Genomic DNA, 60948 nt, shown 5'->3' on the forward strand with positions numbered 1-60948 from the left:
GCTGACAGAGCAGGCTCATCTCTGGTTCTTAGGGGCTCCAGGGAAGCAGCAGGGTAAGGTGGGGAGGGGAAAGACAGCAGTCGCATCTGGTGCAAATCCATATATACTTATCATCTATAGGACTCGGCAAGCTACTTGATCACCCTCTCACTTTTCTTATATTCAATAAATATTCATCTCTTTGCCTGTCATGTCTTACTGTCCCCCGTCCCACACGGTACAGGATCCTCTTGTTACTCGCAGCAACCCCCCTCCACACTACACTCCCCTACTTATTGAAGCTCTGATCAAAGGGCCCCCTTCCGGTCCCCTCATCTTGGGCTTCAACAATCAGGCCAGAGTCAGAGGTGGCTTCTGCTCTGGAGCACCCCCTCTGATGGTCTCCTCATGCCTCCAGAAGTGGTGCAGAGGTTGCAGACCCCCCCACCGCTGTGTCGGCCCTCGGTGTCCATGGACCAGGCACCCATGGAGTGCATCCAGCTGATGAAACAGTGCTGGGCAGAGCAGCCGGACCTTCGGCCTTCCATGGACCGCACCTTTGACCTGGTCAGGGGCTGGGATTGGGCAAAGGCTCCGCTGGCCACTTGTCAGCAACCTGCGGAGGCTGCAGGAAGGCAGGCTGGCAGGACCTCTGATCTTCCCGTCTACTTCCCAAGGGGTAGCCTGAGCACTGGGGGTTTGGTGGGGGTGGAGTTAGAATGGGAGCTGTGAAGGCCTTTGGAGCAAGAGACAGAGCTCTGGGTAAGAGAAATATTCTGTTCAATTCAAACAACATTTATTGAGAATCAAGTATATGCTCAGCCTATTGTGGCAGAAAGACCCTTGCTCTGGGGGCCCAAAGCTGGACTGGTTCCAGTGTCCTATCAATTACCAGCTGAAAACAGCTAACCTCTTGGAACCCCCATTTCCCATATGCCTCCTGATAATGTCTGCAAACACAGTGCCCAGCACCCCAGCAGGGCTTAATGAGTAGAAGATGGATGGAGGGGAAAGGATCAGGCATAGTACACCCCATGAGAGGGGCATGACAGCCCAGGTCCTCAGCAGTCCCACCAGCTTCCTCCTCCTCCCAGTTCAAGAGCATCAACAAGGGCCGGAAGACGAACATCATCGACTCAATGCTGCGGATGCTGGAACAGTACTCTAGTAACCTGGAGGACCTGATCCGGGAGCGCACAGAGGAACTGGAGCTGGAAAAGCAGAAGACAGACCGCCTGCTGACGCAGATGCTGCCTCCGTGGGTGCCAGGGGGAAGCGGGTGAGGAGGGCAGCTGGAATCCAGCCAGACTCCAGGTGATCTCATGGCCCGCCATCCCTAGGTCTGTGGCTGAAGCCCTGAAGATGGGGACACCTGTGGAGCCCGAGTACTTTGAGGAGGTGACACTGTACTTTAGTGACATCGTGGGTTTCACCACCATCTCAGCCATGAGTGAGCCCATCGAAGTGGTAGACCTGCTCAATGACCTCTACACGCTGTTTGATGCCATCATTGGCTCCCACGATGTCTACAAGGTGGGGTGTGTGGGAGGCAAGCCCTCCTTCAGCTTCACCAGCCTCCAGCTCAGCCCTTTCTGCTCAGCCACCTGCCCCAGGCCGCCAGCCCAAGCCCCTTTTCCAGTCCTCTTATACCTTATCTCTTCTGCCAGTCCCCAGCTCAGTTCCACAGCTGGAGGGCTCCCCAGAATCTCTGTATTAACCCCAGTTTAGGCCTCCTGACAAGGGACAATCACTTTGGGCGACAGAGGTGTTTAGTAGTGAATTTACACAACCCTTCCCCCAGGTGGAGACAATTGGGGACGCCTATATGGTGGCCTCGGGGCTGCCCCAGCGCAATGGGCAGCGGCACGCGGCAGAGATCGCAAATATGGCGTTGGACATCCTCAGTGCTGTGGGGTCCTTTCGCATGCGCCACATGCCCGAGGTGCCCGTGCGCATCCGTATCGGCCTGCACTCGGGTAAGCCCCGGCCCTTCGGGGCACCACCCCATCTCCCTCTTTGGGGCCGGCTCCATATTTCCTACACAGGAGGCAAACTCGTGGGGTGGGTGGGAGAGGGGACTTGTCTTGAAGCCTCCTTTGCGTAGCAGACACCCCATCGTAATATAAGAGGGTACACTTGAGAGTGTTTCTTTGGGGAGCTGGTGGAGAGTATGGGGTGCTGAAGTCCCCCAAGGCCCTAGGTGCCGCCCAGACGCCAGGCACGGCCAGCTTCAGCCCAGCCCCGCCCGCCGACCCCGCGCATCTCCGCAGGCCCGTGCGTGGCGGGCGTGGTGGGCCTCACCATGCCGCGGTACTGCCTGTTTGGGGACACGGTGAACACTGCCTCGCGCATGGAGTCCACCGGTCTGCGTGAGTGTGACCGAGGCGGGAGGGGTAGGGCGACGTCGCGCAGCCCGATGGGGTAACGGCCTGGGAGGGGGTCTGCGGGAGGGGAGTCCCGAGCTCACGGCGTTCCCCGTTGTCCCAGCTTACCGCATCCACGTGAACATGAGCACTGTGCGGATTCTTCGCGCTCTGGATGAGGGCTTCCAGGTGGAGGTGCGAGGCCGCACGGAGCTGAAGGTGAGGCCGGGCCCCGCCCCCTGCTGGGCGACAGCTCTGGCGAGGGGCACGCCAAATCTCCAGGTTTCGCTGCGACCTGCAGATCCACCTTCTTCACCCCAGTCCCGCTAAGTCCTCCGTCCCCCTGCCTCCCCAGGGCAAGGGCGTCGAGGACACGTACTGGCTAGTGGGTAGACGCGGCTTCAACAAGCCTATCCCCAAACCGCCTGACCTGCAACCGGGGTGAGGAGCCGGCATGGGCGGGCAGGGCGTGTTACGGGGCACAGCCCGGGTGGACCCCTTCTCCCTGCCTCCCACCCTGTATTCGACGTCGCCGGCGTAAAGTAGAGATGACCTGGGCCCTGCCCTCCCGGCCGCAATTCCCCCTTTCTGAGGCTGCCGCCTCCTTCCCCTCAGGGCCAGCAACCACGGCATCAGCCTGCAGGAGATTCCCCCGGAGCGGCGCCAAAAGCTGGAGAAGGCGAGGCCGGGCCAGTTCTCCGGAAAGTGAAGCCCGGTCCCTACAGGTGCTGCCCTCTCAGCTCCCGCCCAGCTGCCAATATCCCCTCAGACTGGGGGGCTGCATACACGGCCCGGGAGATGCTCCCTGGCAGACAGGAGCCTCTTCCGCAGCCTGAGGCCTAGTGCTGCCTGCAAACTTCCCATCCCAGCCCAGTGTCCCTATTCCTCTCTGATTCAGTGAGCCCAGGCTGGATCCTAAACCCAGGGATCTCCCCTGGGAGGGCAGCGCCAGCCGCAGGGATTCTGGTTTAGTATTTCTGGAGTGGTCCAGGAATGCAGACATGGGAACCTCTGTAATCATGACCTTCTGTGACCTCTCCTCTGACCCCCACTGCATTAACCAGGGCTCCCCCCAGGCCTCACAGGCTGTGCACTGCACAAGAGACAGAACCCTAGGGGGCAACATTCACTAAAGGACAAGGTAACTGCTGCCCCTGGAGGTCTGTTAGAGCAGAAGCCCTGCCTGCTACCCTCTTTCAAGAAACTCGGATCCATGACCCTCCCCTTCCTAGGTGAATCCCATGACCCCTCCCCATGATTTCCCTCTGAGACACTCCTCTTTTCCTCAGGATGATTCCAGAAGGTCCTTTTCCTGAAAGTTGCTGCTACAGGTGACTGAAAGTCTGGCTAATACCAGTGGCTTCTGTCCAGCTCTGCCTCAAAGGATTCTGGGCCTTTACAGGAGCTGGTTGCAAACCAGCTGTGTGATCGTGGGAAAGTCTCATGCACTCTCTGGGCTTGGGTTCCCCTCCAAGGCGAAATGAGGAGTGGCCTAGGTGGTTCCCACACCCCCCAGCTCTGACAGCTGGACTTCAGGATGATTGGCCTTGGGATATGGAGCACTGGGCATGTGACCTCCAGCCCCAGTGATCCCGAGCCCATCGGGGGATGCTGGGATGGGGGATTGTCCCCTCTCCAGGGCCTCTCAAGGACCCTGGAAGGAGGATCTGGGATTGGATGCCCCAACTCCAGAGGAGGTAGAGACCTGATCCAGGAGAGCGTGGGTTGTCTTGTGGCCTGAGGAGGCAGGTGCTTCTGTTTAGCCTCAAGCCTCCTTCCCTTCTCCATCCCTCACAAGTCAGAACCTGGCTCCTTCTCCTGTGGGCATAACCAGATAGCTTGCCCAAGCGCAGAGAAAAGTTGTTTCAAGACTTTGGGGAAAGGAAGGTAAACAGATTGCACCAAACCTTTATTAACCAGAACACCCGGGACTAGTAGTATCTCCTGTGTAACTGAGCGCTGCTGAGGAAGCAACTGGACAGAGACTCTTCTTGGCAACAGTGTCCACTCCCTTCCTGATAGGTCCCCAACTGAAGTTTCTTCTGTGGAACTCTGATGTTCCAGATCCCAGGCCTGGGCATGTTTGACTCTGGGTGTCCTTCACCATTGCTGCAGAGCCTGGCCGAAGTTAGCAGAAGCTGCAGCCACTCAGGCTGCGACCATAGGTAGTGAGCATCCAGTCCCTGGAGGTGTGCAAGCAGAACTGGAGACATCATTGACCAGGCATGTACAATCAGAGGGAATTCTTAGGTAGAAGGATGAACTAAATCCTCACTACACAAGATGTAGTTGGTGGACCAGCAGCAGTGACATCACCGGGGAGCTTGTTGGAAATGCAGAATCCAGGCCCAGACCTACTGAATCACAATCTGCATTTTAACAAGTTCCCTCAAGTATTTACATGCACATTAAAGTTTCTGAATCATGGAACTAAATAATCCTAGGATCCCTAAAATCTTAGAATCTCTAAGATTTCATAAAAGCCAGATGAGAAACCAGCCATAAGACTTGTTTTGTTTGGCCTATGGGGTGTTTTGTTTTTTGTTTTGAGGTAACATTTAAAAATCAAGAGATACCACGTCTTAAAAATGTATACCAAATTTCCCTCTTCTCTTGAAATCAAAAACCCCGCACAGGGGCAACTGCTGAGTTTCCACTGGCACTAAAGAGTGACTGTCCCCTTTCTCCAGGGCCTCGCTCTTCAGTTCTCGCTGTCTCCACCTCCCAGAGTCCTAGACACCAAGATTTTCTGAACTTCCTTTGTGTACCTCTCTGGTGCCTGTAGGCATTTGAGCTCAGGCCTCCTGGAGTAGCTGATGTTAGGATGACAGATGCTCCTGCAGGTTGTGTTGCCTGACTCATGAAAACCACCAGTTTAGTGATCTTCCCCTCCCTAAAGGTAGAGAGAGAACGTATTAGAAATCGAAAATCCAGCATTTGTAGGTTCTGGTTACCTAAGGTGGTGCTGCTATCGTGAGTAATTTAGTGCAATTTAAAAAACGTTTTTAACTGAGTTTGGAGATGATGAATTAAAGATTTTTTTTAAACCCCGATGCACACACATAAAAATATTTCTTAAATTACATAGATTCTTAAATATCTCTCTTCAGATTTGCTCTGTGGTTAGGGCCCAGAGATTGAGGGCAGACTCTGAATTGCTGGGGCTGGAGCTGACTGTGTGGGTGTAGCTCTTACTCCCCTGCCTCTTCTCTCCCTCCCCACCCCACGCCTTCCCTCTCCTTCCCTTTCTGCCCATGCGGGCGGCGCCGGGGTAGTTAATGGCCTGTGATTCAGGTCAATCTCAGGGAAGAGTCAACCTGAGTGCAAGATGATGTCCACCTGCTGTCATGTTGGGACCTGAGAGGGTGTGGGCAGGCTGAGGGAAGACACCCACCAGAGTGGGTGGAGAAGCAAGATGGATGGGGCCCAAACCCAGTCTGGGGAATAGGTGGGGTAAATGGTGTGAACAGGGCTGAGCAGGTCCTTTCATACCCTCAACTCGGTCTTGTTCCCAGGCCCCAATTTCAAAGGGGGGAGGAGCCTGGTAAAGGAGAGTCCCGTCCTCCTCCCCAGCTAGGAGAACTTGCCCCAGAGTTCACAGAGCTGGTAGGAGAAGAGAAGGGGAAAAACTAAGCCTCCGTCTCCTCTCTGCCCTTCAGCTTCCCCTTTCTCTCCCTGTCTCTCCCTCTCTCTCAGTCTCCTCTAGTCTCCTCTCTGTCCCCAGTGGCCTCTTTCTCTCTGCCCAGCAGTTTCTCCCTGCCTTTCTCTACAGTTCCTCCATTTCTGTGGAACCTTTTTCCTGGGCCCAGCCAGTATCCTAGAGCCCTGCTCCCCTCTGACCGGTTCCTCTCTACCCACTCACCCCTGTTGTTCCTGGAGAGCGCCTGGCTTGGTCATCAGGCACTTCCCACCTTCAGATGTGTTTACACTACCTCTGCCAGCTGGCCTGTGCCAGGAGCCCACACTTGGGGCTGTCCTTGCCTTTGGGATGGCTCTGTAACTGGAACCCATGATGGCCAAAGCAGGGACCTCACGCAGCTACTGCTGCTTCAGTCCCATAGCTGGGACTCTACATCATGAACCGGGGCTCACCTGGCGCCTTTTCTCTGTGCTGCTCCTCAGGGTCTGGGCCCCGTTCCCATCCCCCCCTGCAGGGGACCCCAGGCACCCCCCTTTGGAGAATCTGGGATGCTGCATTGTGGGCTGGGATCTCCTGGACTGTGCACAGTGGACACTAGGCTATGTGCTGTCATGTTGGGGCCTGAGAGGGTGGGGGCTGAAATGAAGGCTTGGTTTCTTCCATTTCATGGTGTGTGATCCTTTTGGCCTGGGTAGTCTGAACACCCCCATCCCCGGAATGTTCAAACCTGGCATTGCCAGAGAGGGCTTCAAAGAGAGGTGAACCCTAGAGATGACCGGAGCAGGGAGAAGTGAGCTGGGGCCAACAATCCTCCAGGAAGTCCTCTGCTCAGGGGGTCTGCTCTGAGGGTACCAAGCAGGAAAGCCTTAGAACTTTCAGGCTTCTAGAAAAGACCAGGGTCTCTGAGGTTCTGGAAATGGGTGGTGTGGCCTCATCCCTTGATTGTAGGCTGGAGAGAGGAAGGAAGAGAAAGGCAGAGCATGTCTATGGCCAAGACCCATGACCCATGGAAGCCAGAGTCCAGGACTACAGAAACAGGGTCCCCTAATGGAGAAGTTGAGGTCCATTGGTCTCAGGCAGGACTCACCAACAACCCACACTCCACCTCCAGCCCCTCAAGAGCCTGCCACTGGGGCATTAGAACAGGACAGACCATCCCAAAGCCACCAATAGATAACCAGCCCATTGGTCATCGATTTTCTTTGAGCCCAGCTATCCCAGCCCCAGGCCCACTGTTCCTGACATGACAACTTGTAATGAACATCAGTTGTTCTGCCTTCTAGCATCCATCCTGCTCAGTGGTGGGCAACCATCCCTGCCCCATTCTCAGCCCCTGTGGAACTGGGTGAAACTGACCCCAGACCTCCCCATCCAGTCCTGCCCAATCATTCCATCCCTGTGGCCGCAGAGATTGCCTTAAGGGCAGGCAGGTGACCTGGGCCAGGCAAAAGAGGCTAGTGCTGCAATGTTGCTGGAAGCCTAGTGAAGAAGTTGTCTCTTTTCTGTGGGGTTGCTGAGAGAATGGAACGCTGAGTGGTCTTGCCACCACAAAGACAAGGCGCAGAACTAATAGACGGGCAGAGACGAAGTCTTGCCGCCACTGTTTAAGCCTCCACACCTCACAGGGCCTAAAGCCAGATCCAGCTGTTTGAGTACCATGAGCTGGGCAAGTTGTTTTCTTTACTTAAGACAGATTAAATCGTACTTTCTGTTCCTTGAAGTCAAAACTGTCCTGACCGACATTTCTCAAAAGGATTATAGAATACAGTTGAGAGTTAGACTGATTTAATAGGAAAGAAAAGTGGAAAACCCTGGCTTAGGAGGGAGAAGGGGAGAGAAGGTTGAACGGTCAAGAGACAACAGTCCCCAAGTCCTGACTCCACTGAGAGTCAGCCCAGGCCCTTCCCCTGTGCTGTGACTGTTTGTGAAAATCCCATTTACAGGGACGCTAACCCAGGGAAAGGTTAGGGCTGGGGTGAGAAAATGTTCACAGCCTTGTAGCCTTGCCAGGACTTTTGTGCTGAGCCAGTGTTTAGAAGGTGGAGGAATCCATCGCTCTGCCCCAGGGGAGATGATGCAAAGGAAAGTACAATGAATTCTCAACTTAGCCCAGGACTGGATGTCAACATCTTTGTGAGTAATGTGACTAGGCTTTGACAGGGAAATTTGGGTTGGGGCAGATGGCACTCCCTTCTGGGACGGGAAGGGGAGTAGAGGAAGTGGGGAGATGGACAGCTGTGATATCTGAGAAGCCAGGTTCACGCAGTTCAGCTCTTATTCGTCACAGTCTGGAGACTTGCCCATTCAAACTAAAGCCATTTTTGTCACCTCCACCAGGGACATTCCACCTCACCACCCACCCCTGAGTCTGGGTCTTTGGCCCTGGATCTAGAGAAGGGCCTGCTTTCCAAGCATTTACCTGTCCTGCTCCCAGGGAACATTGACCCTGCCATTTAAAAAGCATGTCCCCATACACGGTCTCTAATCCTCACACAACCCATTGTTATACACATGAAAACTGAGGCTCCCCGCGGTGAAATGACTTGCTAAAGACTGCACGTCCAGCAGATTTTGGGGTCAGGAAGCAAACCCAAGAGTTGAGACTCTGGGCCTCAGGGTGCCTCTCAATGGTGCCCTGGAGATGCTTACCTTACAGGCAGTCCTGCTTCATGCCCCCTTGATTCTTTTCTGCAAGAGCACGATTTAAACTCCAAATCAATGTCTGTGTAATCACATTATGGAAGAGTTTTGACTTGGTGGTATCTGAACAGGAACACATTTTACATTTCTCTAATCAGTGCCTTCAAAAGCCCAGTCTAGGGCCAGCCCGGAGGCGCAGCAGTTAAGTTCGCACGTTCCGCTTCTCGGAGGCCCAGGGTTCGAGGGTTCGGATCCCGGGTGCAGACATGGCACCGCTTGGCAGGCCATGCTGTGGTAGGTGTCCCATGTATAAAGTAGAGGAAGATGGGTACGGATGTTAGCTCAGGGCCAGTCTTCCTCAGCAAAAAGAGGAGGATTGGCAGCAATTAGCTCAGGGCTAATCTTCCTCAAAAAAACAGCCCAGTCTAGTTAAAAATTCCCATCTCCTATCTGCTCTAAATGTCCGCTCCACTCCTCGCCTCACCTGTCAGTGTCCTAGGGAGTGGTGACTGCTCCCTGCCTCCTCCCTCCGGTCTGGCTCCTTGTTCAGGAGAGGAGGGACATGGGGCATTATTTGATCCTGGGACCCCTCCACTACACTCTTCAAGTGGGAAGACATAGCAGAAGCCTAACTGGCTGTCTGTTGGGGCAGTTCCCTTGGTCTCCCTTTGGCTCAGCTGCTGCTGATGTTGTCTGGGGGAGGGGGAGGCGGGGCCTGCCCATATGGGCTTGCTAATAAAGTTGAAACTTCACAGCCCTGCACAAACCCCTGTCAAGCCCCCTTAGCAAATTTTGTTTTCTTTTTGTTAAAAAGGGCCTTCAAAATTGGAAAAGCTTCAGGGCCCCACATCATTTGGATCTATCCTGGATGTGGTCCCCTGGGGGTTGGGGTTCAGCTCCCCCCAAGCCTTCTTTATCACTGAAAACCCCTCAGAAAGCAGGAGCCATGTCTTTCTTTAGCCCAACAGTGGTAGGCACACCTATGCCCTTCTCTGGGTACCACAGCCCCTTGTGTGTCCCATGGCTACCTGGTGAGCCTGGGCACCCAGCTTCAGCCTCCCCTCTGACCTCCATCCTCCTTCACGAGGAGCCACGGGAATTGCCCTCTGCTTCATCCTCTCAGGCCACAGGGGACTGGGCCAGAGGCTACCACTTCCTTCTTCCCGGGCCCCTGCACTGTGACTCCTTCTTTCTGTGTTCTTTCCACCCAGCCAGCAGTGAGATGCCTCTCTCGCCATCAAAGGCACCCCCAGTCTCCATAAATGATTCTTGCAGAGAGCCGCCGCTTGGTGTTTGTTGGAAGAAGAGTAGCCCTCAGCCCAGATGTTGCACCCCCCAACTCCTGCTCTTTCCCTCCCCAGCCGTCCTCTGCTGGGTGGCCTGGGGAGTGGGAAGTAGGCGTATAGATTATGGCAGGGCCAGTTCCAGAAACTCTCAGAAAGCCCTTGGATTGGGGGTGCAGGTGGGGGTAGCTGAGCCATCTATTGGCTTCTCTCTTCAGAATGTGGAGTACTTAGTACTTAAGAGTTTCAGCTGTGGGCCCTCCTTCTAATTCTGTCTCCACAGGAAAAGTTTCACTCAAACCCTGTTACAGAAGAAATTAACATGCATTTCATGTATGGGTTACACAATCAGGTACATAGGTTATCACCACACCCCATCTTTTATCTGTCATGTACTTTGAAACTTTCATCAATTTTTCACATGAGAAAATGTTGATCCATTTGATTAAAATGTTCTCATGACTGCAAGTTCGACACAGGTCTTTCCTGTCTACTCTGCCTCCTCAAGCTAATAAATATCCGCAACCACCTGGTTTACGACCTTGCCTCACCTTCCTTCTCTTTGTCATTGGCCAGCCCAGCCAGCACATTGTCTCCTCAGGCCTCTCTCTTGGTCCTCACTGCTCAGCCCCAAGCCGTGTGCCTCCTTCAGAACCTCCTTGTTACTGCTGTCGACATACTGTCTGATTTGGGGCCACTTGGGCTCTCATGTGTGTTGTTGGCAGGTCCCCCAATGACCCCTGAGATCACCTTCCCCAGGGCTTAGCCTTTATCCCAGGATGGATGGGCACTCAGAGCTCCTTCCACAGGCTCTTCCGCAGGGCAGGGGTGAGGGTGGGCAGTTAAAACAAGCCTGAGGGATTGCTAGTGGCATTGATTGCCTGCAGCTAAAGCCTCCAGACCAACTTCAAGAGGCCCTGAAAGGGGAAGAGGAGGACCAGTACTTCAAACTTCATGCTCAACACTGCCGCCAAGGAATAGAGGCCTTCCTGACTCTTGGAGAATAGGTCTCCATCTTGGTGGATTCCCTGGGCCCATGTGCCCCAGCACGGGGCAATGCCCATGTACACTGAGGTGATTGGACTGGCTGATCATGGGTCATCCCAAGACCAGAGCTGAGGGGAGGAAGGAACAATGTTTTATTGGGTGCTTCCTATGTGCCAGAAACTGTACTAAGCACTCTACTTGTGAAAGTTAATGCAATACCCTTAACAACCTTATGAATCAGACAGACACTCTTATAACTTCATTTTACAGATGACAACATTGAGGCTCAGAAAGATGGTATGACATGCCTAAGACCACCAAGTTATTAAATGATAGTCAGGATTATAATTTTCCCAAGGTCTTAAACTCTACACTATTAATAAAGAGGCAAAAACTGATGGGACCAAATCCATGAGGAAATGGAAGTAGCTTTAGAGAGCAGTAGGCAAGCCTCTTTCTCTGAGGCATCAGGCAGGAGGTGGAGTCCATAAGCATTTGGTGGGAAGGAAAGGCTGCCAAAGAGCTTCTCTTCCTGTCCTCAGTGTTGTCAGGCACATTGCCGCGTGTCTGCCAATAGCAAGATGGGTGGGATGGAAAGTTAGGTGAGGATTTGATGACTTTGGCAAGGGCAGGGGTCAGAGAGAGAGTGTATCTCTGGGATCCTGGATCATCTAGGTCTTCAGCCTCCCCAGGCCCAGAATCCCTGGTTGCGGAGACCCTGAGGAAAGAGTCACTCTCTGGTGTTCAGCATTCTCAGACTTTTAGGACCCAGCATGCAGCACCGGAGGGGACTAAGAAAGCAAAGGAGACATACAGGGATGGGGGAGGGGGACAGATGCTCAGGAAAGGCAGAAGTAGGCCAGAGGCCTGGGACCTCCAGGCATTGCTGGGACCAGTTCAGCCTTCACTGGGGCAAGGGCCACTTCCTCCCCACCAGGGCAGACCCCCAACACTAGCCAAAGCTCACTGGGATTCTGGATGACCTGGATTTGTCTGTTTGGAAAATGTATAAAAGAATCACCAGACAGCTGAGAGGAACTGGCCGTTCACCCTGGGGAAAGGAGGTCCTTACATTTTCAGAGGCCCCACAATGCACAGTTGTTATTTGCTCTCCTGTGGCTCAGGAGCCCAGACATAGGGGCCAGGAAGAGGAATGGAGCTCAGCCAGGATGTCTGGCACAAGACAGGCTAGCTGGAGGATTTAGGGTGTCGGGGAGAAAGTGGTGAAGTGCCTCGGACACCAGGAGGACAACGAGGTGGTCTTAGAGAGGCTGATGGGCTGTGTCCATGAGGCTGTCCTCACCAGGTTCTCTTTCACCCTCCCTCACTCTCAACCTCATTGCCCCTCCTACACACCAGCAGTGATGGTGTGACCAGCCACAAACACAGGTTCTTTACTCGCCACACAAGAGGGGCCAAATAAAAACTGAAACACCAGGCTTATGGCAAGGAAAGAGCTTTTATTTCAGGTGACGTCAGCCAGGAGACCAGAGTGAGTCCTCAGATTTGTCTCATCTCCCTGAAAGATGGGGGGCAAGGTATTTTCGAGATGGCAAGGAATGCAGCTGCTTGTAGGGAGGGGGATCTGTGGCCTTGCTGGTTGGCATTTTCCCACCAGCCTGTGTTTGGCCTTGTGAGGCTGCTTGCAGAGAGGGGGGTGGTGAGATAAGGAAATCGCAGGTGGACATTCTTGGTCGTCTGCCTCCGTGGTGGATGGCGGATTCTGGTGCCAGGAAGCTGAGGCATAAGCAGGGAAAGGGGATGAGTGCTTTTGATTTTAACCCTATATATGCTGGGTCTAACGTAGGGAGACTGTTATCAGGGCCAGTATCAATGGGGGTCAGTGTTTTGTGCCAGACTTAGCCTATCAATGACCAATGTTGTGGTTAGACTGGCCCTTGTAGTTCTTATTACGATTGCAAGATGCCCTTCAGCAATACCCATCAGGAAACTGAAAAAAAACCCAAAGATTTATCACTAACAGGACCTGGAAATTACACAGCACACTGGTGCCAAATAGTGAGGTCGCAGGGAGAGAGAGAAAGAGAGAGAGAATGCATGTGGGGCTGGGGTTCTCCTATTATTGGGGTCAACAGTGGGGCCTAGGGTTTCATGGGCTTACTCTTTACTGGCAAATTTAAAACATAAGAGCGGGAATTTAAAGTGAAGGGAAGAGAAAAAACAAGTGGCCCAAAGGGTCAGTTGTTGAAATCAACCAAGATCTCCAAAACAAGGAGCCTCAGTGAGGGGAGGCAGCTTGGCTCTTTATCTCGTGATGTGGCTGACAACGTGTCTATTCAAGATAGCCATCCTTGAAGTGGATGCCTAATAGGGGTGGATGCCTTGGCAATCAAAGCTTAAGTCAGGCACCTGAATTACAAAAAAGAAAGAAACTACCATCAGGACTTTCACTATAGTCAGCCTCCTCAAATGATAGTGAGGAGTCAATGGGTGGAAGCAGAGGGAAGGAAATATTTTCTCCAGGTTCTCTGTCAACATCTCTGTACTAGGCATGTCAATCAGGGTGGCTGCCAAGCCCACCCCCAGGTCATGCCCAAGTAAAAACACTTCATCCACAGCCCTTGCTGGGGAGCAGCCCTTAAGCAGCCACATTCTGTGGGGCATAGCCCTGCCCTCATCCAACCCCAGCTGACTGGATCAGGGGTTGGTACCTGACTCAAGCCCAGCCAAGCTTTTGGTGGATGCATGACCAATGATGTGCCCTGGTGCAAAAAGATGAGTTGGGTCAATTGGATGCTCTCTCTTGGAAATCTGAACAGAGAAATGCTGAGTGAATGGCACAGTTCAACAGCCAGAGATGGAAGCAAAAAAGGGCAAGTTGAGAAGAGCTAGAGGGTGGAGTCAGGGCAATAAGGGATCATGGTAAGGGGAAGATATAGGCAGGAAAAGATATCCAGAGGAGAGAGGAATGAGGAGTGGAGTAACTAATGAACAAGTCACAGAGACAACTATGCCTTGATTATAACTTGACAGGATGTCAAGACTCCCAGAACTGGCCAGAATTCTGAGGGACCAAGGTCCTGAAACTCCTCCTGAGCTCCTGTTCTGCCTGTGTCCCCACGTGCAGATATCCTTCTGCTAAACTCTGCTATCTGAAATAGCCTGCATAGATCTCTTTACTCTCACCCAAAAGAACCTGCCCGATGTAGCCACTCTCCTGCAGGCAGGCCAAATAAACTCAGACAGATTCCTCCATTTAACTACAGTTTTCCAACATTCTGTCATTATGTCTTGATATTTGACAGACTGTTCATGAGGACCTTGGTAGATAAAAGTGACATTATTTGCTACTCCTCCTACTGAAAGGTGGGGTCTAGTTCTCCTCCCCTTGAATCTACCCAGGCCTTAGTGACTTGCTCAACCAGTGAACGTTTCAGAAGTGACAGCTTGAGGCTTTTGAGGCTAGATTATCATAAGAAGCTCTGTTGGGCTGGCCCCGTGGCTGAGTGGTTAAGTTCGTGCTCTCTGCCTCAGCGATCCAGGGCTTTGCTGGTTCAAATCCTGGGCATGGTGCTGGGCGTGGACATGGCACTGCTCATCAGACCATGCTGAGGCAGCACCCCACATACCACAACTAGAAGGACCCACAACTAAGAATATACAACTATGTACAGCGGGGATTTGGGGAGAAAAAGGAAATAAATAAAATCTTTAAAAAAAAAAAAAGAAGCTCTGTTGAAGCTTCTGGGACCCTGAACTGCCATGTTAGGAAGTCTGACTACCCTGAGACCACCATGCTGAAGAGGCAGTGTGCAAGGGCATCTGTTGACTGTCTCAGCTGCCTCCAGCCTTCCAGCCATCCACTTCAAGTTGCCAGACATGTGAATAAAGACTTCTTAATCCTAGGATTCCAGCCTATCTGTCCTGAATACCACCAAGTATCTTTGTCTGTGCCACACAAAGCAGAAGAATCACCCAATGGATCGGGCCAGCACCAATCACAAATTTTGCACAACAACCTGTGTGATTTCTCTCTTTTTGCCATTATAAACCCTTGCCTCCTCTGTCTTCCTCAGAACACATTTTGGGTTTCTGCCTAAATCTGTGTCTCCAGAATTGCAGTTCTAATTACCCAAATAAGTATCTACTGTTTAAAGTATAGCCACCTCTGACACAGGAAGGGTTAATAATCACTGGAAAAAGCTTGCCAACAAACTGTGACCAGGAGGTGAGAAGGCCAGTTAGCCAATGACGGGTAAGACCTCCAGGGGGAGGCTACCTAAGACAGGCATCGGCCACCCGGGCGCACAGATGGAGAAACGATATATCGATATCGGGAGCAGGAGGGGCCATTGCCTAAGAGACCTTGCCTGCTCCGAGATAAAAATATACGAGCACAGCAATAACATGATAATATCAAAACAGATGCCGAGGGAGGGCTCCTTGAGAAATCACTAAGAATTCTTGGTATTCGCTAATTATTTCATCCAGAACACCTGTGTATGTTTAACAGCTGTAAGCTATGTATATATTGAAACGCCGGTTATAATAAACTCAGAGTGGCCATCAGCCCTCTCCGCATCTATCCTGATGTGTACATTGGATTGCGACACCGACATATGGCGACCCCGACATGATCCAAGATCGGCGGCATTATTGGTGAGTAACGATATGGGGGAATTTCAATCGCCTTTCGGCGGTCTGCTGTGAGAATGATGGGCCAACAATTGGTGACTCAGCAGAAATTATACTTTAAGACACTTCAGCGGCTGCTGAACGCGATTTCAGTTTCGGTTTCTCCCGCCAAGTTACAGAGGATATTGCTGGCAATATCTCTAATCAACCGTGACTTGGCGTCGGGAAACTCGAAACGGGGCATGCTCCCCAGTGCCCCGATAAATCAAATTTGGGGAGCTCTCAATCAGCAGGCCGACTCTATGTGAATGATTTAGTGGCGGCCTCGTCAGGAAGTGCCGGAGTGGATCTCATGGCTTCAGAGACAGTCGTCATAGATCGTGCTGACGAAACCTTTCTTGTTCCTACCAATGTATGGGGACCTTTACAATCAGGATATTTTGGGTTATTAATGGGACGCTCTAGTTCAGCTTTGAAGGGCTTAAACATCATTCCCGGGGTAATTGATGCTGACTATCAAGGTGAAATAAAAATCATGGTCCTTTTATCTGGTTATTATGTGATAGAAGCTTTTACGAGGATAGCTCAGTTGATATTAATACCTTACTTGTCCCCTGCTCACGCCTTGATTTCAGTTTCGATTTCTCCTGCAGAGTTACAGAGGATATTGCAATATCTACACATTGCCCCTGGTTCCCTGAGGATGGCACCTTGGACATTGAGTTGTGGGAAAGGGCTGGCAAGGCAGTAAAGTCTCACTTTGAGCATGGCCTTTTAAAATCTTTAAAGGACGTACATATCTTAACGACTTTGGGAACAGTACGTACTGCGCTGTTCCCTTTGTGGGATCTATGGGATGAGGAAAACTCGGCCTCGTTCACAGGAGCGCCCTTCAGGCAAAGCTGAGGAGGCGCCACCACTGCCTCCTCCACCTTGCTCGCCGCCAAGAGACTCTTTTAAAAAGGCCGTTAGTAAGTCTCAGACAAATTTTGAACAGACGTCCTCAGACGATGATGATTTACCATTCCCCCCTCTTTTAGAGAGGCGTTTCGCCTTCAAGAACCCTCCTGTCTTGCCTACTGCTCCACCTTGTACTCCACCAGCCCCGTATGTTGATTCCAGGCAGTATAGTGTTGTTCATAATTGCCTTCGGGAAGGATTAAATCATGGAGATCCTGATGTTTTTTCCTGTGCCTTCCCCATGATGGTCAATCATGGGTGAAGAGAACATGAATCCCTTCTTTTCGGGGTGTTTAAGGAGCTGAAAAAGAGCATTAGAGAGAATGGAGTGCAGTCACCTTTCACTGTTGGGATGATAGGGCACTAGGAGCCAGTTATGATATGCTACCCTGTGATTGGCTTTTGCTCACAAAGACTCATTTGTCGCATGCTGAATATACTCTTTTCAGGTCTGAGTATAAGGAGATATCTGTATCCCAATCTATGGATAATCTATCTTTAAACCCCCCTCTCCCAATCAGTGCCGACATGCTACAGGGGGTCGGCCAATATGCGACGCCTCAAGCACAGGCTGAGGCAAATGGAATGTTGCATAGACAATGTTCAGAGGTGGCATTAGCAGCCTGGAAGGCAACTCCCCCTTCAGGGGCAGACAAAGCCCCCAATTCCTTTGTGAATGTCCAACAAGGGCCAAACGAGCCATACATAGAATTTATTGACCGTCTCCAGCAGGCAATTGAGAGACAAATAGCTCATCCTGAAGCAGCTCAAATTATCCTGTTGAAAATAGCTTTTGAAAATGCTAATGCTGATTGCCAGTCTGCTATGTCTCACCTTAAAGGGCGAACTCACACTTTAGGGGATATGCTGCCAGCGTGTCAGGAAGTAGGAACTCATAGTCATGTGGCCAAAGTAATGGCAGCAGCGTTTTCGCAGCTGCCCAAAGGTGCTTTTTGATAATGCCTGTTTTAAGTGCGGAAGAGCTGGACACCGTGCAAAACAGTGCAAGTCCGGTCCAAAAGATATCCCTGGTAAAGGAGGGCCAGCCGATATTAAAAAGCCGCCTTCTAAACCATGTCCTCGGTGCTGAAGGGGATTCCATTGGGCGAATCAACATTGCTCTAAAATTAATGTAGATGGTAATCTAACCAATCATAATTTGGCGTCGGGAAACTCGAAATGGGGCACACTCCCCAGTGCCCCGAAAAATGAAGTTTGGGGAGCTCCGCTGCCAAGAGGGGGGCCAGTGGCTTCGGCCACACTGGCGACGGTGCTTCATAGCCTCGCCCACTTGGCCTCCCCATTGGCCTAAAAAGCAAACCTCTGCATCTGTACAAGGTGTAGGGGGGCTTATGACACCCGAGGGGAGTGATCACGTACTCAAAGTCAGAGGACCTGAAAACAGAATTGCCTTAATTACACCCTACGTTCTTCCAACTCCATACTCCCTATGGGGGTGACAAATAAAAATGGCAAGCAATAGGATATATTGGAGTATATGAGGAAGCCATTTGGTATAAACCTAATTCGGCCTGACTTTGTTTTTCCAAAAGGGCCTGACTGTGGCCATTGAGCATGCATTGTATATCTGCTTAGACATTTTGAGATAAAGGTGCAACTTCCCTCCCCCTCCCAATGTTGGCATCTCCTTAAAGATTAAGCATCTTTCTTTAGGCTGGGAACTGATTGTAGCGCTCATCCGTGACCACCCAGCTTGAGGCAACAGACCTGCCAGCCTGCGGGGTTCACTGAGACAGCAGACCTATCTGCCATTTCCATCAATGGCTATACGGATAGAGCAGCCTCCTGACTATTGTAAAAGGGACATTTCAATCATATGTGAAACATACTCTTTGAGGGTATATAACCACCCTGTATACCCCCACTTCTTTGGAGTGCTCTGTTCCTTTGTGGAAAGACTCTCCCGGGTTATAATCCTCAGATTTAAGCTCAGAATAAACTCACCCAAATTTTCATTTGTAGATTGGTTATGGATTATTTTCGTCGACAGGGGTGAGATTTGCTTTCTCAATGGAAACTATCTCTAAACGTTCGTTAAGCCTTTTTCCTAGGGGCCGCTGATGTTATTAACATTCCTCCCATACCTCTTCAATGGACAACTACCACGCCTGTATGGATAGATCAGTGACCCCTTCCAAAAGAAAAATTATAGGCTTTAAAGATGCTAGCACAGGAGCAACTAAAGTTAGGCCATATCGTACCTTCAAACACCCCAGTATTTGTGATAAAGAAGAAATCTGAAAAATGGAGATTACTTCAGGACTTAAGGGCAATTAATGCTGTCATGCAACCTATGGGGGCTTTACAGAAGGGATTGCCAAACCCTTCTTTAATACCTGAGAATTGGCAAATTGTTGTTACTGACATTAGAGACTGTTTCTTTTCTCTACCTTTGTGCGCCGCTGATAGGGAAAAGCTCGCATTCACTGTCCCAGTATATAACAATCAAGAGGTCCCCCAGAGATATCAGTGGAAGGTCTTGCCTCAGGGCATGAAAAACAGTCCTACCATATGCCAACAATTAGTAGGAGATGTGTTATTAACTTTTCGAAGCAAATACCCTACTATACAACCTTACCATTATATGGATGATATTTTATTAGCAGCACCAACTAAAAATTTTTCATTAACAGCATACCAACAATTAATTGAATTGCTAAAAGGCAAAGGCCTGCTTAAGGCTCAAGATAGGGTACAGTTTACCTCCCCCTGGAAATTTCTAGGATTGATGATTGATAGACACCTGGCAAAGCCATGCATTCCCTCTATTTCCATACCCAATACTTTAACATTAGTTACATTGCAACAGCTTTCAGGAAATATCAGTTGGATACATCCTTTTCTTGGCATCCCGACACATTCTCTGAGTCACTTGTTTTCCTTGATACATGGTGATTCTTCCCTCTCTTCTACACGCACTCTTATCCCTGAGGCAAAACGAGAACTAAGCCTAGTAAACAAGGTTCTAACCTCCCAATTTTTAAATCGCTTTGATCCAGAAAATTCCCTTATGCCTTTATGTGATAAACACACCTAAGAGTCCTACTGTTATCGTCTTTCAAAAAGCGGGCAAGGTTATAAAATGCTTGGAGTGGATATACTTGCCCCACACACCAGCTAAGGTACTCTATACATATTTTGATGGAATAGCAGAGGTTATTCAAAGGGGATGTTTACGGTGTTTACAATTGCGAGGCGCTGACCCTCAGACCATTTTTTTACCTTGCACATCTTCTCAGTTTGATCATCTCCTCGGTTCTCTCTTCGCAACCTATTCCTGATGCCTTAACTTGTTCACTGACAGCTCCGGAAAAAACAGAAAAGCCAGTATAGCTTGGTTTGCTAATAGTGACTGGCAGACCAAAGTCTCTCACGGACATTCAACTACTCAAATTGCAGAATTGGCAGCTGTGCACCTTTCCTTCTGTTCCTTTGAATATTCTTATGGATTCTGCTTATGTAGCTAATGCTGTCCCGCTTTTGCCCTCTGTTTTAAACTTTCATCAAACCACACAAGATATTTTCACTCATTTTCTGAAAATCAAGCAATTATTGTCCCAGCGTACTCACTCCTGCTTTATTGCACACATACGCTCTCACACTCCTCTTCCTGGTCCTTTATCTCAAGGAAATGCTATTGTTGATTCTGTTGTAGCCAATGTTTGACTTGACTGTCCTGCGTTTACAGCAGCACGTTTGTTTCACGCCTTACATCATTGCAATGCTCCAGCCCTGTGCTTGCACTTTCACTTAACAAAACGACAGGCTGGACAAATAGTTGCTGGTTGCCCAGGCTGTCAACAATCTTCCCTAGCCACCTCTCCCTTCGCTGCTGATGGGGTTAACCCTCATGGACTATACAGCAATGATCTTTGGCAAACGAACACAACAATATTTTCACCTTTTGGACGTTTCAAGTATATTATCGCTTCTGTTGACACTCACTCTCGATTTCTTTTCGCATCGGCACATACAAAAAGTAGCGCTAAACAAGTCATTCGTCGTTGGCTTGCTATATTTGCTTTCGTGAGGTCTCCTACATGCATTAAAACTGATAATGGTCCTGAGTTCTCAGTGCAAATTTTCCGCCAATTTTGTGCAAATTGGAATATTATCCATAAAACTGGCATCCCCTATAATTCTACGGGACAAGCTATTATTGAGCGATGTCATAGAATGCTAAAGGATGCTTTACAAAAAATGAAAGGGGGAAATGAGTATTATAAGAATGATCTGCAAGGTATTCTCAATCACACCTTATTTACTTTAAATTTTTTCAATCTAGCAGAGGATGGCACATCAGCTGCAGAAAGATATATGGGTCAAACTCAGAACCATATGGCCCAACAAAGGCCAGCATTACACACATCTGTTTTGACACAATATCTTGGCAAAGTGTGGATTAAAACGTCCTTATACGGATATCTGGGAGGGCCCTTTTATGGTTAAATGTGGGAAGAGAGGAGCTCTTTGTGTTTTGACAGATAAAGGCATTGAGTGCATTCCATCAAAACGCGCACGGCCTGCTCTGGAATTACCAGAAAATGGACAAACGGATAAGTAAATCAGTTTTTTTCTTTTTCCTCTTTTCTTCTCTAATGCATGTTGAGGTGATTTCAGAACATGAGAATCTCACATATTGGGCCTTTATTCCTAATCCTCCTCTCTTTACTCCCGGTTACTTGGTGGCATGCCAATCCCCCTTTGTCCTCTAACGATTCTGATTGGACAGGAGGAACCGGGGTACCCTGACAACAACATGCAGGCCTGCACCAAAAGGAAGAAGGACCTCTGGTGATGTATGCTAACAATTCACCTTTTTGTATGGTTTATTAAAACAAAAGCACAACATGTGTCACCTTTCAGGAACAAATGTATTTGTATTACCAACCTAAGAAAGGACAACAGGCAGCCGATCTGACATACATTACTGCTATATCAACATCTTACGAAGACAAAAGTCATGTCACACAAGTTCCTTGCATCCCAATTTGCCATCCAAAAACTGATTGGTGTTACAAACATTACTCAGTACAGTGGTCCCCTTGCCATACAGCATATCCAAGGCGGGGCAACATCTTTGGGGCCAACGTGCTGGATTAGGGACCTCATGGACATCTTTTGAGTGACAATCATACTTGGGCCTTCAACAGATCAAGTCAGAAACCTATAACATGAAGCGAACAGAGCCTATCTGGACCCCTTTTACAACTATCTTACAATGAGACAGTGTGCAGCCCCTCACAAAGGAATATGGAGGATTGGGTTGCCTTTTATATCACAATTGTCCCATGGCAAGTATGGGAATGAAACTGGCAATTATTTACTAACATTGGTCAAAAATGTTTCTGATACCGTAATGATTTGTACCACCCATCCTTATGTGTTATTATGGGGAAACAGTGTCCCTGCTATCCAAGAATCTTCTGGTATGTATGTGGTTAATATTTCTCCCCCATATTGGTATTCTGATTGTTTAACACATTATAATGTAACCTCATTGAATGTGATATATGTAATGGTGTTAAAAAGAAGAGCACGTATTTAGTTACCTGTTTCTCTAAATCGGACATGCTCCGAAGAGCATGCTCTACATATCCTCCTTGAGTCCATGAGAAAATTACGCCCTAAGCGGTTTTTGGCTACACTAATCACGTTCATTGTGTCTGCGGTGATTATCATTGCATCAGCCGCTACAGCTCCTACTGCCTTGGTTAACAGTTTTCAAACAGCCCATAAGGTGGAGTCCGTCTTGGTAAATGTCACGATTGCAGGCATTAGAGGCAGCAGTAGAGTGGCTGGGAGAGCAGTAAAGTGCATTAAATATGCGTATGAAACTAAAATGTGATTGGCAATTTACCATGCAATGCGTTACCCTCCTACCGTATAATAGCTCGCTGACACCTTGGCAAGAATGAAAAAAAAAACATTTACAGGGGGCATTTAATACCTCCCTGGCCAATGACATCACTGGGCTACAAGCTCGGTTAGAGAGGCAGTTACAAGAAGTACATAAGGTGTTCTCTCAACAAATGTTTCAAGGCATTGAAAATGGGTTACACTGACTAGAGCCCTCCAATTGGTTCTCGGACCTCTATTTATGCATATTTGTTAATGTTGGTGTGATTTTGATATTATCCATGTTAATAGTTTATGTTTTACGTCTGCTGTGCTCCCTGAAAAAACAACAAAGTCAACAAGAGCAAGTATTGGTTATGATGGGCCTTTTGGCCTCAGCACAACATGAAGCCTTCCTTGCTTTAAAAAACAAAAAGCGGGGAAATGTAGCTGCCTCTGACACAGGAAGGGTTAATCACTGGAAAAAGCTTGCCAACAAACTGTGACCAGGAGGTGAGAAGGCTGGTTAGCCAATGACGGGTAAGACCTCCAGCAGGGGGAGGCAACCTAAGACAGGCATCCGCTGCGGGGGCGGGGGAGGGCACAGATGGAGAAACGATATCAATATCATTGCCTAAGAGACCTTGCCTGCTCCAAGATAAAAATATACGAGCACAGCAATAACATGATAATATCAAAACAGACGCCGAGGGAGGGCTCCTTGAGAAATCACTAAGAATTCTTGGCATTCGCTAATTATTTCATCCAGAACACCTGTGTATGTTTAACAGCTGTAAGCTATGTATATATTGAAATGCCAGTTATAATAAACTCAGAGTGGCCATCAGCCCTCTCCGCATCTATCCTGATGTGTACATTGGATTGTGACACTGACATAAAGTGCAGGGATATTCCCTCAGTCAATACCAGAAGTGATCTCCCCGCACACTTGTGGAAAATCCACACTACCCCCATAGCTCATTAATGTCACCAACATGGCTGCAGTGGACACAGGCAACCTGGCATTTTGTGTGACTTTTCCTCCTGGACAGAAATAATTGGACCAGAGTTGGGTCCCTGGTCCAGGCTGGGTCAACGAGAACCCTTTGGAATTTGAACCTAGACACTCCAAAACCTGTCTACTCTCGTAGACAAAGAACGAACTGTGCGGCAGCCATCTACCATGTGGACCGGGAAACAGAACTGGTGGAGGGAGAGACGGACAGACAGAGACACAGAGACAGAGAGAAAGGAGATAAAACAGACGTGCAGAGAAGAGAGGCAGAGAGAGAGGATTTCCTGAGTTCCTACAATGCTCCCGTCCTGGCCACTACTCTGTCCCTGAGGCCCAGTTGTATTCCTGGCCTTGTGTTCTTATAATAAGTCCTCCTTTTTGCTCAAGTTGTCTCTTGTGGGTATCTGTTACTTACAAACAAGAGCCCTAATTAACTCAACCTCCCCAGTCTCTTGAGTAGTTCAGTCCTAACTCCCTTCTAGTCTGGATCCACATTGCCCTGGGCCATAGTTTACCTTGAGGATGACAGTGGCTTTCATCTTAAAAGCCAACTTCAGTCAGTTGGTTGTGCCTGGGCATGCTTTTTGGGGCAACAATGGGGCCCCCTGGGAGTTCAGGTAATAACCACACCCTCCTAAGTAGAGCGGGGTGGGGCACAGGGTATATCTCTCAGGATGAGCCACCCGTTCTTCAGTAGGGCCAGCAGCAGAGAGACAGACTCTGGGTGGCACCATGGCCAAGTACAGGGTGAGGGTGTCCACTGGGGAGGCCTTCGGGGCTGGCACTTGGGACAAAATGTCTATTACCATCGTGGGGACCCAGGGAGAGACTCCCCGACTGCCTCTGGACCATCTCGGCAAAGAGTTCACTGTGGGCGCTGTGAGTGTATGGGGCGCAGGGGTAGGGGCAGAGGAGGGAGGAGGAGGAACGGTCCTCTCAGATAGTAAACCTACCGTCCCCCTCCCCAGGAGGAGGACTTCGAGGTGAAGTCCCCCCAGGACGTGGGCCCGGTGCTGCTGCTGCGCGTGCACAAGGCGCCCCCGGCGCTGCCCCTCCTGCTCGGGCCCTTGGCTCCGGACGCCTGGTTCTGCCGCTCGTTCCAGCTCACGCCGCCGCGGGGCTCCCTGCTCCGCTTCCCGGCCTACCAGTGGCTGGAGGGGGCGGGGAGCCTGGTGCTGCGGGAGGGGGCAGGTGCGAGAGGGGATGGGCTGAGGCTGGGGAAAGGGCATGGAGTGAGAGGGGGGCTGATATTGGGGGTGAAGGGCAAGGGAAGTGGAGAGGTGAGCCGGTGTAGCCACTAGAGAAGGGGCAGAAGATGAGGGGCTAGTGAGGCTGTGGCGAGGGGGAGGTAGCAGCCGCGTATGGGAGAAACTGTACTTACTGGGGGAGGGGACCTGGTAGGTGGTGGCTCGAGTGGAGGGGAAAGTGGCTGCGGCCAGAGGTCGGGGGAGTTTCTCTGCCTTCCTCACTCACTCCCCTCCTCCCACAGCGAAGGTCTCCTGGGCAGACCACCACCCCAAGCTCCAGCAACAGCGCCGGGAGGAGCTGCAGGCCAGGCAGGAGATGTACCGGTGAGGAGGGGTCTACTGTATGTGGGTGGGTGGGGCCGTCGCCCACCAAGGTCGGCCTGGTGTCCCTGGTGATGATGCTGACTAAAGTCTCTGCTTTGTACTCTCTGAACCTAAGACCTGAAACTATCACCTGGGAACTTGTTAGAAATGCAAATTCTCAGACCTACTGAATCAGATATTGAAGGTGGGGGGCAGCAATGTTGGTTTTTGTTTTGTTTTTTACAAATGTGGGGTGTTTTTCTGACCTAGTTTGCCCTCTCCAAAGCTATAGTGCAGATTAGCATGTGTAGAGAGGCCCTGTTTAACTGGGGAGTCCTTTGACTCAGATCTTAGGTTACACACCCTGTAGGGTATTTGCACAACTGAGGGAAAGCTAAGGATTTTTTTTTGGTCACCATAATTTCTTTGTTATTGTCTTTTTTTTTTCTTTTTACCTGTTGACCCCCTTCACCCGTTTCTCTCACCCCTCATCCCCTGCCTCTAGCAACCACCAATCTTTTCTCTGTATCCATGAGCTTGTTTTGTTGCTGTTGCTGTTGTGGTTTTAGATTCCACATATGAGAGAGAGTGTATAGGATTTTTCTCTGCCTGACTTATTTTACTTAGCATAATGCCCTCGAGGTCCATCCATGTTGTCACAAATGGCAAGATTTCGTTCTTTTTTATGGCTGAATAATATTCCATTGTATATATATATACTACAGTTTCTTTATCCATTCATCCGCTGATGGACACTTAAGTTGCTTCCATAGCTTGGCTATTGTGAACAATGCTGCAACGAACATGGTGGTACATATATTTTTTCAAGTTAGTTTCCATTTTTTTCAGATAATACCCAGAAGTGGAATTGCTGGATCATATGGTAGATCTAGTTTTAATTTTTTGAGGAACCTCCATGCTATTTTCCATCATGGCTGCACCAATTTTATGTTCCTACCAACAGTGCGTGAGGGTTGCCTTTTCTCAGAACGCTCGCCAACACTTGTTATGTTTTATCTTTTTGATAATAGCTTTTCTAACAGGTGTGAGGTGATATCTCACTGTGGTTTTGATTTCATTTCCCTGATGATTAATGATGTTGAGCATCTTTTCATGTACCTGTTGTCCATTTGTGTATCTTCTTTAGAAAAATGTCTGTTTAGATCTTCTGCCCATTTTTAAAAATTGGGTTGTTTTCTTTTTCGTCTAGTTGTATGAGTTCTTTATATATTTTGGATATTAGCCCCTTATCAGATATATGATTTGCAGATATTTTCTCCCATTCAATGGTTTACCTTTTCATTTTGTTGATGGTTTCCTTTACTGTACAGAAGCTTTTTTTTTTAAATTTTAGATTGTCACCTGAGCTAACAACTCTTGCCAATCTTTTGTTTTTTTTCTTTTTCTGCTTTTTCTCCCCAAATCCTCCCAGTACACAGTTGTGTATATATTTTTTTAGTTGTGGGTCCTTCTAGTTGTGGCATGTGAGATGCCACCTCAGTGTGGCCTGACGAGTGGTGCCATGTCCATGCCCAAGATCCAAACCTGCAAAACCCTGGGCTGCCGAAGCAGAGCACGCGAACCTAACCACTCAGCTACAGGGCCGGCCCCTGATTTCTTCTTTGATCCATTGGTAGTTCATTATCATGTTGTTTAATCTTCATATATTTCTGCATTTTCCGTCTTCTTCATGTAATTAATTTCTAGTTTCATACCATTGTGTTTGGAAAAGATGCTTGATGTGATTTCAATCCTGGTAAATTTATTACAACTTGTTTTGTGGTTTAACAAATGATCTATCCTTGAAAATGTTCCATGTGCACTTGAGAAGAATGTGTATTCTGTTGCTTTTGGATGGAATGTTCTCTAAATATCTATAAAGTCCGTCTGGTCTAACATGTTGTTTAAGGCTGATGTTTCCTTACTGATTTTCTGTCCATATGACCTATCCATTGATGGAAGTGGGGTATTAAAATACCCTACTATTATTATTTTGCTGTCTATTTCTGCCTTTAGGTCTGTTACTATTTTCTCTAGATATTTAGGTGCTCCTGTGTTGGGTGCTTAAATATTTATAAATATTATATTTTCTTATTGGATTGGCCCCTTTATCATTATATAATACCCATCTTTGTCTCTTATTACAGTCTTTGTTTTAATGTCTGTTTTGTCTGATATAAGTATAGCTACTCCAGATTTATTTTGGTTTTCATTTGCGTGGAATATCTTTTTCCACCCCTTCACTTTCAGTCTGTGTGTGTCTTTATATCTAGAATGAGTCTCCTGTAAGCAGCATATAAATGGATTTTTTTTTAATACGTTCAGCAACTCTATGTCTTTTGATTGGAGAATTTGGTTCATTTACATTTAAAGAAATTATTGATAGGTATGTGCTTATTGGGATTTTGTTAATTGTTTACGGGCTGTTTTTGTAGTTCCTCTCTGCTCCTTTCTTCTTCTTTTGTAGAGAGCAAGAGTGCAAGGCAGCCCTGGTCAAAATATGTGCTGTGGACTGATTCTTTCACCCACCATATGCAGATAGGGTCCTCTGGTGCCAACACTAACTGTTCCTTATTACCTGGGACGGCTTTTAGAAACTACTACCATTAAGTGTTTTTTTCAAGTGGTAGTGAAAACCTAGATTTTTTAAAGTGCCTTTTAATTCATTGTTGTCCATGAACTTTTAGAGTACTGAATATGTAACAGTATCTCAAATTTTGACTATTTCAGTCTTTAATGAGTGCCATTTAAAAAAATTTAAAATAGATATAAATTGTTATATGTAGGCCTCATGGTAACCACAAAGCAAAAACCTGTAATAAATACACAAAAGATAGACAGCAAGGAATATAAGTATTCCTAAAGAAAGTCATCAAACCACAAAGGAAGAGAGCGAGCACTATTGTTTTAACGAGGCTTTCAGATGACTGGTGCCTGCTGGTGTCTTCTTTGCCTTGGGCCTTTTTCACACATCAGTTGTTGTGTCCTCCCGGAAATGTGGGCAGATCTGCAAATATACCACCTCAAACCTCAAGAAACTCATCCTCCAGGGAGGGCAAGGGGTGAGCTGGGGGCTGTTTCTCTGCTCTGGGCTCAGTGTTGTTGGAGGTCAGCAGGGAGAGCTGGGTGTGAAAGGCCACTCTGGCGGTGGATGGAGACTGCAGAGGAGCTGAGGCCGCTGGTGGGGATTCCTGAAGCAGAAAGCCAGGAACTGCACTCAGATGCAGATTTTCAAAAGATCGTGGTCTGGCCAACTTTGCTGCTGTCTGAAGCTTGGGCTACAGGCCGCTGCTCCAGTTCTCTGGGGACACAGCAGCTGCAGGCTCGTGTGGTTCCTGGTGATTCCACATGTTGTGAATTATATCCCCAAGAACACCATTGCACCAAATCTGCCAGCAATAGCCCCTGATGAAGGAACAGATATGGAGGTCTACTGTGTCCATGGCGTGGCCTTTCTTCCTTTCTTGTCAAAACAAAGACACAGGAGTCAGGAGACCCAGGGCCAATCTGCTGAAAGGAGCTGTGAAATCTTAGGCAATCATTTGCCTTTTTTTCCCTTTTTTTCTTTTTTTTTGGTGAGGAAGATTGTTGCTGAGCTAACATCTGTGCCAATCTTCCACTATTTTGTATGTGGGACGCCACCACAGCATGGCTTGATGAGTGGTGTGTAGGTTGGCACCCGAGATCTGAATCCACGAACCCCAGGCTGCCAAAGCAGGACGTGCAAACTTAACCACTATGCCACTGAGCCAGCCCCTCATTTAACCTCTTTGATCCTATTTTCTTCTGCAAAAGATACTAAGAATGCCAGTCTGATATGTCTTATTAGGAAGAACAAATGAGAAAATTTGCATTAAGAATGCAGCTAGACAACTGCCAAAGCCTGCGCAAATGTATTCTGTTACTGTTGTTCATAATGTCTCTCTGTTACCCCTGTTGCAACTGTCGAGGCCCTCGATACTTAAACTGAGGTCTCAGATCCACAGTGTCAGCATCACCTGGGCACTTGTTAGAAATGCAGGCTCTTGGGCCCACCTACCCTAGACCTACTAAATCAGAATCTGCATTTTACCAAGATGCCTAGGCCTAGGTGAATCTTTTGTACATTAAAGTTTGAGAAACAGGGTTTGGCCACCACCTGGTGGCAGTGTGCTTTAATTGCAAATTTGTCGTTTGAAGTTGAAAGTTCAAACCCAAAGGCGATTTGAGTGAACCAAAGAATGAATGAGAGGAGGACTGGCTGGGGGTCTTCAGCTTCAGAGGGACCTGATTTTACCAATTCACTCAAAGGTCTTCAGGCTGTATTGCCTGCTTGATAGTGAGACTCAGAGATGCCTTAGGCCAGGGCAAAGTAAATTGGTGGGCTCCCCCAGCAAGTGGGATGCCTGCCAAAGGCAACTAAAGCCTCCTGCACCCTCTGCTTCCCAACAGCCTCCCCTCTTCGAGACGCAGCTGTGTTAGTCAGGAGTTGTATGGTCGCAAGAACAAAGACAGACTCCAGCTAGTAGACAGGAACAAAAGGAATGTGTCTACAGGACACAGAGGGTTTCACAGAAGGAAGGGCTGGAAGTGTAGCCAGATCTCACAGGCCAGAAGCCAAAGTGACACTCTCCCTGTCTCTGGGGTACCCTAGATGCTTCTCTCTCCTGCTTCACTTTTCTCTCTCTCTCTCTGCAGAACAGCTTTCTTTGGCTCCCAGTCCACACGGTGGAACACGGCCATCACTAACAGTCTCTGTGTTTACATGTTATAATCCAGATATCCAGAGAGAGATGGCCTCTCTGACTCAGCCCCAATCACCAGTTCCCTGGGAAGGCCCAGCTGTGGTCAGGTGCCCAACCTTGCACCAGTCAACTGTGACCAGGGGAGAAGTCTTGCTGCGGGAACATGGCAGCTCCCTTGCAGCCTTGTGGGTGGAGAGGAAGGACAGAGCCCATGAAGGCCCCTGCTTGTAGAAGGGGGGCTGCCTCTGACCAGGACCTCCAAGGGAACTGCCACTACCTCTGCCCTAGTCAAGGGGCTCCCTGAGGCTTCTTGCTGACCACCTTCTTGCTCCTCCCTCCAGCTGGAAGACTTACCAGCCAGGCTGGCCTCACTGCTTGGACATGGAAACCGTGAAAGACCTGGACCTCAACACCAAATACTCTGTAGTCAAGAGCACCAACTTATACCTGCGAGCACAGTCTGCGTGAGGACACCCACCCTGTCCTGCCCCCTGTCCTGCCCCTGGGCCTCAGATACCCTAGGACCCCTACCTTCTGCTCTTCCCTACTCAGCTCCCCCACCACGAGGGATATAGGTCAGACAGCCTACCCAGGGCATGGCCTCTGCTCACCACCAATTCTTAGAGGGCTGTGGCTACCTCAGGGACAGTGGCTGCTTGAGGACCTGGAGGTTGGTTCAAGATCCCAGGAGGGATAAAGCTAGCTGACAGGGGAGGGTCTCCCAGGGCCTCTTCCCCCCTCCCCACCTTTCACATCCTCTGGCAGGTTTGCAGAGCTGAAAATCAAGGGGCTGCTGGAGCGCAAGGGGTCCTGGAGGAGCCTGAGTGAGATGGAAATGGTGTTGAACTTCCAGAAGACCCCAGCCACCGGTGAGGAGCTTGGGCCAGGGCTTCTGACCTCTTTCCTGAGGCATCAGCACTCATGGCTGCTAGGAGTCTCAGAAAACCCAGCACCAATTCACTGTGTGGCCCCAGGCAGGACCCTGTCCCTTGCCAGACCTTACCTTCTCCACAGATACAAAGGAGGATGTGAACTGGGGGCATCCCTCACTTTCTAATGCCTTTTAATCCAACCGATGTTTGTTGGCTTACTGCACATCAGACCCTGGGTTAGGACTGTGGACACAGTCCTTGTCCCCGCAGGGCTCACAGTAGAGCAGGCGAGTGGACATTAGGCTCAAAACCAAAATAACAAGTTTCACTTGTGAAACCTGCGCATCGGCTCCGTGAGAGCGTATAAAGGGGCACCTGCCCTAGTCCAGGGGTGGGGGAGGGTGGGGTCCTGGAAATCTCTCCCAAGGAGGTGAGTTTTATGCTGAGACCCCAAAGTTGAGTAGGTGTTAACAGTGCCAAGAATAGGGTGTGGGGACAGAGAGCATTTCAGGCTCGGGGGATAGTGCCTGTGAAGGCCCTGAAGATGGAAAGATCGGAGACCTTTGGGGGAAAGAAAGCATCTGCTGTGGCCAATGGATATTGAGTCACAGAAGGAAGATAAGAGACACAGCAGGGGAGGTACAGGGGACTTGGGTCGTGCAGGACTGTGTAGGCCCTGGCAGGAACTTGAGCCTTTCCTAAGTGCAGTAAGAAGCTTCAACTGGCTGTCAGCCAGGGAGTAACATGGCCATATGTGCTCTGTGGATGGTGGTTGTTAGGGGACAAGAGTGGAAGCAGGAGGACCAGTTATGAGGCTCTGGTCGTGGTCAGCAGAGGATGGTGGCCTCAGCAAAGCAGTGACAGCAGAGATGGAGTGGACAGGTGGACCTGTCCTCAGGATGGAGAATCAGTGGGATGTGATGAGAAGAGGAAGAGAGGTCCCCAGGCTCTCCCACAGCAGCCGGGTGGATGGAGGTGCCATTTCCCAGGATGCCAGGCAATGGGAGGGGCCGGGCTGAAGGAGGAACCCACGTTCAGTCTCAGATACGCTGCATTTGAGGCTGGTGAGTCCTGGGGTCGGGATTTCAGGTAGACAGTGGGACAGGTGGGCTGGGGACTAAGATTTGCTGTTTGGTGAATGGGCAGTGACTGAAGCCAAGGAACGAGAGGAGGTCACCTTGAGAAAGATATAGTGTGAGAAGAGAAGGGAGCCTAGGATGACCCAAGAGTAACTCCACCATGAAGCTCGGGGAGATCTCTGGGGCTGGGGTGACCCAGTCCCCATCTCCCCTTTCCCCCTACAGAGTATGTTTTTGAGCACTGGCAGGAAGACGCCTTCTTTGCCTCCCAGTTCCTGAATGGCCTCAACCCTGTCCTGATCCACCGTTGTCGCCGCCTCCCAGAGAATTTCCCTGTCACTGATGCCATGGTGGCTCCAGTGCTGGGCCCTGGGACCAGTCTTCAGGCTGAGCTGGAGGTGAGGGATGCTGAGGTCCAGGCTCTGTACCATCACAGTGCCTTCAGGCCCACCCCACTGGAGAGGGGCAGCACTCACATTCATTAAGGACCTACTGTGTGCTGCCTGCAAAACACCCTCCACTGCACTCACTCCTTTCCCAGCCCTAAGTCTTCTCCCTGCTCCACCCCCTCCATCCTTTAGAAAGCCAGGTGGCAGCCCCAGCTCCCCTTCTCTCTCCTGCAGAGGGGCTCCCTGTTCCTAGTGGATCATGGCATCCTCTCTGGTGTCCGTACCAATGTCATTAATGGGAGACCTCAGTTCTCTGCAGCCCCAATGACCCTGCTATACCAGTGCCCAGGACATGGGCTCCTGCTGCCCCTCGCCATCCAGGTCAGTAGCTGGCCAGGGGGCTGGGCAGGGGTGGGGAGGGGTCCGATTGATTGGTTGACAGACCCCTCATGGCCTCCTCTCTCCCCAATGGCCTCTCCTACAGCTCAGCCAGACCCCCGGGCCCAACAGCCCCATCTTCCTGCCCAGTGATGACAAGTGGGACTGGCTGCTGGCCAAGACCTGGGTGCGCAATGCTGACTTCTCTGTCCATGAGGCCCTCACGCACCTGTTGCATACACACCTACTGTCTGAGGTCTTCGTTCTGGCTACACTGCGCCAGCTGCCCCACTGCCACCCACTCTTCAAGGTCAGCAAGGTGGCTCAGACTGTGCCCCAAGCCTTCAGGTCCCTGAAACTTGGCCTACCCCTTGGGGTGGCTCTTCAAGGCAGCCTGTCCCCACATGGCCCTATCCTTTCAGGCTGGGGTGCAGAGCCACAGTCCAGCTTCAGCCACATCTCCCTGCACAGCTCCCCTGAGAGCCTGCTTTCCAGCAGGCCCTGAGCTGGGGTGAGGTGAATAGGGACTGCAGCGAGGAAGGGACCACATGTGAGACCAGGCTGTGCCCCAGAGAGGTTCCCTTCTTAGGGGAGATCAGACCAACAGCCAACAGCCATTACAGAAGCCCAACTCCTAGGAAAGGAGAGACCTGGGGCTGGTGGATGCCAAAGTGTGAACATGGCTTTGAGGGACCAACAGGTTTTCTGCAGATAGCAGCAGGGGTGGGGGAGCCCTGGGAAGGAGACCCATATCTCTAAGGTGGGCTCTGCAAAGCCTTCAGATGGCCCAGCTTCATTTCGCCCAGGGACCTGACGCATCTCCTCTGTGAAAGGCAGGATTTCCCACACACAGGGTGGGTGCCTGCTCAGTTCTTGCTTCGACAGTCTCCTGGGTCCTAGATGCAGGCCCCCCTCTGTCCTCTTTAATCCAAGCTGATTCTTTCTGACCACCGGCAGCCTCCTGGGCCTGACCCTCAGAGGTGGGCTCTGGGGGATGATTTTACATTGCCAGGCCCTGGTTTTCATGGTTCTTTGCCTTCCCAGGGGTTGGGAAATCACTGGATGCCAGAGCTGAGGGGCTCATAGTGCTCATCCAGCTCAGCCCCCTCATTTGCCCAATGATCTGATGCCCAGAGAGAGGAATGCATAATACCTGAGATCACAGAACAAGATGCTGGTGGAGGCCAGCCCTGTCACTGCACCTGGAGCCCTCATCCCTGTCCTGGGCTGTCCCTCTTGTCCCTGTCATCTCTTTCCACAAGTGATTTACAAGACTGGGTGCCTCGGTAGGGGGAGGTCTGGGGCCAGAAACACCGAGGCTTCACTGGACCCTGCCTTCTCTGGCCCTTACAGCTGCTGGTCCCGCACACACGGTACACCCTGCATATCAACACACTGGCCCGCGAGCTGCTTATCACCCCTAAGCGGGTGGTGGACAGGGTAAGCACTGCCTTTGGGAGGGTAGGGGTGGCACATTCGTTCAGTTTGAAGAATCTGGGGTCCTGGGGTGGGAGTGGCCCTGTCTCCCCTACCAGAACTACCTCCTGCTTCTGGGGCAAGGGCTTTGGTACCCAGAAGTCCCATCTCCCAGTCCACAGGCCTTGGCCTCAGAGGCTTCTCCGAGTTGATACAGAGGAGCATGGAACAGCTGAACTATTCCGTCCTATGTCTGCCTGAGGATATCCGTGCCCGAGGAGTTGAAGACATCCCTGGCTACTACTACCGGGATGACGGGATGCAGATCTGGGGTGCAGTGGAGCAGTAAGGGGGCCATCCCCAGAGAGCTGGGGGCTTGAGGGAAGCAGGAAGGCTGGGAAGGAGAGGGAGGGCCCAAAGAGGCTCTTGACAAGGAAAACTGAACATTAACAAGACTGGGCAGGGGCGCTCCTCAGAGCACATCGAATTGAAGGCTAGGACTGAACCCAAACGTGGTGCACCTTGCAGCTTTGTCTCCGAAATAATTGGCATCTACTACCCGAGTGATGTGTCCGTTCGCGATGACAGTGAACTCCAGGCCTGGGTGTGGGAGATCTTCTCCAAGGGCTTCCTAGGCCGGGAGAGCTCAGGTACAGGGACCTTAGCCCTTGAGCCCCACCCTCAGGCCTCTGCAGCACGGTCATCAGGACCCTTGTGGCCCCAGCCTCAGTGCAACTCTCCCTGCAGGTCTTCCCTCCTCATTGGAGACCCGGGAAGCCCTGGTGCAGTATGTCACCATGGTGATATTCAACTGCTCAGCCAAGCACTCTGCCGTCGGTAGTGGGCAGGTGAGAAGGGTCAGCACTGGGGGTGGTGGGATGGAGGGGCCGGGCTTCTAGGCCTCACTCTGCCCTCTTGGCCTTCAGTTTGACTACTGTGCCTGGATGCCCAACCTGCCGCCCAGCATGCAGCTGCCACCACCCACCTCCAAAGGCCAGGCAAGCCTGGAGGGGTTCATAGCCACCCTCCCACCGGTCAATGCTTCATGTGATGTCATCATAGCCCTCTGGCTGCTGAGCAAGGAGCCTGGAGACCAAGTAAGTGTGGGGCTGGGAGTGAGGCCAGCTCTAGAGTAAGGGACGAGTGTTGTTTCCCCTCCCTGGCCCAGACCCTACTCTGCCATCAAGAAGCCTGGTCCCTTCACCCCACTGAACCTTCCCAGGGGGACACATGAGCCTTGGACATCTCACAAGCAGGGTCAAATGGCCAAATGAGATGATCCACAGTCACCCTTAGCCGCAAAGACAACCGATGATCGCGCTCCAGCTGGCGCCCCTTTTGAAACTGTTGGGGGAAGGGGACATGGATGAGGCTCAGACAGAGGCTGGTTCAGGTCCTCAGGGTGGAGGGCTGGGGCCAGAGCCGGCTAAGGCAGGTGACAGCTTCTCAGCAGCCCCTTCATTCAACCTTGTGGTTGGTCCGCAGCGGCCCCTGGGCACCTACCCAGAAGAGCACTTCACCGAGGAGGCCTCACGGCAGAGCATCGCTGCCTTCCAGAGCCGCCTGGCCCAGATCTCCCAAGACATCAGGGTGCGGAACCAGGGCCTGGTGCTGCCCTACACCTACCTGGACCCTCCCCTCATCGAGAGCAGCATCTCCATCTAAATCTGGAGATCAGGGCCTCACGTGACAACTCTTTGACCACATTGCTCTAGTCCCAGAGAAAGGGACTCCCCAGAAAAACAAGCCCCCACATGCCTCTCCTAAGACAACCAGATGCCATGTAACTCACCCCCCACAACAAAACAGAAATAAATACAGAGAACAGAATTTCATGGGACAGCGCCACCATGCTTTTTGAAGATTCTAAGCCTCAAAGCGCCTGCATACCCCACAGCCCCCTTGAAGGGTTCTGTGACTTTGTCCCCAGTTGTATCTTTAACTTGTGTTATGGTGGGGCGAGTAGGGTTGCATAATCCTGCCCCTGATCCCAGTGACTACAGCTGATTGGACCTAATGGTCACCTGACCCAAGGGCAGCCCTCCTATAGGTTGCTCAGCAGCACAAGAAATGGCTGGTTCAAAAACTGCCCAAGAAGTTGATCCTGACCTCTTGTCCCAGCTTTAAAATGAACAGCCCATTGAGAAATGGCCACTGGAAGCAGGGCAGAAGGAGGATGACACCCTGCTTGGGGCATGCAGGCAATGCTCATGTATGCTTTCTTAAAAACTTGCCCCAAAGTTAGATAAAAGGCTTGCATATTATAAAGCAGCTTCCATTTCCAAAGACTTAGAAAATATTCTATCGTTAGTCATACATTGCCATCTAGATTAATCTTCAATGATGGAACTGCAACATTTCATACCTATTAATTCTGTTTTTCTTTTTTCTTATTCCAACTCAGTGAGCATCCATTAAGGCCAAAAATGTGTCCCTTTGAATTCACCTAATGATTTCCATCTCTGTCTCATATTGCAGGTATCGGAGGTTTGGTTTTTGGGTTTCATTAATTTTTATAAAACGATGTGGACAAAATGCAATATATATTCGAGTAACAGCACAAACATGACCATTGAAATAAATAGAACAGCGCTTGCAAATGTGCAGTGTGGGTTGACCCATAGGCAGCATTTGAACTGTTCATTCTTTACTAAAGTTCAGTGTACCAAAAATGATTTAGAGCTATATAGCTGTTGAACTTCTTTGGTTTCAAGCAACAGGGAACAATTCCTGCTAACTCAAGCAATAAAAGAGTTTCTGGAAAAGAAGCTGAGTGCCTTGGGGGATCGGAGAAAGAGTTAAAACCAGTAAGAGTTAAACACAGTTCTCGGGAAGGACTGGAAACCTGGGCGGCTTTGGGCACAGGAACCAATGGACATCCTCCTCAGGCGCTGCCATGGGAATGACAAAGCTCCTACCACTTTTTGTCCTTGAATTATTTGCCTCAATATTCAAATTCCATGAGGGAGAGTCTGTTTGCCTTAACTTGGAGTGACAGAAACCATTGGTTGCTGTGGCAGAAAGAGTTTGTGCTCACCAAATATCCCAGGTACTTCTCAACATATCCCAGTCTACCTTGCAGTTAGGTTGAAACCATGTGACCAATTCTGGCCAATAGATTGTGAGAGGAAGTGATGTATGTCATTTCCAAGATGAGGCAGTTAAGAGCTGGTGTGCCTCCTCCATCCTTCTCTTGCCATTGAGGCTACCTTGGAGGCATGTTCCAGAAGACATGAGACCTGTCCTTCCCTCTATCACTAGACTCGAGAGCTCATGAGAACAGGGTTCATAACTGCCCACCACAGTGTCTGGCATATTGCAGGTGCTCAGTAAGTAGGTGTTGAATGAAGGAATTAATAAATGAATGATTTCTAAAACCCTTCTGTGCCCTTTTTCACTTACCTGTATGTCTCCCCAACTAGACCATGAGTTTCTTGAAGGCAGAAGCTGGGTCTCATTCAACTTTATATGCATGGTGCCCAGCACTGTGCTGACACATAAGAAATACTCAACAATGTTTGTTTAATGATGGACAAAAGGAAGAATGATTGGATGGATGGATGGATGAACTAGCAAGTTGAGGGGACGTTGTGCTCCAGTCAATAAACTGGTACTTGCTTCAATGTATGTCTTCTGGGATCAACTATCATCTCCAGGAGAAACTAGAGACCCCAAGGCAGCTCAGCAGTGAGAATCTAAGCAGTCAGTCTCCAACCCTCCTTGGAGAAGCCACCACCACCTCCACTGCCCAGGTCCTGGGAGCCCCTCTGTCTCTCTCTCTTTCTCTGTCTCTCCATCTGTCTCTGTCCGTCTTTGTCTCTCTCTCGTACGCACACACACACACGCCGAGTCCTTGGGCTCTCGGCTGACCAGCCATCAGAAGAGAAGGTTGTTACAGGTAAGTCACCTCTAGGGGATATCCAGTTAACTCTTCAGAGTGGTGGTCCCCTCGGCCTAGGGTGGGGACTTCGTCATGGATGAGGCGTTGGGCATCCAGGCCCTACAGTCATGCTCTGCAGACCCCCGCCGCAGTTTGGCTTCCTGGCAGAGGGGGAGGACCAGTTCCCTCTTCACTACCCTGGACTCCTGCCTCCACCATCCCAAGTCTTTCAGTTATGGAATGAAGGAGTCATGGAAGGAGAAAAGAGGAAAAAGTGTGGGGTGGAAGGTCCCAGAAGTGGGGCAGAAGCCCAGCTTATCTGCTGCCACTTCCTGCCCAGTGTTCCAGGACAGGGTGGAATCACTCACCAGGAAAGAAGGATAAAGGTGTGGCTAGGTAGAAGCAAAAGGGATAGAAACAGAGATGCAAGACGCAGACATTAGCATGGAACTGAGTTAATGAAGACAACGCAGAGGCAAGGGGTGCCAGACATAAAAATTAAAGGCAAGTAACCAGTGGGAGCAACTATTTGTAACAAATAGAAAATACCTGAAATATATAAAAAGTGTCTACAAATTAATAACCCAGCAAAAAAGAGAGCAAATAATATAACAGGAAATTCACAAAAGGCGGTTCATAAAATAAACCTAAACATCTAACAGACATGTGAAAAGATAGTTAACTTCACTGGTTGTTAGGGAAGTGTATTGAGAGTTGTCAGGGGTGTAAAGCAACCGGTCTCTGGCATGACAGTGTAATGGTGTAGCTTTGGTGGAGAACTCTGGAAGCCTCAATCAAACTTTAAAATCTAAAAGAAAAAATTTAATCCAGCAGACCACTTATAAGAAGGTATCCTACTAAAAACGCCCATATTTGCAGAAAGAAATGTTTATGATGATGGTCTACGCAATATTATTTTTATAGGAAAAAACTTTAAAAAACTTAAATGTCCAGGGGCTGGCCCGGTGGCGTAGTGGTTAAGTTCATGCACTCGGCTTTGGCAGCCTGGGGTTCGCAGGTTCAGATCCCAGGCTCAGACCTGGCACCGCTTGTCAAGCCACGCTGTGGTGGCATCCCACATAAAATAGAGGAAGATTGCTCAGCGACAATCTTCCTCAAGCAAAAAGAGAAAGATGGGCAACAGATGTTAGTTCAGGGCCAATCTTCCTCACAAAAAAAAAAAAAAAAAAACCAAGAAAAAAAGAAAAACTTAAATATCTTTCAGGAAGAAAATGTTAAATTGGGAAACAGTCCTACCGTGAAAAATAATATAGCCGGTAATAAAGTCAATCCATAAATGCTGACACGGAAAAAACATCCAGGATGTATGGTTGTAGAGGTGGAAAACAAGTCGCACAATGATAAGCATGGTATGACGCCTTTTATGGTACAAAAATAAGCTAAGTATGTAATCAACACAAATGCCAGGGAAGAAGTTTGGGAAGATGCACACCGACCTGTTGTTTGAGAAGGAGCTGGACTGTACAGGAGGGCCATGACGAGGAGTAAGGGAGCGAGGACTTCCAAATGAGAGAGAGAGAGAGAGAGAGAGAGAGAGAGGAAACCTGGGAAAAAGAGATCTATTTGATTGCCTGATAGATATACTCACAGGGAACAGCTTTGTTAAGGAAAAGTATCCAAAACTGATAAAGAGGACAACTGCCTGCCCTTTCAAAGATATTTAATTTTTCTGGAAGAAAGTACCATTGCTTGATTTTGCTATTTATTATTAATAAAGGCCTCAGTCTATGTGAAGCTCATGTAACTTGTGTCTGGTAGAGATGCAAATGATTTCTGTTCAGTAATAAAAGATAACCCCAACAGTTAAGAGTTTATTGCCCTGTAGGACATTAGCTATTTTTGTAATTAACCCAGCAATCCTATCCTAACATTCCTTTATAAAATTGCCCATAAATAAATCCTCAGCACCTCAACTGTTCTTGGAACCAGTATTACCACCTTGCTAAGCTGAATTAAATCTTTGACTTGTGTTCGTTCTAATTTGCATGAATCATGTTTTTAATATTTTTGAAAATAATACTTTGACAGGCTGGAGGGAGGGGAGCTATGTCCCACTAGAGCCTAGAGCCATGGTCCCTTCCCTCATTGCTGGGGCCTCTTCCAGCTTCCTCCCCATCTTTGTGGCCCCCTGCTCCCTTGTGCCATGGACTTCAGGGATGCCTTTGCTCACCACCCAGGGAGGATGGGGAACACACGTCCCCACTCCCACCTCCACCGACCTGAGAAAGAGCTGAGGATGGGGCTGGAGGCAAGAGAACAAAAATGGAGACAGAGACGGGCTGGCTGCGTCAGGCCACGCGGTGACTCAGTGTTCGCTACTCAGAGTGGTTTACCCGGACTGGGAGTGGACCTGGGGGAGATGCAGAGGAGGCGCCCAGACTTCTCTCCCGGGGCACCAGAAGTGGGGTGGAGTCACCTGGAAGAGTAGACAGGGAACGTCTCGGGAGCCAAAAGCCGACCCTGGTCTGGAGAGGTGGGGGTAAAGCAAGGCTACAGCGAAAGGAGCCGAGGTTAGACTGCGGGCTGAGGGCGAGGGCCTGGGCCGAGGGGGCGGTGCTGGGTGGCGCACAGGATCGCCCCGCGCCCGGGGACAGATGCCTCTTGAGGGGACAGGCCACGGGAGCCCGAGCCAGGCGCACACAGATCTCCCCAGACCCGCCTGCCCCGCCGCCCCAACGACTCTCAGTCCTCCAGCCAGCCCGTCGCTGCCTCGCCTTCTGCGGCATTCCGGACCTCATCGACCGCAGGCCATGGGCGAATACCAGGTGCGTGCGGCCACCAGCTCCTTCCTGGGCTCGGGCACCTGAGACAACGTGTCAGTGAGCCTGGTGGGACCCGCAGGCGAGATCCCGGCCCTGCTGCTGGACAACTTCGGGAAGGGCTTCAATCGGGGCGCGGTGAGGGCCCGCGCGGGCCCGGGCGCCCCTCTCTTCTACCCGACTCCACCCCACGAGCCTTCTCCCTCTCCCGCTCCCCGCCCCGGGAGGAGGACTGGGAGGTGAAGTCCCCCCAGGACGTGGGCCCGGTGCTGCTTCTGCGCGTGCACAAGGCGCCCCCGGCGCTGCTCCTCCTGCTCGGGTCCTTGGCTCCGGACGCCTGGTTCTGCCGCTCGTTCCAGCTCACGCCGCCGCGAGGCGCCCCGCTCCGCTTCCCGTGCTACCAGTGGCTGGAGGGGGCGGGGAGCCCGGTGCTGCGGGAGGGGGCAGGTCGGGGAGGGAATGGGCTGGGGCTGGGGGAGGATAGTCCGGCCGTGGGTCAGGGGCGGGCACAGGTGCGCTGGTGTGGCCAGAGAGTGGGAGGAGGGGAAGGTGAAGAAGGGAGAACATCTAGGGGCGGCAGGAGGGGTACCGGAAAGAGGAGCAGGAATGGTTGGGAGGAATAATCTTATTGATTGGGGGGATCTGGTGGAGGGACCAATGAGGAGGAGGAAGGAGTGGTTCTGACAAGAAGCCTGGGGGAACTTTTGGGGGCAGGGACTTCTCCATCCCTTTAGCTCTGGGAGAAGAGGTAAAACAGACCAAGAGACCAGTGGCTGACCCAAATTCCAGTCTAGAGATGCCCCACCCCGGGTCTGAGGAGAGGCTGGGGTGCTGAGGATTGGGGGCCGGTCCTCCTCTCACTCCTTCCCTCCGCCAGCCAAAGTCACCTAGCAGGACAGCCTCCCTCTGCTCTGTCCCCAGCACCAGGCAGAGAAGAAGGAGAGGCAGCAGAAATACCGGTGAGCAGCTCAGGGGGACTTGGGCGTGGTAGGCCCTAGAGCCCCCACTTCTTAGTTTTCTGGCACAAAGGGGCTCCCTTGCTCTTGCTTGCTGAGGTCAGCTGAGTCTCGGGTCTGACCAAGAACAGCATGCATGTGAGGAGCCCCAAGTTCTGGCACAGCCCCGCCCCCCCCCCCCCCCATGAGCTCCCAGTTCAAAGCCCTCCATGCACAACCAGGCCCAGGGGCCCAGCCCATTACCTTTTCCAGTCCCAAAGGGTGGGGTCCAGCCACAGCACCTCACTCTCATCTCCATCAATGCCCTTGTCCAGGTGGAGTGAGTTTTTCCCCGGGGATATCCTGCTGCCTGGATGCAGAAAACCTCAAGGAGCTTGATCCCAACCTGGGCTACTTGGTCACCAAAGAAGTCAGCCAGAAATTCCACCTCCTCTTCCCGTGAGCCTGCCTGCCCCAGCCAACGGCTCCTCACGGCAGCTCCTTTCCCTCCCAGCCCACCCATGCCATTCTGAACGTCATCCTGCAGGAACGTCGCCCTGGAGCTGAAGGGACTGCGGGATAGCCGATGGCCCTGGGGAAGCCTGGATGAGATCCAGCACACCTTCGTCTTCCCTAAATCAGCGTGTCAGGTCTGGGATGTGAGGGAGGGCCAGAGAGTCTGGGGTGGTCAGCTGGTAGGAAAGAGAACCAGGGAGCTGGAATTGGAACATTCTGGAATGTCCTGCACAGAACTTGTCCTGCACAGCCGCCACTTCCCTCCCCTGTCCTTCACAGGACCTCATTCCTACCCTGAGAAGAGAAGGCACACCTTCTGTCACCCAGGGCTGCCGGCAGGGTTGGCCTCTGGTGGGAGCTGAGGGACCTAGGGAGGACACTTCACCCCAAATGACCACCCTCAGGATGCGCTAAGGCTCACTGTTCTGGGAGCCATTCTCATTCATCAGGACTTCAGCAAGAATGGCCAGAAAGTAAGTTCTAACAACTTCACTTGTTTGTCAAGGCAAGTAGAAACACTTCCTGGCACAAGCACTCCTTTTCTGCCCTCTCTTGGCTTCACGGCAAGGCAAGCTTCTCAAGCTGGTGAAATTAAGTTAGGGCTTGGGGTTTGTCTGCCGGTCATCCTCCTCCCTAACTTCATAACTGCATCTCCAAGCTGTCCTCAACACTGAGTGGCTCTAAACAACTGGTAACACCTGTCCCGTGAATATCCTCAGCAAACTAGGAAAAAACATCTGAAGTAGAGACTTTTTCCTTTCAAAATTGCCACCTCCTCAGTTGGGGCCTTGTACCTCGCATGAGACTTGAAAACAAACTAAGTCAAAAAATTCAGGAGTCTCCACTCGCCAATATCCTTGTCCCCCTGGGCACACTGTGGGTCCAACTGTCCATTCTGACCTGGGGTTCGAACTATACATGCTGAACGGTTCAAAAATCCTAGCACCAACGCCACACTCCGAGGGTGTGCAAGCTCTCTCTTTGAATGATTGTTCTGGTTTAACAAACTATCCAGGGTGTCTTGTGGCAAAGTTTCAGAAGAATAGGACATGGGTTTTAACAGGAAACTGAAGGACCCCAGTAGAGCAGAGACCAGGAAGGATGGGCTAGAAAGATAGGCTCTGCTGGTATCCAGCGTCCTTCAGTCTTCTGATTTTCTCAAATTCTACTCAAATCCTGGATGCAGTCCTATGCACACCACAGAGTACCTGAGGCTTCCCCCCAAAATGGGTGGGGCTAAGGGAGTTGGTAAGTCCTCAGGTAGAACCCAAATCTCCAATTCCTTGTTTTCTGAGAAACCACTCACAAGTAAAGTTATCCAACCAGCAGGGTAGAAGAAAGGGGACATCAGAGTGTCTGTGTGGAAAGTTGGAGATCTGGGTCCTCAGAGTGGTGGCAGTGCTAGAGGCAGGGGACTTGGGTCTCTGGGGACCAGGGTGACCCTCCCCACACCCACCCTTTGCAGAGTATGTGTTTCAATATTGGCGGGAAGACACCTTCTTCGCCTCCCAGTTCCTGAATGGTGTCAGCTCCATCCTGATCCCTGCTGTCACAGCTTCCCAAAGAAGTTCCCTGTCACTGATGCCATGGTGGCCCCCATGCTGGGCCCTGTGACCAGTCTGAAGGCTGAGCTGGTGGCGAGGGGCCCAGGGGTTCAGCCTCCCTTCCCTCCCCTCAGTGCCTTCAGGAGCCCAGGCTCCCAGTCCCCCAGAACCTGCCTCTCCCACCCAGCCCTGGCTTCCCTTGATCCCCTCCCATTCCTGTCAAGCCTTCTTCCTCAGCTAGCTCAGTCTCTTCTCTGGTCACTGCTTCCTGCTCATCCCTGAAAGGGGGTGGGGCCTTGTTCTGCGATGGCAAGGGCTGAGGGGGCAGGGCTGAGTGGGGAATGCTCTCTCCTGGAACTTTACCAGGATCAGTGCATTTGGCAGGACCCCACAGCTCAGAAACCTGGGGGATGAGTCAGTTGTCATGGTTACTGAGGATGCCCTACAGCTGGTCAGCTGAGTGCTCCCCTGAGCTGTCGTCTCCCCTCTCTCTGGGCTATTGGCATGAAATATACCTCAACCCCAGGAAGCTGCCTTCTGCATCACAAGGTGCTGTCCAGCAGGGCTCAATTCTCTCACCGTCTACCTTTGAAACTTGGGCCTGGCCACAGCAGAAGCCCCTCCAGTATTTGGGTGGAGGTCTGTTTCTTAGGAACCAGAAGGTGGTTCTGGGCTGGAATGCCCCACTGGCTCCAGGGAATGAGGTTCCTTTAAGTGAAATACTTGCGGGTGCAGAGTAACCCCCACTCCCTCCCCCCAGCTTCCCAGAACTGCACAGGGCTGTCCCCTCCTTCAGCTCTCCTCCTCTCCTACCCTAGAGGGGCTCTCTGCACCTAGTGGACCACGCCATCCTCTCAGGCCTCTGCCCTAGTGTCATTAACAAGGTGGTCCCAGTACATGGCTGCACCCCCGACTCTGCTGCACCAGCACCTGGGCAGGCCCCTGCTGCCCCTCGCCATCCAGGCCAGCAAGGAGGGCCCGGGGGAGGCAGGGAGCATATGGTACCCTCAGGATGACTGAAAGGTTGCCCCTCCCAATGCTGCTGTTCATCATTCTCATCTAATCCTACCCAGCCCCTCCCGAATTTGGTTTCTTCTAGTTTTCCTGCATGGCCTCTTTGATTTCTATCCTGATGGAAAGGCTGTGATATTCAGTGTCAGAAAACAAACTGCTCTTGACATGGGTTTCAAATCGGCTCTACTGAATCATGCACCTTTGACAGTTCAGTCATGCCGCCAACAGTTAAAAACATGACCCCTTCTGGGAGGCGTCTCCACGCCCTCCCTTCCCACCCTTCCAGTCTCTGCCTCACACAACTAGGGATCTGGATGACTTTGAGCTGGGACAAGGAGCCCTCAACCAGCTCCACCGCATGTGACAAGGTGGCCTGGGGTCACTTCACCTCTCAGGGACTCTGTTTCCTCTCCTGTTGTACTAGAAGTGATCAAAATAGGGAACATTCACATGGCACTTACTGCACACCCCACGCTGTTCTAAGTACTTCACTGGCATGAACTCCTTTAGTCCTCAGAACAACCCAATGAGAAAGCGATTATTATCATCAACCTCGTTTTACAGATAAGGAACAGGAGGCACAGAGAGGTTAATTAACTTTCCCCGAGGACACAGTTAGTGAGGGAGTTGACCATGTGACTTGGCCCCGTGGACGTGGTAATGGACCGCACTTTCTGCGGCTAGTTTCTGCGTGACACCCACCCTCCCCTGTGCCCCCTACTGCAGCTCACTCAGACTTCTGGCCCAGACAGCCCCATCTTCCTACCCAGTGATGCGGCTGAGGACTGGCTCCTGGCCAAGACCTGGGTGCACCACTCAGTTCCTGGTGCATGAGATCTGCTGTGAACCCGCTTTGCGCTGGAGACCTTTTTTCTTTTTTAAAGATTGGCACCTGAGCTAACAACTGTTGCCAATCTTCTTTTTTTTTTTTCTGTCTGCTTTTCCTCCCCAAATTCCCCCAGTACATAGTTGTATATTTTAGTTGTGGGTCCTTCTAGTTGTGGCATGCGGGATGCCGCCTCAGCATGACCTGACAAGCGGTGCCATGTCTGCGCCCAGGATCCGAACAAGCGAAATCCTGGGCCGCCGCAGCAGAGCACGCAAACTTAACCACTCGGCCACGGGGCCAGCCCCCTAATGGAGACCTTTTTTCCCTCTGTGCTGTGACAGCTGCCCACGTGCCACCCCATCTTTAAGGTAGGGAGGACCCCTCCTTAAGTGCCCAGAGTGTGGGGGACCTGGGGCTGTCTCATCTAACCTGTGACTCTGGTTTTCCCCCGCTGCTCATGCCTCATTTCCGCTATACCTTCCACGTCAACATCCAGGCCCGCACTGGACTCTTTCACCAGGAAAGCTCATTGACCAGGTCAGGGCCCTGGAAGGCCTGGGATCCTAGTGGTCAGCCAGGTAGGGGCAGAGGTTTGGTCCTGAGCTCCTTTCTGCTGGCAACAGTGGGCTCTCTGCTCATTACAGTCGACATCGCTGGGACAGGTGGGCTGTCTGGAGCTGATCGCCACAAGGGCTGGAGGCTGTCACCTACTGCTCCCTCTGCCTGCCCCACCAGCTAGCTGGCCGTGACGTCCAGGACCTCACCCACTATTACTGCCAAGAAGATGAGCTCCAGATCTGGGCAGCTACACACAGGTGAAGCTCCCCTGGGGCCTGAGGGCTCCAAGCCTCACCCTGGGCTACATCTCTGTTGGCTCATCCAACCATTTCCTCCCACCTTCTACCCAAACACACTGCTATCTCCTAGTCCTTTCCTGCCTCCTCTTCTTCCTTCTCAGCTGTGTGACCTTGGGCAAGTCACTTAACCTCTCTGTGTCTGTTTCTTCATATGAAAACAGGGATAATAAGAGCACCTACCTCATGGGTTATTAAGATGAAACGTAAAGCCCTAAGAACAAACCTCAGGCGAATAGGAAATGCTCTCTGAGCATTAGCTATTATTAGTATTCACCCCACAGATAGTCTCCATGTCTCTATTTTTCCTTCTGACTCTCCCTCACAGGAGACCTCCATGGGATGCACCTCTAGGCTCCGTCCCAGCGGCCAGAGGTTCTTGATGTCCGGCCTCCTCGTGGGTCCCCATCTCCCACCACTAACCTGCATAACGACCTCCCTCCAGGCACTGGGATTTATGACAGTGCTGCTCATGAGCCTCACATGGCTCTGTTTTTTGCCACATGCAATGCAGTGTTGACTGCGGCATCTCAGCCCCTCTGGAATCTGCCCCCCACCTTCCATTCTTCCTTCTCAGCACACACTGAGCTCAGGGAGGCCAGGCACCCTGATTCCCCCTCTCTCCCTATCCAAACACTGCCCCCTCTTCAAGCCCAGCTCGTGCCCCCCTCCCCTTGAAGTCCTCAGGGACTCCTCCCCCATGAACACCCATAGCTAGAGCTGCCCGCGTCAAAACCCTTCTTAGCAATGGACCTGCACACCCTTCATGAGCCCTGCTATGGCTGTGGGTGGATGCACAGTGAGCAAGGCAGACCCAGACCCTTTGGGAACCAGTGGAGGAGACAGAGCCAATCCGCCAGTCCCCATACAGAGGGGCCTGGTGTCTAATCCTTCCCTGTGGCTTGATCTAGCTCAAAAGGCTGGAAAGCAAATACCTGCAGGGCCAGTAAGCAGCAGAAACCTATGAAAGGGTGGGCCGGGGGTCGGGGGGGTGGGGGGGGGCGCACGGGAACCGTGGCCAATGGAGAACTCATATTTGTTGATGGAGACAATGGCGACCCAGCTATGACTATAGCCAGACTTTAGATTTTTCAAGAGAAACCAGACATTTTCTAATATTTAAATACTAGGTATTGATTCAACTTGAAAAAGAAACAAAGAAAAAACCTGGGCAGCCAATCAAAACACATCTGCAAACAAAATGGCTCTCAGGCCATCGGTTTGCACCCCCTGGTGGAGACTGAGGCCTTCCGGTTTGAAGCTCAGCTCGGGGTTCATACAATGTGTGGTTGGCCATTTTCCTTCTCTGGCATCAGTTTTCTCCTCTTCGGGCAGCTGGTTTAAGTAGCCTCTTCTAACTCACAGCCCTGAGCAGCATAGGCTCCCAATTGTTAATCACCATGTACTCCTGGATCCCCAGCTTTGTGTCTGACATTGTTGGCATCTCCTCGCGGTTGACACTGTTGGGGTCACAGGAGGAGAGGACCTAGCAGGAGCACTGGCAGCACTGTGCTTACTGAGTTTGGGGGAGTCAGTTTGAATTCAGTGCCTGGATGCCCAATATTCCCACCTCCATGCGGCTCCCCCCGCCGTGGCCGAAGCCAGGCAGATCTGGTGGCCTCACTCCCTGAGGTCAACGCCACGTGCCATGCTCTTGTGCTCTTCTGGGGTGTCAGCAATGGAACCAAGGGCACTGTAAGCAAGGCCTAGGGTGGGGTGGGGGATGGGAGGGTCTCAAGTTCCGAGAGAGTGGGTGAGGAAGGGGTCCTGGGGACGATGGGTTACTTGGAGGGTGTACTCAGTAGGCTGGGCTCCTTGGTGGAGGGGCGTGGAGGGATGTACCCTGCTGTGGGTGTGGTTTAGGTGAGTACGGGCTCCCAGGAGGTGGAGCTTAGAGTGGTCTGGGTTTCACAGTGAGCATGGCTTGCGTGGTCTGAGTTTCTAGCAAGGTGGGCTTAGGGTGTCTTTTGCCTAAATCAGTGGGCGGTCTGCGTTTCAAATTGGGCGGGTCTTGGGTGGTCTGGGTGGGCGAAGCTCAGGTGGTAGTCCTTGGGTGGTGGATCTTCTGGAGGACTGGGTTCCTCGATAGTCTCGGGGACTTAAGATGGACCAGAATCTCGCGGGGCAGAGGTCCCAGCTTTCTCTCCTGCCGTCCCCAGAGGCGCCTGGGGACCCACCCGGACGAACGCTTCACCGACGACTGCCCGCAGCAGAGTGTCGCCGCCTTCCAGAGCCATCGGGCCCAGATCTCGCGGGACATCCGGGCGCAGACGGGCACCTGGCGCTGCCCTACACCTATCCGAACCCCGCGGGAGCGGAGAACGGCGTCGCGGAGGGATCGCGCGCCCGGCGCCCCACCCTCACCCCACCCCGCCCCCAGTAAACGGGCGCGCGGTGACGGAGCCGGGGCTTGCGTTTGAAGCGGTGTTTTTGGAAAAGAGGCGGGCGCAGGGCGGGCAGAGGCGAGGCGGGAAGGGCCGTCCTAGATGGAAATGCTGTTCTCAATCAGCACCGGGTCCAGGTAGTAGTAGGGGATGGGGAGGCACTTGTTGCGCTGGCGAATGTTGTGCGAGATCTGGGCCAGGCGCTGGCGGAGGGTCTCCATGCTCCTCCGTGGGACTTCCTCCACGAAGTGGATGTCAGGGAAGTGGCCCAGGCGCCGCTGCGGGCACGGAACCGGGCAGCTGGGACGGAGCGGGCCCCACTGCTCCGCTCTTCCCCTTCAGCTGTCTCTGTTTCCCTGCCTCCCGCCCGTGACACCCCCTCTACTGTCGTTGGCCCCCCACCTCTCAGGCCCCTTCCTAGGCTCAGAGTTCCCCCACCCCCACCTGCACCCGAGGCCCCAGGGCACCTTGTCGTCAGGTTCCTGGCTGAGTGTCCAGAACACCAGTAGGGTGATGCACGTGGTCTTCACATCCGGCAACGTGTCCATGAAGGTCTCCAGAGTGGTCAGCCCCTTGGCCCGAATCGGGGGGTTCCGCATGGATGACGGGAAGTTAGGCATCCAGGCGGTGAACTCCAGCTGGAGGTGAGGTAGAGGAGGAATTCTGGGTCAGAGAGTACCCCGGGACTCTTGGGTTTAAATTGAGGCTGGAATTGAAGCTGGGACTCAGGTTGAGACAGCTCCGGGCTAGACTAGGGATTATGGCTGAGGTTGGGTTTGAGGTTGGGACTGGGGCAGGGGCTGGTGAGCATAGGTACCTGCCCTGTGTTGACAGCTGCGTGCTTGGCAGAGCAGGTGTAGATGACAATGGTGACATATCGGATCAGCTCGGGCACCGTTCGCAAGCACGTGGGAAAACCTGGGGGCGTGGAGGGAGGCCCATGCAGCGTCAGTCCTGCCCTGGTCCTGGTCCTGGCTGGCCGGCAGAGGGCGCAACCAAGCTCCGCTCACCCTGTCCTGCCAGATGGTGCCCTCATCCTGCCTGCTTGGCTCCCCTGTGGCCACAACCCCATCCCCCCCATCCAGACCACAAGCCTTGGGGCGGGGGCCTCAACTGGTCTTGGCCAAGTGTCCTTCAGGGCTGCTCCCGGCACCAGTCTGAGGTGGGGCCCTCAGATCCCTCCTCCAGCTCTCTTAGGGGGGCCTCTCTGGTCACAGGCCTCAGGATGGAAAAGGCTTCAGAAGAATCCTGGCTTTCCTGCCCTGACTCAGCACAGTCCCCCTTCCACTCCCCGCCCCCCCCCCCCCCCAACACACACACTTCTTTGTAGACTCTGTGCTCACTCCAGATGGATTTCTCAGTAGCCTGGCTCTCTGTATCACACCTAAGCAAGCTGTTTGCTTCTCTTTCCTGTTTTCCCACATGAGAGACCAGCCCTGGTTGCCATGGTGACCCTGGGTTTCAAAAGCCCGACACTTTCAAACCAGACCCATCATCTTCCTCTCAAAACAGCTCTTTCTTGCAGGCCCCTGTCTCAAGGAAGGACACACACCATCCACCCAGCTGCAAAAGCCTAAACCTGAGAGTCACCCTTGGCCCCTCCTTCCCCCACCTAACCTCCACTGCCAAACCCAAACCAGTCACCAAGTCCTGTCATTTCTATCTCCTAACTAGCTCTGGAGTTCTCTGCATCCCCACAGCTCCCACTCTAGTCAGGTCCCTGTCACCTCCCTCCTGGACACCACAGCAGCCTCCCAAACTGTCTCCTAACCGCCATTGCAGCCTAATGTTCTAACCTACAAATCTCATCTCCTTGCAGACTCCTCGATGGCTCCCTCTGGTGCTCAGGTAATTCCAAATTCCTTAACCAGGCTGTGCAACCCAGGCCCTGCTCATGGCTTCAGCCTTAGCCCCATTGGGAGCCTGCCCAACCCCCACTCTCAGCACCGGTGGCAGGGACCTGTAAGCAGCTCCCAGAACTCACTCGGCTTGCTCTGGCTTTCAGGCTTTTCCACATGCTGTTCACACCCAGAACTCTCCAACCCCACCTCTGTCATCTCACAGCTGACCTCCCCACCCTGCAGATCTTAGCTAGATGTTAGCCAAGATGTTAGATCTCAGCCCGCTCTCTACCTACCAGCCCTCTCCAAGCTGGGTTAGGTGCCCCCCCTGAGCCCCTCTGCACCCCTAAAACTACACCAGTCCTGTTTTAGTGTAACTGCCCATTTACTTGATCAGACCACCCCACCAGACTGTGAACTTGAGGGCAGCGCCATCGCCTGTCTTGTTCCCTTTTGCCTCCCCAGTAACCGGCACAGTGTTTGTCACATCATAGATGCTCGCTAAATATTTGTTGAGAGGGTGCCCAAGTGGCATGACCTCAGGATGCTCTCCCATGCCCTCCTGGAGCCTGCTGGCTCCCCACCAGCTCACCAGCCTCCAGCATGCTCTGCTCTTTCCTGTTTGAGCTCATGCCTCATTTCTCAGTTCACAAAAGTTGTCAGGTATGGGAGACTGGGATCCCTCCAGGTCTCTACAGAGATGGCCCACAGCAGAGAGACCAAAGGCCAGCCATGCTTTCTTCCCCAACCTCTCCAAGGTGCCGCTGCTTCAGGGGTCAGGGCAGAGCCCTGACAAACTCCTAGGCAGTGATTTGGCCTCCTTCGGTCTCCAACAAGACATGCTCCGGGCCCAACCCAGTGGGGCTCACCCCACAGCCCCTGGGCCCTGCCAGGTGCCCAGGTGCCCAGGCCATACCTGAGCTTTCACGCCCTAGTAGGCACTCCTTGAATATCTCCCGCACCCAGGACTGCAATTCCAGGTCACCCTCCACGGCCGCGTCACATGGGTAATAGTAGGTGATGATCTCTGTCACGTACCTGACCAGGGGACAGGGCCTCAGTTTGGACCCCCCGTGCCCTCCCCAACCATGCTTCTCCCACCTTCCCAGGATGCCCTGGCCTTCGCTGCCCCAGAGCTGCCCCAGGCCTGTGGGTGGGCAAGTCCTGGGGGGCAGAGGTGACGAGGACGGCTTGGCAAGGTCAGAAGATGGTACCAGACCCAAGCCCAGGTCCTTAAAAGCTCCCCCTCCAACATCCCAGGGTGTCTACCCTGAGTGCCACCCACTGCTGCTCCAACCTCACCTCTCCAGCGCATCCCACACTGCCAAGGAGTCATCACGGTAATAGTATCCTGGCAGGTTCTGAACCCCACGCTCCACAAAGTCGTTGGGGAGGTAGAGACTGTCATAGGTGGTCTCTGACAGAGCCCGCACCATCACCTCAGCAAAGCCCTCCAGGCCCAGGGACATGGCCTGTGACAGAGGAGGCAGACCGTGGCGTTGGCGGGGTCCCTGCAAGTCCTCCCCTCTGAGGCTCACACCCACCTCACCACAGCCTAGTGAGAGCTCAGCTTGCCCCCACCCCAGGAATTAGCACATTCTGGGCCAGCACACCCAGCCCCTGCCCCCTCATAGACACAGCACCCACTTTAACCGGTCCCCCTCCCTCCATGCCCCCTCCTGATCTAAAGGCAAGTGGAAATTCTGCTTTTAGCCTTACTGCAAACGCCAGAAGGAAAGCAGATATCTTGCTGGGGGTGGGGACAGAAGTCTCACCCTGGCAGAGAGTCCCCCCTCATTGAGGAGGAGGGCCCGCCCGATGCTGTTGATCTGGATGGTGTATCGGGTGTGGGGGACAAGGAGCTGTGGGGGAAGGCAAGGAGGACAATGAGAGAAAATCGAAGTTATCCCCAAAAAACCTCAGCACCCCCATTTCTGCAACATCAGACCCCTTCACTTGAGGAAGTCCCTAACCCAAGCCCTCTCTTGTGGGTCCCAGCTGCCTCCCAAGTCTAACTGGAGTCCTTCTGACTGCTGAGTGAGCCAGGTGGCTTCCCGAGGCCAGGCGAGGGTAGTAATGCTTCCCAGAGGCCCCTTCGCCCAATCCCATACCTTGTAGAGGGGGTGACACATGGGTAGCTGCCTCAGCATGGCCAGGCAGAAGGCCTCAGCGATGAGGTGGGTCTCCAGCAGGTGGGAGATGGCCTCGTGGCAGTAGAACTCGGCATAGCGCACCCACGTCTTAGCCAGCAGCCAGTCCCACTCTGAGTCACTGGGCAGGAAAATGGGGCAGTCGGGCCCTGGGGTCTGGCTGAGCTGGGGGTGAGTAAGGAGGGAGGTTGGGTAAGGGGAGAGACTCACACACATAAGGACCCCCACTTCAGGAGGAAAGCAGAGGGGAGTCTGAGGGGTTAAAACGCCACCCCCTACACTCCAGTCCCTTTGGTCGCCTGAGCACACCAGGGCCTTCCCTCCCTCTTCACATTTGCTCTTGCTGTTTCCTCCTGCTGTAGTACTTTCCCCCTGCCCCTTTCTCTACCTGGCAGTTCCCACTCACTCTTCAAGAAACAGCTCACAAGCTGCCTCTTCTGAGAAGCCTTCCTTGTCTCAAGCCCCCAGCCGCCACATTCAACTGTGAAGGTTGTGCACTGCACAAGAGTACCCAGCCCCCTGAGCAGGAGGGGACTCACTGAAATCTAGCTTACAGTATTCCACTAATGAGCCAGGAGCATCAGGGCTTGACTGATCCCCCTCAGGGGGTGCCTTTTTCTAATTTGGACAGGACCCTGGTGGAGACCTCTGAGAAGGAAGCACCTCAGTTCCCTTTCCTGCCAGACCAGACTCAAGGCAGCGGCTAAGACTGACCAGCTCGATATTTCCAGCAGAGGCCAGACCCCCAATAAGCACTGGTTTATCAAGTGGATGGGTAAATGGAGTCAAAGAAACAAGCTTGAGACACCAAGTACATTCCTGTCTGTTACCTATGTGTTTATACACACAGCACACACTCTACACACGGGGCCAAACACGAGTGCACCCACAGGGACCCAAGTTCATGCATGGGCATACAATCACAGAGTGGCAGCACACAGTTGTGCACATGTAGGCGCACAGGGTCTCAGCCCAAGGCTTATACACAGGGCCACACACCAGGCTCACCACTAGCCACAGACACAGATAGGGACATACATAAACATAGGTGTATTCTCAGATGCACACACAGGGACACACACTTATATGGACACACATGCTTACATACAGATGTGCACATTCACACAAGCACAAATTCTCACAAATAGATGTACACCCAGGTCTGTAAGTTTCACAAGCATGCACACACACAGAGGCTGACCCACTGACCATATACTCACATGGATAGGAGCATAACAAGTACACACACAGGCCCACACACTCTCATAAGCGCACATACACATGCATGCACACACAGAGGCTAATGCACTAGCGATGCGCTCACACAGCGGCCCCAGGCCTACACCCCAGGCACCTGGATGGCGATGGGCATCATGTTCCCTTCCGGGCCAAAGTGCAGTAGGCAGACGGGGGCGCAGTGGTGCTGCTTCTGGCCGTTGAGCTCAACGGTGGGGATGCCCTCCAAGATGCGGTAGTCTGCCAGGTAAATGTTCCCCTTCTGGAGGGGAGCTGCGATGGGCGGGCAGGTAGGTACCCACATGGAGCACCTACCACCCACGCCTTGGATGCAGAGTGCCCTAGCGCTCGGGTGCAGGGGTTGGCCAAGACCCGACTGGGGGATCAGGGCGGGGGTGGGACTCTGCGGGCGACCGGAGTGGGGAGAGATGGGGATGCCACGGAGGGAGGGAGGCAGGGAGGCCGTGGGGGTCTCCACCGGAGCGGGCCTCACCTCCAGCTCGGCTTGCAGGCACGTTCCCTCGCCCAGGAACGGGGCCACCATGTCTTCTGTGACGGGGAACTTATCTGGGATCCGCGTGCAGCGGCGGAGCAGGCCTGGGTTGATACCATTGAGGTACTGGTACCCAAAGAAGCTGTCCTCTGCCCAGTGCTCGGCCACGTACTCTGGGGGGACGGCGGAGGGACATCAGGACGCGCCCGGATCCCCCTCAGGGACAGAGAGGCATAGAGCTGTGGCCGTGGGCGAAGGAAGACAACGGATACCCGAGAAGACTCGAAGCCCCCAGCCTCCCCTTTAGCGGCCGGAGGGGCCAAGGGCGACGTTTCCCAAGAGGCCGCCAGAGGGCGCGCCCGCCCAGCTAGCGATTCCTGCCTGAGGTTCACCCCGCCCGTCCCGTCCCGTGGCTGTGATTCGAATCCTGGCCTCTTGCACGCGCCTCGAGTTCCTCCTGCCAGAGATCACCTGGCTCTCCCGCGTTCGATTCGGGATGCCCCACTCCGTACCGGAGATGACAGACTTGTTGGAAGGGAAAACTTTCTTAATGTCCTTCAGTCTCTTCCACGACCGTTCGCAGTCCACCAGACCGCGGAGTTTCAACCCCAGTGCCCTAGGAGTTGAGATTCGAAGTGGGGAGGCCGTCAGAGAGGTGCCAAGCGCCCCCTGGGACGGTGGCAGAGCTGCCCCACCTCACGTAGGTCCCTGGGCCTCAGGGTCTCTAAGTCTCAAAGTCCGTGAATTTCTGGAACTCTGGGTCTAAGGGTCTCCCAGGACCAGAGCTCAAAGTCTTTCTCTGTCTAGGTCTCTGAGTGTCACCTCTCAGGTTCTCTGGCCTGTCTTTTCAGCTCCCTCTGCCTTCCTGGCCATTTCAACCTCTGGGGCTGTGGTGGAGGCGGGCATGGAGCAGCGGGTGAGGGACAGTCTACAGGAGCCCTCACCGCCCCCTCACTCACACACTCACATGGGCCCCAGGCGCATGAAGAAGGAGGCGGTCTTCAGGAAGGAGTAGCGGAGATTTGAGTTCAGGAACTTGGTGGCCTTAATGTTGATGAGAATCGGGAATCCCGGGATATATCCATTCCACCTGTGGGAAGGAGTGCAGGGCTGGGGCTGGGCACCTGGGGTCCAGCGGGTGGGGAGGGGGCAGAGCCCAGGGGTCAGTCATGGAAGGGGCCCTAGGGCAGCCTCAAGTCCTTACTCAGGCCGGTTGGGGTTTCTCCGTACAGGAGGGCGGTAACTGGGGATATGCACGTAATTGGGCAGGCCGGGAAGGAAGACCCTCCAGCTGCAAAGAAAAACCAAGACGATGATCCCTGATGCCCATGTACCATCCTAGGGCCAGAGGGGGTGTCACTGGCCCCCGACATCCCGCAGCCCCTGTTGCCCTGCCCTCACTGGTAGAAGTCCTGCTTGGCTCTGATCTCCTCCTGTCGGTGCTCCAGAAGGATGGGGAGCTTGTCGTCTGCTCTTGTCTTTCCTGCAGGAAGACCAAAGAGGAGGCTCAAAGTCTGCCTCCCAGCCGCTGCCCGCCCTTGCCCACTTCAGGGATCAGAATGCAGCTTCTGCCTCCCAGGTTGGCTCTGGGGCGCCCACGGTCAAGGGTGGGAAAGGCTTACCCTGAGAGAGGGAGCGTGGGTCTCCCCCCAGACCTCAGAGGAAAGGATCAGGGACCTCCCTCCTCCCTCTGGCTCCACCCCGCAAGCTGGGCTCTGCGGCTGCAGGGAAGTCCCTCTTCTACACCCACTGGAGCATTAGTGACAGTTCTTTGGTGCTTACTAAGTACCAGGCACTTTCTAAACCTTGGCTTCTATCAATAATTACTCTGCACAAGAACAACCGTATGAGGCAAGTGACTTATTGTAGGCCCACAACCTGGTCTCCGAATTCCAACATCCAACAGGCTGTAGAGAGCAGGTCAGTTTTTTCCTCAAGCCAGGCACAAATTCCTTGGTCAGCAAAATCTGCTCTAAATTTACCTGAAGCTCTAGGTAGTCTCTATTTAACTCATTTGGTATAACTATTCATAGTTTTTGCTGCAGAAATAATAGTATATTTGATTAGGGGGTGCCCTAGTGGGTATATCACATAGCATTATGGTATGTGTATATATAGAAAATATATAGATACATAAAGATATATCTATACATATATTTCATATATATGTGTGTATGTGTATGTATATATATATCTTCTAAATCAAATCTGAATTTCAGAATACCTCTGGCCCCAACCAGTTCTGGCTATGGGACAATATCATCGTGCTCATTTTACAAGGAGGAAACAGTCAATATTACATAGAGAGAAAACAGTGAGCTGGCATTTGAACCAAGGCAGCCTGCTTCTGACCACTCACCCATCACCCACTAACAGCCACCAATGGTCGTTAAGCCTTTTTAAAACTTATTTTAGAGGTTACCTCACTGGATTCTCACATCAACCCTACTAAGTAGGTTCCATTAGCCCCATTTTACAGATGAGGACACTGAGGCTTAGAAAAATTCAGAACTATACCCACATGTCCAGCTGGTAAATAGTGGAGCTGAGGTCCAGATCTAGGCCTGCCTTTCTCCAGCATCTTGGCTGGTAGTCCCCAGCTGGCGTGTGCCTATCACTGCAGCCCCGTCATTTTCCCTCGAGACCCTCTTTGCCACCCTCTTCCTCCTCCATCTGCCTTAGCTCACACTGTATCCTGGGCGAACAGTGTCCCCTGGAGTTGTGCAACCCAGAGACCCATCTTGGCTTCATTCCCAGGGTGGGAGCCTTGCTCCTTCAAGGGCCCAGGAAGTGACTCAAGTCTCCCTAACCTGTTGTTGCGTGGCAGCTGCCCCACCCAACCCCATTCCTGCATGGCCACACAGCATCACCCTGCCTGTCCCCTGCTTCCATGCCACTCAGACCTGTCACTGTGAGAAGATGATCCACATCCCCAATGAGACCCTCCCCTTGGCCTCCCCGCCCTCTCCCCTGCCTGTCTTCCTCTGCCCCTGCTTCCCCTTTCCCCTGCTCAGGCCCCATTCCCCTGCTCCCAGGGAAAGGCTCTCGCCACGAGGAAATGAGAGGCAGAAGAGGGGGAAGAGGGGAAGTAGGCAGCGGGAGGATGGGGCTCCAGGCCCCTGCATCCTCTCTGCTCTGCCCTCCCCTCCCATCCACCTCGAGGGAGGTCAAAAGGGGACAGGCCTGCAGTCCCTGTGTAGCAGCCACATATTAGGAAGCTGACACAAGCCCACCAGACAAGGACTCTGGCAGGGGTGGATGCAAGGAATTCAGGCACTCAGGTCCTGTCCCTTTTCCATGGGAGCAACCACGTGACTGGGAAAACAGCTGGGCAGCCTTGATCAGCCACCAAGGAAAAACCCCATAGTCTGCATGAGTAACAGGGCCTCCTACTGGAGTGCAATGGAACCTTACTGGATTAAGGGGGGGGGGGGGGAGGGGGACACCTTTTGGAGCAGAAGTGAGTCCTGTTAGAGAAATAATGTCCTGTTGGGGTCTTAGGGAGTCCTTTGGAGCAATAGAACTTCCCATCAGTCTAAAAAATCCTCAATTAGAAAACCAGGCCAGGGGCCGGCCCTGTGGCTGAGTGGTTAAGTTTGTACATGTTTTGCTTCAGCAGCCCAGGGTTTCGCTAGTTTGGATCCTGGGTGTGGACATGGCACAGCTCGTCAGGCCACGTTGAGGTGGTGTCCCATATGCCACAACCAGAAGGACCCACAACTAAAATATACAACTATGTACTTGGGGTATTTGGGGAGAAAAAGCAGAAAAAAAAAAAAAAAAAAGAAGATTGGTAACAGTTGTTAGCCCAGGTGCCAATCTTTAAAAATTAAAAAAAAATTTTAAAGGAAAAAAAGAAAACCAGGCCATCAGGGCTGGCCCTGAGGCGGAGTGGTTAAGTTCGCATGCTCCACTTCGGCCACCCAGGGTTTCGCCAATTCAGATCCCAGGCATGGACATGGCACCACTCATCAGGCCATGCTGAGGCAGCATCCCACATAGCACAACCAGAAGGACCTACAACCAGAATATACAGCTATATACTGGTGGGATTTGTGGAGGGAAAAAGAAAGAGGGAAAAAAAAGAAGATTGGCAACAGATGTTAGCTCAGGTGCCAATCTTTAAAAAAAAAAGAAAACCAGGCTTCGTGCAAGCCCTCCTGTTACAGCCCCATGGAGAACTGTGAAGCTAACAGGGCTTCTTAGTGAAAGGACGAGGCAGCAGTTGGAATGCTAGGGCATCCTATTAAAGTAACCAGGCATCCTGTGTGGGAATAGCCTCCTGCTGAGGGGACAGGGAATCATTTTAGAGCATCAGGACATGCTGTTTGGCATAAGTAGGGCATCCTAGCAGAGTCCTGAGGCCTGTACTCAGAGTAGTGAGGGGTCTTTCAGAGTGGCTGGGCACCCTGTGGTAGTCAAGGGGAGGACTGGAGAGCACACTGGTCTTCAGCTAGAAGCGGGGATCCTGAGATCCTGAGGGTAACCCTGGGCCTCTGTTCCTCCAGGATGCAGCCCGGAGCTGGGGCCAGCATGGCAGCAATGACTGAGAGTAGTGTGTGAGAGTGGCAGGCGTTCCTGGGAGTCCCTGTGGGGCTGGCACCTGGCTGGCTTGTTAGGAGCCTGGAGTGGCGATGCTGGACAGGCCAGGCAGGAGCAAGAGGCCTAAGGGCATGGGATGGGCTGGTGAGGGCTTGCCTGTAGCCTCCCGGAGTGCCAGGGTCTCGTAGCCATCCATCCACTGGTAGGCAGGGAAGTGGTAGGTGTGGCCATTGGGCGCAGAGATCTGCACGTAGTTGCAGTACCAGGAGTTCTTGGGAAAGAAGGAGTAGCGCTCCTTGTGCAGACGGATGATGATGAGCTCCCCGAGGTCCTGCTGGCACTGGACAGTATACTCATCCACCTGGGCAGGGCACAAGGCCAGCTGAGCAGGCAGGACTTGACCCTGGCTCCTCAGGCCTCCCATTAGCCTGGCCCTTCACCTAAACCCTGCTCACACTGAGAGATGCTCATCTCCCTGGAATGAGGTGACCTGATCATTGGGCTCTCCTCCCATCCCTCCCACCTGACTGTCCCCTGCTGGGCCCATCTACCCAGGGCTGGGCAGGACCCCAGCCCCTCCCTTCTCCATTCCCAGCTCCTCGGGTCCCCTCCTCCCACCCCATCCCCAATCACCTCAGGCTGCAGGAGCCATGCAGACCCCCAGGGGCTGGTGTACAAAGGGGTCCGTGGGGTCCAGGGCCTCCCAAGCCTCCTACAGTCTTAGAGTGGGCAGAAGTGGTCCAGCTAGTCCCTTTTTCTCCCACTTATCAATGAAGATGTGGTGATTCATAAATGGCCACATAGAGTGACCTATTAAATCACATAACAGCAGGTGGCTGGACCAGACTCAGAATCAGGTCTGAGGGTTGAGGGCCCAGGAAAGGGTGCCTTCCATGATGGAGCAGGTGGGTCCCCACTGGACAGGCTGGCCATTTTAAGTCACAGAGAATCCACTGTGAATTTAAGCCAGTTGTGATGCAACTTAACTTAGGAAGAGTGAGTAAGGATGAGAGAGAGAGGGATGAGGGAGAGGGGGAGAAAGGAAACAGGAAAGGGATGAAGGCAGAGGGAGTGGAAAAGGGAGGAGAAAGAAGAGAGATAAAGGGAGTGAGAGAGGGTTGAGAGAAGAGGGATGTGGGGTGAGCGATGAGAGAGAACAAGACGGATGAGGGGGAGGAAGAGAGAAGAGGTGAGAAAAGGGGAGGAAGGCAGATGAGGAGTGACCAGAAAGGGATGAGAGGTGACAGACCAGGGATAAAGAAGGATGGCCCCAAGGCCAGAGAAGTGGGAGAAGGTTGGAGCGAGGTCTGAATTGAGGGGCATCCGGAACCACACTTGGAGCCCCACTGCTTTCGGACCTCCCCAGAGCCCCCCAACCTCTCCTGGCCAAGCTCTGGCTCCCTGGCTCCCTCCCCTGCACACCTGCATCCCTCTCCGTGTTTCCCAGACTCAGACACATATACACACTCACACATATGCACACTCACACATGCGCACACACTCACCGCTCCAGTTGCAAAGTCTCTCCCAAAGTGGTTCAGCAGCTGCTTATGGCTCTCTCCTTGGGTCCCCACGATGGTCAGGGAGATGGAGTCCGTCGTTCCTGACAAGAGATCAGTACCAGTGGCCACCTTGACTTTGTACGTGGCCATGGCTGCTCTTCAGGAAGCGGGAGCGTGGGACTCAATCACAGACGGTGGGGGCTGGGCCACAAGGGGCCAAGCAAGGGAAGCCAGACACAGAGAGGAGTGGAAAGGGACAGCGTCCCGAGGCGGAGAGGTGAGGCCCACTGGCAGTCCAGAGCCTGGAGAAGCTGCTGCCCTTGATGGGCGGGTTGGGAACCCGGCAGGCTGGGGCGGGGCTGTGCTCCTGACAGGTAAGCAGGCATCTGAGCTACAAGCCTTCTGGGATCTGGCGGGGAGGGGCAGATGACAGGGCAGCAGGGCGCTGGACCTATCTCCAGAGAGGGCGGATGGAAGAGGGCTTGAATGAAGGAGACTTCAGGGTGGGAGAGCCAGTCTAGCATGAGCCACAGCCCCAGGGAAGGTGGAGGAAGGGCCAGGCGGGGCCCCCAGATCTCTATCAGCCTAATAAACTCCTTCCTTCTGTTTGCCTCCATTGGCTGCAGTGCTGGGCACTCCTGCTAAACGGGGCCGTGGCCAGTGGGTTACCTGCATTCGTTCTGGGGCTCCTGGTAGGTGGGGGTTAGGGGAGGCGCAG

At 52.2% G+C, this 60948-nt stretch overlaps 4 protein-coding genes across 5 annotated transcripts in view; 3 read left to right on the forward strand and 1 right to left on the reverse strand.

Annotated features, from left to right (window-relative positions):
• Window positions 1–5395, forward strand: part of GUCY2D (guanylate cyclase 2D, retinal) — a 15151-nt gene extending 9756 nt beyond the window's left edge. Inside the window, exons 11-19 of the mRNA XM_023653728.2 lie at window positions 398–546; window positions 1074–1237; window positions 1320–1512; window positions 1781–1955; window positions 2250–2348; window positions 2467–2561; window positions 2698–2783; window positions 2958–3067; window positions 3632–5395. Coding sequence (XP_023509496.2) covers window positions 398–546; window positions 1074–1237; window positions 1320–1512; window positions 1781–1955; window positions 2250–2348; window positions 2467–2561; window positions 2698–2783; window positions 2958–3051 — 1055 coding nt within the window. The 3' untranslated portion in view covers window positions 3052–3067; window positions 3632–5395. The remainder of the gene's footprint in view (window positions 1–397; window positions 547–1073; window positions 1238–1319; window positions 1513–1780; window positions 1956–2249; window positions 2349–2466; window positions 2562–2697; window positions 2784–2957; window positions 3068–3631) is intronic.
• A 9705-nt stretch (window positions 5396–15100) lies between these two features.
• On the forward strand, window positions 15101–35560 carry ALOX15B (arachidonate 15-lipoxygenase type B). 2 transcript variants are annotated; one of them, XM_070228151.1, is made up of 14 exons: window positions 15101–15512; window positions 24291–24513; window positions 24812–24893; window positions 29938–30060; window positions 30362–30465; window positions 31773–31945; window positions 32171–32317; window positions 32421–32624; window positions 33668–33754; window positions 33906–34075; window positions 34259–34380; window positions 34478–34578; window positions 34657–34827; window positions 35216–35560. In XM_070228151.1, exons 1-14 carry the CDS (start codon window positions 15444–15446, stop codon window positions 35393–35395), a joined length of 1956 nt encoding a protein of 651 aa, XP_070084252.1. In that variant the 5' UTR covers window positions 15101–15443; the 3' UTR covers window positions 35396–35560. The 2 variants fall into 2 exon arrangements, with proteins under 2 accessions (XP_070084252.1, XP_023509503.1); XM_023653735.2 differs by lacking the exon at window positions 15101–15512 and adding an exon at window positions 23781–24201.
• A 4465-nt stretch (window positions 35561–40025) lies between these two features.
• On the forward strand, window positions 40026–48484 carry LOC106782890 (uncharacterized). Its single transcript, XM_070228152.1, has 7 exons — window positions 40026–40396; window positions 41268–41349; window positions 41661–41784; window positions 41873–41975; window positions 42121–42314; window positions 45873–46043; window positions 48242–48484. Exons 1-5 carry the CDS (start codon window positions 40226–40228, stop codon window positions 42253–42255), a joined length of 615 nt encoding a protein of 204 aa, XP_070084253.1. The 5' UTR covers window positions 40026–40225; the 3' UTR covers window positions 42256–42314; window positions 45873–46043; window positions 48242–48484.
• An 8-nt stretch (window positions 48485–48492) lies between these two features.
• ALOX12B (arachidonate 12-lipoxygenase, 12R type) lies at window positions 48493–60721 on the reverse strand. Its single transcript, XM_001504803.5, has 15 exons — window positions 60234–60721; window positions 58885–59089; window positions 55588–55669; window positions 55391–55477; window positions 55154–55276; window positions 54699–54802; window positions 54187–54359; window positions 53812–53955; window positions 52419–52622; window positions 52083–52169; window positions 51610–51779; window positions 51224–51345; window positions 49284–49384; window positions 48934–49104; window positions 48493–48744 (listed from the first exon to the last, which is right to left on the reverse strand). Exons 1-15 carry the CDS (start codon window positions 60378–60380, stop codon window positions 48565–48567), a joined length of 2100 nt encoding a protein of 699 aa, XP_001504853.1. The 5' UTR covers window positions 60381–60721; the 3' UTR covers window positions 48493–48564.
• Between the last annotated feature and the right edge of the window lie 227 nt (window positions 60722–60948).

Source organism: Equus caballus, chromosome 11 (assembly GCF_041296265.1).
Source record: "Equus caballus isolate H_3958 breed thoroughbred chromosome 11, TB-T2T, whole genome shotgun sequence".
In the NCBI taxonomy this organism is placed as follows: Eukaryota; Metazoa; Chordata; class Mammalia; order Perissodactyla; family Equidae; genus Equus; species Equus caballus.

Coding starts and splice junctions, on each gene's coding strand:
- ALOX15B (XM_023653735.2), top strand. CDS start 24,055: ATGGCCAAGTACAGGGTGAGGGTGTCCACTGGGGAGGCCTTCGGGGCT. Junction 24,894..29,937: donor GCCAGGCAGGAGATGTACCG/GTGAGGAGGGGT, acceptor TCCTCCCTCCAG/CTGGAAGACTTACCAGCCAG. Junction 33,755..33,905: donor CTAAGCGGGTGGTGGACAGG/GTAAGCACTGCC, acceptor CCCATCTCCCAG/TCCACAGGCCTTGGCCTCAG.
- LOC106782890 (XM_070228152.1), top strand. CDS start 40,226: ATGCCTCTTGAGGGGACAGGCCACGGGAGCCCGAGCCAGGCGCACACA. Junction 40,397..41,267: donor AGGCCATGGGCGAATACCAG/GTGCGTGCGGCC, acceptor TCCCTCCGCCAG/CCAAAGTCACCTAGCAGGAC. Junction 41,785..41,872: donor AAATTCCACCTCCTCTTCCC/GTGAGCCTGCCT, acceptor GTCATCCTGCAG/GAACGTCGCCCTGGAGCTGA.
- ALOX12B (XM_001504803.5), bottom strand. CDS start 60,380: ATGGCCACGTACAAAGTCAAGGTGGCCACTGGTACTGATCTCTTGTCA. Junction 55,478..55,587: donor GCCAAGCAGGACTTCTACCA/GTGAGGGCAGGG, acceptor TTTTCTTTGCAG/CTGGAGGGTCTTCCTTCCCG. Junction 51,780..52,082: donor AGGGGGGACTCTCTGCCAGG/GTGAGACTTCTG, acceptor CCTCTGTCACAG/GCCATGTCCCTGGGCCTGGA.